The 63,524-nt window shown below is 40.2% G+C and overlaps 4 protein-coding genes across 4 annotated transcripts; 2 read left to right on the forward strand and 2 right to left on the reverse strand.

The window, feature by feature from the left end:
- Positions 1-10,595: 10,595 nt before the first annotated feature.
- itga11b (integrin, alpha 11b) lies at positions 10,596-36,937 on the forward strand (the record flags this gene model as incomplete). Its single annotated transcript, XM_079450949.1, has 31 exons — positions 10,596-10,639; positions 11,811-11,998; positions 14,945-15,056; positions 18,148-18,257; positions 19,011-19,102; positions 19,171-19,285; positions 19,519-19,646; positions 19,821-19,969; positions 20,137-20,281; positions 20,412-20,574; positions 20,642-20,712; positions 23,112-23,256; positions 23,575-23,723; positions 24,306-24,449; positions 24,786-24,989; positions 25,288-25,418; positions 25,694-25,860; positions 25,939-26,078; positions 26,239-26,349; positions 26,432-26,517; positions 30,068-30,272; positions 30,371-30,469; positions 30,988-31,064; positions 31,416-31,499; positions 31,590-31,680; positions 31,807-31,920; positions 32,585-32,665; positions 32,940-33,053; positions 33,193-33,288; positions 35,280-35,393; positions 35,586-36,937. 31 exons carry the CDS (start codon positions 10,596-10,598, stop codon positions 35,658-35,660), a joined length of 3,744 nt encoding a protein of 1,247 aa, XP_079307075.1. The 3' UTR covers positions 35,661-36,937.
- Positions 36,937-40,836, reverse strand: fem1b (fem-1 homolog b). Its single transcript, XM_079449890.1, has 2 exons — positions 39,944-40,836; positions 36,937-39,757 (listed from the first exon to the last, which is right to left on the reverse strand). Exons 1-2 carry the CDS (start codon positions 40,216-40,218, stop codon positions 38,122-38,124), a joined length of 1,911 nt encoding a protein of 636 aa, XP_079306016.1. The 5' UTR covers positions 40,219-40,836; the 3' UTR covers positions 36,937-38,121.
- Positions 40,837-43,839: 3,003 nt separating this feature from the next.
- Positions 43,840-46,109, forward strand: calml4b (calmodulin-like 4b). The gene is made up of 5 exons (XM_079450706.1): positions 43,840-43,879; positions 43,952-43,982; positions 44,578-44,718; positions 45,167-45,355; positions 45,427-46,109. The coding sequence occupies exons 1-5, from the start codon at positions 43,877-43,879 to the stop codon at positions 45,606-45,608; spliced, it is 546 nt and encodes a 181-aa protein (XP_079306832.1). The 5' UTR covers positions 43,840-43,876; the 3' UTR covers positions 45,609-46,109.
- Positions 46,110-46,216: 107 nt separating this feature from the next.
- rxfp3.3b (relaxin family peptide receptor 3.3b) lies at positions 46,217-48,243 on the reverse strand. Its single transcript, XM_079450774.1, has one exon. It carries the CDS (start codon positions 48,115-48,117, stop codon positions 46,906-46,908), a length of 1,212 nt encoding a protein of 403 aa, XP_079306900.1. The 5' UTR covers positions 48,118-48,243; the 3' UTR covers positions 46,217-46,905.
- Between the last annotated feature and the right edge of the window lie 15,281 nt (positions 48,244-63,524).

Raw genomic sequence — 63,524 nt, forward strand, 5'->3', positions numbered from 1 at the left:
TCAACAAAGAGATTAAATATCTGTAAACCAAGATCATAAAACTGCTTGATAACAGAGATTTAATCCATTACGTGCAGCCTGACACAAGAGTCTTTAGTTGACGTGAATCTGCAAAGATTTGACCAAGGACTGCATTTGGCCTTTAACATTCCGCCGCATTACAGAGCATGCATGCGCATAAACATGCGAGATCACAGCCGTTCGTACTTCATCACGACCTGTGAAAGGATATCACAGACAGACCGGTTTCTACAGGTGTCATTTCAGTGCAGATGAACAGCTATATCACCCGGCAATTCACATGCGTTTACACAACCTATCATCTGTCCATAACAATGATTTTAACTTTCACATTTACAGCACATAATACTTGAAAAACATAGTTTCAAATGAACGTTATAAATCATGTCGAAAGCGTTTCAGTAATGAGTGTCTGTTATATAATTTATGTCTGTTGTTTATTTCAGCGATGCCTAAAGGACATACAGAAGAGATGTTGTTTAACAGGCCGGACGAGTGTTTTATAGGGGTGGAGTGCTTTCTTCACACCGGACACTATATTTCCCACATCTCACGACCCACCAAAACACGTGATTCTTGAATTATAGTTTACATTCATAATGACCTCCGAAGGTAATAAATTCAGAGGATTTATGTATTTACAAAAGGATTCTTGTGGACTAAAGAGGCCATTAAAGTATCAGGAAATCTCAGCACGTGACTTAAATAGCCTTAGTTATTTCAACATTAAATGTGACAATCTTTGTTTTTATGGATCAAAATGTACTATATTTTAAAAAGGTTACGGACATTGTAGCTTTGCAGTGACAAGCCAATGTGAAATATTAACAACAAAAAATATGTTACGGCCACAAAAGAGCCTAAAAGTTGATATAGTTTATACATAAATAAGGAAGCACTTTATTTTACAGTCCTGTTTCCCATGTACATACTGTGTACTTATTACAGTAAATATAAGAACTGGGTAATAACTGGGTACTAATCCTTCACTTATACCATGTAGTTACCGTATACTACCCAGTACTTTCTTAGGTAAGTATGTACACTATAGGTACACGTCCTGTAAAATAAAGTGCAACCTAAACATTTGTATTTTACAGTGGCCTTGTTACATATGTATTTACTACAGTATGTACTACAAATTTAGCATAATTACATATAACTAACAGTATTACTCAATACTTAAATATATAACTACATTAACACAAGACGTGAAATAAAGTGTAGCCGAGAAAACCATCTAAAAGGTTTCCCAAGCAGAAAGAGTCCAAGAGTAATTTTCATTTCATTTCAGCCTGAATTCTCTTTTGCTGTGCCAAAGGCATTCTCATATCGCTGTATTTCATGGGAACACGATCATTTGTCCTTTAATATTGTATCTAATCAGGAGCAAAAGCAGTAAAAACAACAGGCAACATTCCATTTCAAACGCTCTAATCTCATTTCTGTCCCATAAAGGCTTTCCCATGTCGGATGACTCTCTTGCAAAAGTGCAGTTTTAAACACTCTCCGAGCGATCAGAGTTAGACCACCCCACAGAGAAACGCTTTACTCCATACAAAGACAAAGAAATGATTTCAATACATTGATTCATAAACTCCATACAATTCCTGAAACGCCACTCAAACTCCAAAATACATATCAGACCACTTCTAATTATAATAATGAGCATGAAGTGATATATTCCATACGGTAAAGAGCGTTCTGGAAATAATGATCACATGCTGACCGGACATCATCATTCACAATCTGGTACGGGACGAAATCATCACAGTTCTGTTCTGTGATCTGTCTGTTATTAATATTATTCTGCTGCTCGATATTCTCTAATCTACATGAATCACACATAAGAGACTTCATAAACATTTTGAATAAATGCTAAATGGTGCAAAACCACCAGCTGCTAAGCTGCAGTGTCAACCAGACACTGACAATAAATCATTTATGATTTAAGTTAACATGATATCAATGATCACGGTTATTTATATCATGATTATTGTCAACACCCCTGGTATCATGTTTATTTGTGCCAAATCCTAAAGTTGAAGGTGATACACACACGCACACACACAAAAACATATATTATATTATTCATACTCAGGAAAGCAGGGTGGACGCCAGAGAAGAAAACATCACAATGTTATTTCCTGAGGTTGATCTGTGTTCTGCATGGCTGCAGGCCACTGGGACCCCTGAACCCCACAGCGATTGTAAGACTGAACCCCCAGATAATCAGATGTCACACACACACACACACACACACACGAACAGACACATACACACAAAGACCCATGCACACACAAACACACACATAAACTCACTCAAACACTCACTCAAAGACACACACACAAGGACACGTGCACACAAATAAAAACAGACTCACACATACACAGATGAACACTCACACAAGGACGCACACACACACACACACACACACAAAGACCCATGCACACACAAACACACACATAAACTCACTCAAACACTCACTCAAAGACACACACACAAGGACACGTGCACACAAATAAAAACAGACTCACACATACACAGATGAACACTCACACAAGGACGCACACACACACACACACACATACACACAAAGACCCATGCACACACAAACACACACATAAACTCACTCAAACACTCACTCAAAGACACACACACAAGGACACGTGCACACAAATAAAAACAGACTCACACATACACAGATGAACACTCACACAAGGACGCACACACACACACACACACACACACACACACAAAGACCCGTGCACACACAAACACACACATTAACACACTCAAACACTCACTCAAATACACACACAGAAGGACACGTGCACACAAATAAAAACACACACTCACTCATACACAGATGAACACTCACACAAGGACGCGCACACACACACACACACACACAAAGACCCGTGCACACACAAACACACACATAAACACACTCAAACACTCACTCAAAGACACACACAGAAGGACACGTGCACACAAATAAAAACACACACTCACTCATACACAGATGAACACTCATACAAGGACGCGCACACACACACACACACACACAAAGACCCGTGCACACACAAACACACACATAAACACACTCAAACACTCACTCAAAGACACACACAAGGACACGTGCACACAAATAAAAACAGACTCACACATACACAGATGAACACTCACACAAGGACGCGCACACACACACACACACACACACACACAAAGACCCATGCAAACACACACATAAACTCACTCAAACACTCACTCAAAGACACACACACAAGGACACGTGCACACAAATAAAAACACACACTCACTCATACACAGATGAACACTCACACAAGGACGCACACACACACACACATACACACAAAGACCCATGCACACACAAACACACACATAAACTCACTCAAACACTCACTCAAAGACACACACAGAAGGACACGTGCACACAAATAAAAACAGACTCACACATACACAGATGAACACTCACACAAGGACGCGCACACACACACACACACACACACACACACACACACACACAAAGACCCGTGCACACACAAACACACACATTAACACACTCAAACACTCACTCAAATACACACACAGAAGGACACGTGCACACAAATAAAAACACACACTCACTCATACACAGATGAACACTCACACAAGGACGCGCACACACACACACACACACAAAGACCCGTGCACACACAAACACACACATAAACACACTCAAACACTCACTCAAATACACACACAGAAGGACACGTGCACACAAATAAAAACACACACTCACTCATACACAGATGAACACTCACACAAGGACGCGCACACACACACACACACAAAGACCCGTGCACACACAAACACACACATAAACACACTCAAACACTCACTCAAAGACACACACAGAAGGACACGTGCACACAAATAAAAACACACACTCACTCATACACAGATGAACACTCACACAAGGACGCGCACACACACACACACACAAAGACCCGTGCACACACAAACACACACATAAACACACTCAAACACTCACTCAAAGACACACACAAGGACACGTGCACACAAATAAAAACAGACTCACACATACACAGATGAACACTCACACAAGGACGCACACACACACACACACACATACACACAAAGACCCATGCACACACAAACACACACATAAACTCACTCAAACACTCACTCAAAGACACACACACAAGGACACGTGCACACAAATAAAAACAGACTCACACATACACAGATGAACACTCACACAAGGACGCACACACACACACACACACACAAAGACCCGTGCACACACAAACACACACATTAACACACTCAAACACTCACTCAAATACACACACAGAAGGACACGTGCACACAAATAAAAACACACACTCACTCATACACAGATGAACACTCACACAAAGACGCGCACACACACACACACACACACAAAGACCCGTGCACACACAAACACACACATAAACACACTCAAACACTCACTCAAATACACACACAGAAGGACACGTGCACACAAATAAAAACACACACTCACTCATACACAGATGAACACTCACACAAGGACGCGCACACACACACACACACACACACAAAGACCCGTGCACACACAAACACACACATAAACACACTCAAACACTCACTCAAAGACACACACAAGGACACGTGCACACAAATAAAAACACACACTCACTCATACACAGATGAACACTCACACAAGGACGCACACACACACACACACACACACACACAAAGACCCGTGCACACACAAACACACACATAAACACACTCAAACACTCACTCAAAGACACACACAGAAGGACACGTGCACACAAATAAAAACACACACTCACTCATACACAGATGAACACTCACACAAGGACGCGCACACACACACACACACACACAAAGACCCGTGCACACACAAACACACACATTAACACACTCAAACACTCACTCAAAGACACACACAGAAGGACACGTGCACACAAATAAAAACACACACTCACTCATACACAGATGAACACTCACACAAGGACGCGCACACACACACACACACACACAAAGACCCGTGCACACACAAACACACACATAAACACACTCAAACACTCACTCAAAGACACACACAGAAGGACATGTGCACACAAATAAAAACACACACTCACTCATAGAGTAAGTAAGACAATGAAACACACAACTTGTTCAATTGTCAAAGCCAGAATGAACTGTGGCCTGATGATCTGTCTGGAGTCTGATGTGTCAGCGCTATGTCAGCTGTTTACAGGTGAGAATCATCTCTGGATTGTTAGCCGCTTAGCACACTTCCGCCTCCAGGCCTGCAGACGGGTCACAGACGGGTGACATCAAGAACAATGACATCACTGACAGGAAGACCCAGGGGGTCGAGAGGAACGCCAGCAACAGGGATTACTCTCACCATCTGTGACACTTTTGGTACATTTACAGTATTTCATTACACTTACGGTATCAGTTTAGATCCAAGCACTGTCAGGAGAAACATCTAAGACAAAGTAATAACACAACTGAGACCTCCGTCAAATCTTCGAACAACACATGAGCCATAAACGCTTCATCTCTGTGGGATAATATGTAGATATATGATTTCAACGGTGGTTTCGGGTGGGGATTTTACGGGCACACCTCTTCATCACACTGCTGTTAAAATAACAATCTTCTTGCTCAAAGCTCCTCCAGGCAAACACGAGCGAACAGCTGTTCATAGATCACAAAGCTTGACAATTCTGCAACATCAACACCGAATCCACCGTAGTGTTTGCGCAACGCTTTCTATCTGCTACTTGAGTGTGTTTCTGGCTTAAAGAATCAACAACTTTGTGAATTTCTCCTATAGAACACCTCAGGCGAATGATCTTCACCCAACAGTCCTTTGTCTGGATTTCTCACGTGTCAGCATTCCTCCTCCTGTTAAAATCTGCTTACTCGCGATTGGTTATTAAAGAGAAAAACAGAGGCGTCGATCTATTATGTGCTCTAATCCTACATGAACGTGTGCGATGTTTCTGCCTAACGCCGTGTGACAGCCGGATGATGAAACATCATCAGCTTTGACTCTCTGCAAGGCCTGAACTTTGTATCACCAATTCGGAGATTTGCGGCTCAATCACTTCTGTCTTCAAAAGCGAAAGATTTGCTGGCCAGCATGCCATCGCTTATCCAAACTCATCTGGTTAAATATGAAGTGTGCAGAGGAGTGAATACATTCTGGAAAAACGTATGTGTCCTCCAGCCTGGACGATATTTGATTCGATCTTTTAAGATGCTGAAGGAATCTGAGATCAGTTCAGAGTGTTTCAAGTTGGCAAAAGGTTTGGATTTGTTTTAGAGATGCTGTCCAGGTCTGCTTTCAGGAGAGTTGAAATGAATGATCAGTGCCAGGTAAATATTTCTGCCCGGGTTAATGCTTTCTTTAAATCTCATTTGTGTGCTCTTGATGCCAAATCTGGAGGATTTCATCACAGCGGGATCGAAGTGTGTTTTTACAATAAACCTCTCCGAGCGGGGCGTAGTACAAAACTATTAAAACTGTAAATTTGTACTTTTGTCAACCCCGCTTTTGGAGACGCAATTCTTATAGATGTTGGCCGTTCTCCTTGAACGGTGAGTTGTTTCATTTACGTAACACTTCAAAATTAAACATTGGCACATGATAGACCTCTAAGATCAGGTTCTAAACATGTGTGTTGACCTCAGAGGGTGCTTCACGTATCGTGTTGGCGTGAGTCTGGATTCATGGAATCTGGCATTCCACATGAGGCCGAGCGTGATGGGTTCTCCCCCCACTTCCTGTTTTAACAGCAATTTCCACACCAGAGGTGGAACATTGAAAACAGCTACAGACAGAGAGAGACACAGGGAAAATCAGTCCAGTTAGGCCAACTGCTACAGAGATTTTACGACAGGTAGAGTGTGTTTTTACCCCTTTACCGTGGTAAAACAAAACCACAGCACCTGAAACACACAGTATTTAGTGGCTACTGCTTAAAACTAAGTTTATAAAGTAATAATCCAAATAATTCCTGCTGTAATGTAGAATGTAAGACAGTAATTTACCGTAGATTTATATTTATCTAATTTACTGGCAACCGTTTGTTAAAAGATTAATGAATATTAAACATTAACAAGTCTTTATCTTTACAGAAAACATGATAAAGTAAAAGCCTCACGCAAAGCATTCTGGGAACCAGAAATCCACATAAACCTTTTTCTAATTTCGGTTACCAGAATGCTTTGCATGAGGTTTGTTATTTTATAGTTTTCTTTCTATACGGATAAAGACTGAGTTGAATGATCAATTATCTTTGAACAAACTGTTGCCAGTACATTACATAGAAACTGCTGCATAATAATACTGTAATTTCGACAGTCGAAGTGACTATAACTATAAAGTTTAAAAAATCTATATAATCTCATGAGTTCACATCACGACTTTATCAATAACGGTACTTGAACAGTAGGGTTGGGATGACTTTCAGAATGATTGTTTTCCAGCAGACGAACTATAAAAACATTTACATTTTCTGCACGCACGATTTAAAACATAAGATTGTCATCAGCTGGTGTGGACGATAAGTTTTAGTTATGATTATCGTTATTGTTTTCTTTAAATTTATCTTTTATTGTTCTTGATGTGTACAGACCTAAAGCATTTGCATTAAAATAAAACGTGAAGCATCCTTTACACCGATACCCTGATTTTATTAATGATATTTGTTTTATCCGAGTTAAACAGACCATATACCTTTAAAACCCAGTTACTGTGAAACTTGTATTTGGTAACAGTCAAGTGATGGTTTGGGAAACTTTCTGGGTGCATTGGTGAAGTTTCAAGTTCTCAAACTGACAGTGATGCTGAGGATCTTCTGGGAAACCTCCACAGATGTTTGATCCCTGGAGAATTCCGGTGCGTCTCCGAGCGAGGACACGTCTTCATTAGTGTTCCAGCTGGAAATCTGGCACGACTCCATGATCAAGAAGGCATGTAAAGGGCTTTGATAGCGTATCATGTTTGCAGGAAATTAAAATCAGAGGTTGGACGGGAAGACAGACAATATCAACGTGGCGACCTTACCGACGGTGCGTTGAACAAATATTCCCATAATTCGATTAGAAGTCCACCGCAGCTGTTTGGGGAGGGACAATCTCATCCTGTGAAAACAACTGAGGTTGATTTAACAAAGGGTTGCTCTGTTACAGACACGTGAAGGCAGATGTTTTTAACTGAAGAACAGATGATCTGCACAACAATTTGGCTCCAGCGGCCAGAAGAAATGTGGAGTTCCATCACAGAACAGCCCGAATGTTGACGCGTCTCTCTCATCATGCATGGCAACGTAAATGTCTTCTCTTAGAAAAATCTAATGATTGTAGTTTTCCTCGGAGCGGATCTGCAGATGTGCAAACACACGGCTGTGTGTGAAAAGATGTCAATGTGTTAAACACATAACAAGTGTGTTTGTAAAGTTCTTCAGGAATTAAAAAAGAGTGGATAGAACTTAACCTGTACTTACTGATAACAAACACACACCGACGGAAGACTCGACACTGTGGTCAAGTTGCTCTCATGCATGAAGCTGTCACTCTATACATGCTCAATTCCCATCATGCTTTGCAGCGCAGGTGCACAACTGAAGGCCCTGCAGATGAATGTCCCATCTTGTTTTGGACAGGTACAGTTATTATGTTCGACAGTCTTTAATAAAAACATTTCCATCAATTAAATTCCCCGCTTCTACACAACTGAACATTTAATCCGTGACTTAATCTCATTTTTGCTTTGAGCACAAACAGTTTAAGAGGAATGTCAAAGCTGCTGAAGATGACAACAAGTATCTAATTTTGATGGTTTGGATCTTTATCCGACTCTTAAAAGAGCGTCTGGCATGACTCCATTGTGAGGTGATGTTCAGAAGCGCTGTGGCGTATCGGGGGCGAATCTTTTTAGGAGGAAATCTTTCATTGTGTTGCTTTGGCTAGAGAATGTTTATCTGATCAACAACACGATGCTCCTGTGTGGTCTGAGTTCACGAGCGATTCGTTATTCTGCAATCTGATGCTGACTGTATTTCATCGTGGCCGTTCTTGTTATTAAAGAACGGCAATTACATTTAATATACGTTTAATGTAATAAGAATATATCTTTTTTTATCTGATGACCATTTGAACAAATCACTCTCTTCGTCCACCCCCCGACTATCATTGGTCAGCAAACAGATAGTCGCACATGTTGTCCTTTTGGATCAAAGTATTTTAATATCCAAACAAATTCAAGTAACTTATGTCTGATGACCAGGTATAAAAGCGTCTGACGTGAAGCTTTCTGTTTGACGTGAGGATCGGGAATGAAGAGTTTTTACTGTGAGATTGATGATGCTTCACCCTGTCTGAGGAAGGGTTACGGATCACAGCAAACAGACGTAAATTATTTCCTTATGTACTGTGAGACTCACTGCCGCAGTCTGGACTTGTTCTCAAGCCATTCTCTCCCTCCCTGCGTCTGGCTTCACTTTAAGAAATCTATAGAGCTTGTTAAGAGTGAAACGAATGTGGGTCTGGACAGAAGGCCCCTGAGGTCATCATGCAACATCGCCATCTGTCGGCTGGTGATATTTTCTTTCACACAGGTTCTTTCGTCAAAGCAAAAATACGATGGACGAAAGATGACTTTCTTAGGATCAGGATAAACGCACACTCTCCAAAAATAAACTGTGACTGAACTTCTATAGAATACAAGACTAATGTTAAATTAGGGTTAAATTAGTGAAACTTTTAGGGTGTGTTGGTCACCTTGCACTGTGAAGGTTTACTGAAACTCCCTGATTTGATATACAAAAGATTTTGCTGCCTCCATGTGGCTGAGAGAGGATATACTATTTATTGCGAAAACAAATAAAAAACATGTAGGCCTACCTTATTTTGAGAAACTAAAAGAGACTGGGGTTGCTTGCCACACGTAAATAAAGTGTAAACTACATAATAAACCGAAATAATGATTTCATGATGAAGGCTTTGATAAAAAGATCAAACAAGGACGTTTAATCCTAAACGCACACAACTGAAGTACAAGGCCGAAGTTAAGTTATTTTATATAAAGCACAACATGTTTACATTTCTCAGCTCATAACAATATTTTATGATCTAAGCGGAGTAGAAAAATGTTTGTCTTTAGTTAGAATTGGATTCACTGCATTCACTGTCCTTGGGAATCGTAGACTCACGCACCGTTGACGTACCTATAGCAAAAAATGGACCAGAGCGATCCGCACGGCGTGCAGATATCGAAAGATGTTTGCTGCCCTCGAGTGTTTGTGAGAAGAAACACAACCTTCATTCTCCTCTTTGATAGAACTGCATATGTGTATACACGCTACCGCCAATGCATTTATGAGCATCCACACATGCACAACACCGGGGTTAATTCTTCACAGGCTTGATAAGTCAAACACATTAAGTTCTTCATCTGTCTGCTCCTCACACTGCTTTCTGTGGCGCAGGTCCAGATGAACGAAGCCAAACCTCTGCAAATCAACCCTTCCATCCTGTTGTGAGTCTCTGTTTCTTCAAGATGACCTCATGTTTCAGACTTAACTCACTGTGCATTGATGTGGCTGGTAGATGTTGTTTTAGCACATCTGGTCATTCTGTGGTCTCAATAAATTGGACGCAGGATTAATTACAGAAGTCTTGGCTGTGAACGTTATTAATTTATGCCGAACACACCCTCCAAAAATCTTTATTAAGACTTTATAGCGTCTGACTGACGACTTGGGCTGATGGATATTCCAGAATATTTGGATAACTTCTCATCTCACAACAAATATGTGCAAGTTATGAACAAGTGTATATTTATGCGTGTACTTCTTCATGTTTTTAAATTCAACGTAGTTTTGTTAAATGGGGTTAAACTCCCCAAAATTACATCAATATCATACTTACATTTCAAAAATAATATAATATAAATATTTTTTGTATCTCAATCGGTGGTGGTTGTGTTCTGTGGGTCACTTTGGATAAAAGCTGACAAATGTAAAATGGTTTTGAATGGCGTAAGATGCTTTATCATAAGGTGGTGATAAAACTCATAATTGGATGCTGTTGTTATTTCCTCCTGTCTGGGGTCTTAAACACACTTGCCACATGTTTCACCGCATGAAGGTAAAGTGTTAATGCAGAGCATCCAGTGCTGCGGTCGCTCTTATTTCCTCTTCAGCAGCCGCCAGGAGATTCATTGGCTTCCAGTATCACTGAATCACTCTTGTGACACCGTTTGCTAAACCGTTTGTTTTTTAAAGCCACTGTAGTTCAACTTGTGGGGAAAGAACCATTAATGACTGAATTATTCATTCACATCCACATCAACAGCTATAAGTTACTAGAAACAAGTTCAAGAGTTGGCAAATAAATCACATATGCAATAATACATAGTATATATAATGAATTATTGTGGATTACATATGCACAATATAATAAATACTTTATATTCAATTCAAAAACGCTTATTAAGAAAGTAAATAGGGTCAGTGACGGAAAGCATCTGATTGGCTGACTTCACACATATAACCTTTACGTTGCACTTTGTGAAATAACCTGGCATAATTCTCTCTCTCTCTCTCTCTCTCTCTCTCTCTCTCTCTCTCTCTCTCGCGTGTCTCTCTGTGTTTGAAGTTGTCTCTCTCTCTCTCTCTCTCTTTTTCTCTGTGTGCATGTGCTTGCAGGTCTCTTGTAGTAGCCGCTGTCAGCTCCTCCTCTTGTGATGAAGCTCTGTTGCTCTTCAGGGCTCCATCAGATGTGATCTTCTGCTTCTGCTGTGAGGACGTCAAACACACAAGCACTGATTTCATCACGTATGAACTTATGGAGAACTCTTACGTCCTGCTCCTGTGGATCGGCTCTCTGCTGCCAGGTCAGTTCATCTGTTAAAGCATGCGAGGGATTCAAGTTCATTTTAGGGGGTTTGCAGGTGTATAACTCCATGTCTATGTCTGCGTGGGTTCCTTGGTTTTTATACTCGTACATACATCTGTTACACATGTTTAGGCACAGAATGTCTCGGAGGCTCAGAAGTTTGTCCTTCATAGTTCAAGACACGTAATTGAGCTCTAAATTGTCTTAAGAGAAACTTGGAAGAGAGTATGATCAGGGTAGCCGCCAACTTCCAGGGCGGAATTTTACGAGCGAGATGTTTTGCCGGATCAAACACAAAATCTGAATCTCTTTGAAATGTTATGGAATTATGCAAAGTGTGACGTGGGTTTGATAACTGGCTTAATAAACGCTTGCTGTGGATTACGGCACAGCACATGAATCTGTATTTATTTTCCCTGAGGGACGATTTATGAGCTGGAAAACAGTGACATCAGACCTTCGCCCATGAAGGTAGTCCCATCCTATCTAGAACCAGCAGAACACGAGAATGTCTGTTATTTCAATAGTATCATATCATGACGGACGGCATTAAATAAATTGTGCCGTAGGGGTTGCAAACATTTATCTAAATTTCAAATACATTTTCAGAGTCGGTGCATAAAGACATTGAGCAGAAAAATAATTGATGGTGGATGCAGACGTGACCTCTGAGCTACTCTAATGCATCGCAGATGTGACATTTTGTGTGGAATTAATGTGCGTTCTTGCATCACCAGTGAAATAGTCAAAGTCATTTACTGTGTACGAGTAACCTATCTAACGCCACAGACTGTAAACAAGATCCATTGCTGTTTACAAAAAATAAACATATACAGAAAATATAAACCTGAACCGACTAGCCAAAGTCTTACTTGCAAATGACAGACAGGTGTGTTGGATTTGGGTTGAAACCAGACTCAGGAGTTGACTAACCCTGTCCATGTGTTGCATTTACATGTGTGATCCAGTAGAAGGCGTAGATTCATTACACCGTCTCTAAGTGCCATGATCTCCCAAATGCCTTCTTTAAAAAAATGAAATGTCCTCGAATGGAAAGTGCATTCTTGTCTCCAGCGTGCATGTTTCTCTTTTTCCATTAATGATTTGGAGGCATGTCATAAAAGAATCTTCGTTCTGGATAAAGGGTCTCCATCCATTTTAACCAATGAAACACACAAGGCTTATGGTTTATATCAACGTGTGGCAGCTATAAAGTCGGAATACGGGAGAGATGTTGGTTTTATTACTGTGTTACCGTGGCGACTCTTGATTAAAGCTCTGATTGGCTGCTTGGACAGGAAGTATTTGCGTTGGTTTTTTTCAGACAGATTTGAACCTACTTTCAGCTAAATCAAAACCACACTGTCTCTTTAAACGCATTCTAGCATCATGCCAGGTGAAGTTTGGGATACTTTCATCATGACGTTCTCAAACTTCTGCAGAACAGAAGATATTTTGAAGAACGTTGATAATCAAACGACACTGAACCCCATTGACTGTATGATCACAGCACCACTGACACATTTCTCAAAATATCACCTTTAGTGTTCCACAGAAAAAAGAGTCACACAGAGATTTACAACCACTCGAGGGTGAATAAATGATGACAGAATCTGTATGTTTTGCCATCCCTTTAAATATTTTCTTCTGCTTTGGATTCACGTCTCCAGAACTCTTCCAACCGGCAGCAGTATCAGATTTGATTTTTGTCGTGTCTGAATCGTGTCCATCTAGTTGTGTGTAATCTGAATGTTTACGAACTGGATCCAAACCACAGTGTGGTTTGAAATCCAATTGCAATCAGATTTTGTGGAATGTGTCTCAGAACGGTCAGATCACATTTGGGGTGTTTTTTTTACATTTTGCACCCTAATGTTAGTGTCGCTATGCAGGCATCAGATCACTAGGATGAGAGTAGAAGTTACGGACACACGAGGTGATAAATAATTGAGTCTTTATCTCTTTAAGCGTCTCAGATGATGAAGTACGTGAGTGCTACTGTTCTTACCGGGGCTTTGCTTTCATTCGAAACATGTGGCTGAATTATCTGTGTGAATCATACATGAAGCATCATTATAATCTCACCAGATCTCCACGGGAATCCAGATTTATGAGAACCGGGGCATGTTGTCACATGAGGTCAGCATGCGTTCAGTTTTGTAATTTTTTGTAGTCAAATGTTCGCAAAAAAAAAGAGACAAAATTGTTGTTTAACACATCCTTGACTCAAAATGAGTCACACATCCTTGAACACAACAATAAAGGGTCTGATGTTGTATATTTTTAATTCATGGGGGAAGAAAGGCGTCTGTCAATTGAACAGACACATTGATGGTTAATAGTTACGTTTAGTCAAAGTACGGGGTGATCAAATAAACAAATTCCATCTCCTGAATCGACAAAGTACCAGAAGTAAATTTTTCTTTCTGATGTGTTAAGTGCACGGGACGTTGAGTTTGAGATTTCAGACCTTCTGTTGGATAGAAATACAAAGGAAATATGATTTGTATAAACCCATCTTGAACTTTTTTCTTCTTTCCCGTCAGGGGAAACGTTTCCTGAGGAAATGAAACTTGAAAGGTGATGTGACAAGGTTTCTGTGATACCATATTCCTTCCTCTCATCCAAGTGACCTTTCCTGATAAATACTTTAATGAAATCCAGAAGCTTGTGCGGTTGAGAGGATGATCCACCGGGGAAAAGGACAGAGAAATGCCTTTGATGGCTTTTATCGTGAATTTTATTGTCTGTTCTCTTTATCATCTATGGGACGCGTGTAAGATGAGTTGTGTTTTTGTAACAGCGCTCTCGCATTGATTAATGCATGTGATATTGAACGTTGCTATTTCACTGGATTCATGCCAAAATGGTTTACTCCAAATCAAGCACCATCATGTGAGTTGCTGTTCCTTTTTCAAGCAATGTTTTTCTTTCTTTGTTTCAGTGCCCCAGACCTGCTTTAACATCGACACACGGCACGCAAAAATCATCCAGGGGTCAAGGGACGCGCAGTTTGGATACACAGTTCAACAGCATGAGGCCGGAGGACGGAAATGGTAACATGATGTTTATCCTACTGATCTCTGTGTAAATGATTTCTCACTATATATTCATAATGTTCATAATGAGAGATGTTCTTTGGTCCGTGTGAATGTGGATCTGAGATGGTTCATGTTTTGCTCAGATGTTGCTGTTTCATGCCTGTTAAAACATTTCTAAGATTCCTGTCGTTTCATTGAAGTTTAGCAACGTTTGTCTCAGATTTTTCTCTTAAACTTTTGGACACAAAAGAGTTATGCGTTATTACGGACATCGCAACTCTCATCATGCGCATTTGTTCCAATAACATTGAGATCGTTGACGTTTTACTTTGGTTTCTTGGAAAATGTGAGCACAGTTTCATCTGAGATTGGTGTTGTTTGATCTGAGATAATTTCGAGATCTCATTTGTGAGTAATAAGCAGGACTTCAGCAGCTGTTTGTCTTTGTGAAACTCTTTTTTATCATCTGTGTTTTATCAGATGAAACCCTGCTGTGAAATGTCATCGCTCGCACACTTTCAGCTTCCACAGTCTGCTGGCAAAGATAAAGTCTCAGATTTGGTCTTGAAATGGTCTCATCTCATGTCTCGCTCTTGCAACATTACATTAAATGTCACATCTCAACTGCAAACAGTGTCTGCGCAGATTTATGGCTAAAGAATTAGCTGTACACAGAAGCGTTTCTCATTTAAACCGATGATGTAAGTTTTGTTTTTTTATCATAGCATCAGGTTTATAATGAATCTCTTTGTCTTAATTCTGTGAGATCGGTTGCTGAACCTGCACTAAAACATACAGACAAACGTCTAAACAGAATGTATGTTTAAGAGCGTAAACATGTGAAATGCTGTTGAGCAAACAGTGCCGCCCCGTCTTTACTGTTACCCGTCCAGATTTTTACTGTAACTCATTTTAAGACTAATCAACTATACTTACGCTGTCATCGTTTACGGCCTTTTAAAACACAGCCTATTGTTTTTGAGTCATAAAAACCCTAGACACAAAAGAATAAACATCATTAACCAAACTCCTACTGCACAAAAACCACAAATCCGGACGTCAGCTTCCTGTTGTTTCATCCTGAGGTTGGATAAATAAGTCACGGTTCCCCAGCAGCGAGAAATCTGGGGCTCTTTGATGTCCGCAGGTAAATAAGTGGAAAGTATTTGCACTTGTCTCGGCAGCACTTGCGACTTCTGGAAAGTATGTTTTTTGTGGCCTGTAATTCCCAAACCTCCTTCTGTGCATCCCATCTCAGACATAGCAGATCAAGACAAACCGTGTGCCGCGCTCGTCCCTCTGGAATGAGATTTACTTTGCAGGAATGTTGTTTTGGTTTTTCTTTGGTGGAATAGTGCGTAAATTCAGAGGATGTTATGCTGTGTTCACACCACATGCGGATTAAGCGGTTTGCGTGAGTAAATTACATACAAAGCCTGTGCAAAGACCAAATAGACGCAAACTCTCGGAAGGCGATGCGAAAAATGCAAATTTACCAGCGAGAGTGCAAATGCGCGAGTGGATATTTCAACTCGCGCAACTCGCTCATTGACACCTACTGTTTGATGGGTCCGGAGACGTGAAGACACTCCCAGTCGAGGGATATTTTTCAGGTCACTCAAGCGAAAATAAGGCACTATTCCCGCTAGGCGAGTAAAAAAGAGCGTGGAACGTGATTGTTCGCATTAGGTGTGAACCCAGCATTAGTGTTGCTAAAGATAAATGTCGATAAAACATCCATTCAGAACTTGTTTATGTTAACCCTTTGTCAAAGAGATATTTATTTATTATTCAAAAAATTGCTAAATATAAATGTTATATTTGTATTATAAGCTACTTTTGTGGGTAATGGAGCCATTATAAACTCCCGGCAATCATTTTTATTTTAACTTCCAGTCATTTAAGTTGCAGATCGAGCAACGATATCGCGATACTCTGGAGGGTAAACTTGACCTCTCACGTTCCTCTTCCCACAAATCAACAATTTTATTCTGTTTGCGAGTGATGTAATTCAATCTGTTTGTTCAGACGGCACCGTTACATCTGGGATAATGCTTATACTAATCTGATCTGACTTCTCACGCCAAAACACATTTCTGAAAGTCCAATTATAGTCAGATTTCTAAACCCATAGAAATTTGAACAAATCCTGTTTCACACACATGCTTTTGGGTTCAGACTAAAGACCAACTAAATGGATTTGAGTCTGACACGTCTACTGTTTTTGAGAGAAGAACTCAATGACCTCAGTTGACTTTGTATTGATGCTTTTAAAAAATGTCAATGGAGCTCTTGAAGTTAAAGGGAAACATTTAAAAAGTTAAATGTTAATACTAAAAACGGCTTCAAGCTCTTTCAAGTTGGCCCAGCTGTTGGGTTTTGATGGTTTTAAATGTTATACAGTGTGTAGCTCTATAATTTTTCAGTGGCGGTTGAGCTCCAGTTTGAGATCTGGATGTTTTGGCAAGTTGTATTAGCGTCAAATAGCTTAGAAAAACGACGTTCTTCACACAATTTTCTCAGCATAGACTAAACCTTCACTACGGGTGCCAGCGGCAATCTTACATTCCAACAGTAAGTGACATTCAGAGCGGTGCCCATCACAGGGTCAAAGTTAAAAACAACCGCTACAAAGAATCAAGTCAAGTATCCGAATCCCTCTGAGGAGCCAAGACCAAACGTCCTCATGTCGCTCCAAGTTGTTTTCTCAACAGGCTTTGTGATGAAGGTATGTCAGGATTGACAGAAGGGTCAGAGCGGCAAGAGAGGAATGTAAACATTCACATGAATGGATGTCACCGTCCAAACTTTGGGATGTGGCTTGTGGCTGCATTTGGATGTGAGAAGCATTGCAGTGTTGTGCAGTTGCTTTCTGGGATATTTGTAGCTGAAGCTGGAAAATCTGTTGAAGAGCTTCATTCTGTTGGGCTCATGCTATTTTTTCCAGATTTACCAAAAACAGTACATATAATGTTGGCCAAATTAGTTTAATTATAAAATGCATTATTTATTAATTTGCAAAGTAATTTAATTAAACAAGCATGTAAAAAGGCTCAAATTATCCATGTTATGTAGGTATTTGAGCAAATATTTGTTTGTATTTCAGGCTGTTAGTTGGTGCTCCCTTTGAGAAGAGTGGTAAACAGCAGACGGGTGATGTCTACAGATGTCCAATAGATAACAAACCTGTGACCAACTGCACAAGGCTGCATCTAGGTATCGTATCACCGTCTGATTACAGCATCATATCACCATCTGGTTACAAAACTGTATCACCCGTCTGATTACAGCATCGTATCACCCGTCTGATTACGGCATCGTATCACCCGTCTGATTAAAGCATTGTATAACCGTCTGATAACAGCATCGTATAACCCGTCTGATTACAGCATCATATCACCATCTGGTTACAAAACTGTATCACCCGTCTGATTACAGCATCGTATCACCCGTCTGATTACGGCATCGTATCACCCGTCTGATTAAAGCATTGTATAACCGTCTGATAACAGCATCGTATAACCCGTCTGATAACAGCATCATATCACCATCTGGTTACAAAATCCTATCACCCGTCTGATTAAAGCATCGTATCACCCGTCTGATTACAGCATCATATCACCATCTGGTTACAAAACTGTATCACCCGTCTGATTACAGCATCGTATCACCCGTCTGATTACGGCATCGTATCACCCGTCTGATTAAAGCATTGTATAACCGTCTGATAACAGCATCGTATAACCCGTCTGATAACAGCATCATATCACCATCTGGTTACAAAATCCTATCACCCGTCTGATTAAAGCATCGTATCACCCGTCTGATAACAGCATCATATCACCATCTGGTTACAAAATCGTATCACCCGTCTGATAACAGCATCATATCACCGGTCTGATTACAACATCAGATGATATATTGAGCTGACTATTTTCAATGGATTATGTTCTTTGTTTTTCTCTGAAGGAAAGATTTCCCTGAACAATGTGTCGGAGCGCAAAGACAGAATGAGGTTAGGAATGACTCTCACCTCAGACCCCAGAGACAACAGCTTTGTGGTGAGTCTGCATTACAACTTAAGTGTTGCGTTCAACATTAATGTTGTTAACACTGTGCTGTTTTACAGGCGTGTGGACCTCTGTGGTCACATGAGTGTGGAAGTTCATACTACACCCCGGGTGTCTGCTCGAGGGTCAACAGCACGTTTAAATTCACCCACACCATTGCTCCGGCCTTTCAAAGTAAAGAAAACCACATGTACCTCTTCAGAATAAAAGAACTAAATGTGAAAGTGAAATGCTTCTTAATAAAGTCTTTTCCCTGTAGATGCTGACCACACACACACAAATTATTATCTGTCACATCACCCTAAAACACCTAAATCACCTGAAAGCTTTGTTCATTCACACCACGGATGTCTTATATTCCTAATCGTTCCTAATTTGAAAGAAATGTTAACAGATATTTTCCACAGGATGTGAGACTTACATGGACATAGTCATTGTGTTAGACGGATCAAACTCCATCTACCCCTGGTATGAGGTGCAAGATTTCCTCATCAATGTCCTGCAGAAGTTTTACATCGGCCCAGGACAAATCCAGGTGCTCATGAGCCGCAAAATCAGTTTGGCCTCTTATGTGTTTTCATCTTTATCTTTTGCTCTTGTGTCTCTTGTTCTGTATATATATCACAACAAATCAGAATAATCGAGTCAGGCTCTATTTTTAGACTTCGACTATTTTTCTAACCGAGCAGCTTTCGGATTGGGTTCTCAGGTTGGAATAGTCCAGTATGGAGAGCGAGTTGTCCATGAGTTTCGTCTGAGTGATTTCCGTACGGTTGATGAGGTCGTAGCCGCTGCCAAAAACATCGAGCAGCGAGGTGGAGAGGAAACCCGCACGGCTCTGGGGATTAATGTGGCACGGTACGATATAGCTCTAAAAGTGCTTATGCTAATGTAACTTTTACATCCTGTGTATTTGACATGTTCGTAAAATGCTTTATTTGATGTTTTCGTAAAGCACTTGTTGTTTTAAATCAGTCCTAAAACATTACTAGCAAGCATAATTGAAATCTGTGTATTTATTACAGAACTCAAGCGTTCAAACACGGAGGTCGTCCGGATGCTAAGAAGGTCATAATCGTGATCACAGACGGGGAGTCGCACGACAGCGCAGACTTACAGAGCGTCGTTGAGGAAAGCGAGAAGGACAACATCACGTTGTACGGGATCGCTGTGAGTCGAAGCGAATCTTCCAGATGCTCAGATTCTCGAGTTGTGTTGAGACGAAATGGCAGGTGTGGACACCCGAGCGTCGTTTCTCATGCCGTTGTCTCACGGTTTGACTATTCTAATGCATTTTCAGGTTCTTGGCTACTACAATCGGCGAGGCATCAATCCCGAGGCCTTCCTGAGGGAAATCAAGTCCATCGCCACAGATCCCGAAGAAAATTTCTTCAGCGTGACGGATGAATCTGCACTGAAGGATATCGTCGATGCTCTCGGAGAGAAAATCTTCAGCCTGGAGGGTATGATAGAGAAATCACATCTTAACCATAATACATCAATCAAATTCATCATTCATCTTTTCTGCAGGTACCATCCAGAACGAGACGGCCTTTGGTTTGCAGATGTCTCAGGCTGGTTTCTCCTCTCATATCGTGGAGGTGAGTTCAGAGAAGAAATGTAAATATTGACCATATTGCATTAAGCACTCAGCGGTGTTCGTGAAATGTTGTTATATCGCTCTTTACCCTTTCGCCTCGTGTTTTAAACTCTTCCATTAGCCCGGAGCAGAAACTATGCTATCGCGGTCAAAATAAAGATGTAAAGAATCGTTTGTTTACTGTATTTTTCGCCTCACAGAAGCATTACATTCCTGTAGTTCGATCACATTGAGGCAGATTGATGATGTCTAAAGTTGTTGAGAGTGGTTCAGAGAAATGCTCTGAATGATACAGGTGAGGGGAATGAAGGTTTAGACTTAGTAGAAGGACAACTTACACCAAGAAAAACAAAATCCCTGGAGCGTCTCTCGACAATGGCAATCTGAGAGGAAAGATATCGTCTCGGAAAGTTTTCCTCTTTGGATTTCTGCGTGGGGACGTGGTCCAGAAAACACATATGGTTTTGTTGATTCAAGCTTTTCCAGCTTCACACACACACGTGCCCTTGTGTTATAATGTGAGCTCTCGTACATGTGACTGCCTTTGTGATGGAGCTTTTTGCTTTATTTGCTTGTGGCTGTAAATATTTTAAAGGAATAACTGTGTTTTGTTTTCTTATGGAAAACGGTTCGGTGACCGCCGAACGGCAAATAAAACGTAATCCGATGAAAATAAAAATGTGGAAATCGGTTTATTAGCTTGTGCGTGACATGCTTAACTAGACTGCTTTGCTTTCGTATGAAATAAAGAAGTGCCAGACCTTCAAAAACTCAAAACCCTGTGAGCTTTTTCATTGCCTACATAGGCGGCTGCCTTTTAAGACATGATGATGGAACAGATTGTCCTAAAGTGAGTGACTTGGGATGCTTTACATCGTACATCACATGTTTAAATGTTTGCGGCTGTAAAATAATTGAACCCCTGTGTTGATGCAAGGAATGCTGGGAATGCACATAGTCATACATGTATAGCTTGAATGTTCTGTAAATTACTTTGGATAAAAGCTTCTGCCAAACGCATGAATAAAAACATTTACTAGATTATTGAGCTGAAAGAGAAAATGAACCACAATAGACAGATTACGCTAATGCACTTTGTGATGTCTCGCAGGACTTTGAAAGTTTCCGTTCAAACATTTGTGTAGCGTGTGCACACCAAGAATGAAAACTGTTTATCTGCACTGTTTTCTAAATGTAGACAGATTTTTAAAAACGTTATTTTCATATACTTTTCAGAATTGTGTCACCAGCTATAGGGATAGTTCACCCAAAAATAGTTGTTTATTCATCCTCATGAGTTTCTTTCTTCTGCAGAACAGAAAAGAAGATATTTTGAAGAATGTTGGTAACCAAACAACCCTGAACCCCTTTGACTTCCGTTGCATGAAACATTTTCAAAATGTCTTATTTTCTGTTCTATAATAGGAAGTGAATTGATTTGATTCTACAGCTTTCTCAGGTATAGTGGTTGAAATGATCATCCTACATTTTAACAAACCACAGTAAGATACTGCACACTTCCATCAAACCAAATACAAATAAAGTGATTTTGACATTTTCTACCTGAAAACTTAAGCGATGTTGTGCTTTTTTGAATAGTTAGTAGCATGTTATGCTGTTTTCGGTTCCACTCACATTTAATATTTAGTATTTGTTCACGAGTTTGTTTTAGCAAGCACAACTCATAAAATGAATGGAACAATTCGTACCGAGAGTATCGGAGAGAGTTTATTTTGCAATTGTGCCATGGCAGCGGTTCAAGCGTCCACGTCGACATTGCATGAGAAAGGTTTTGGCACACAGAGCGGTGAGCTACAGATGACTGAATACGTTTCTCCTCTGACTCATCCCGCTGCTTCTGGTCCTTCTTCCAAATATCATCCCGACTGTTTCCTCTCCAAATGCTTTTTTGTGCATTAACCTGCGCATCAGCCAAATCTTTCCTCTAGTCTTATTATTGCTCGTAGTTGGAGTTTGTGTTAGTATGTGACTTGTAAAACGTATCCATGTATTTACACCATGGCAACCACTTTTAAACCTCTTTAATACCATGGCTTTAAACACCACTTTGTTGTTTGTTGGACATTCAGTCAGGGTGTGATGGGAATGACTTTGAACGGGTCGCTGTGGGTTGTGGTTTGGTGATGTTGGTCATCGGTTGAGTTGTGTTCGAGAGGTGCTGATGTTAATGCGGTGCAGAGTTTTGGCAGACGCTCTAAGAGCTGCGGGAGGGTTTGGCAAGCTCTCTTTTAACATCATGTATGGGACTTTAATCACTGGCAATGTACCATAATACTCACCGAGTCCCACAGGTGATATGTGTGTATGTTATTCATTCAACAGTTCGTAACGTTTATAATCGAGAAGCGTATAAGAGAAGATGTGTTTGTTTCTCTGCAGGACGGGATTCTGGTTGGGGCTGTTGGAGCGTACGACTGGAACGGAGCGGTTCTGAAGGAGACCCGTCACGGTAAAGTCATCCCCCCCAAATCCTCTTATCTGAAAGAGTTTCCAGAGGAACTGAAGAACCACGGAGCTTATCTGGGTAAGAAAATCATCTACAAAAAGTGTGCTACATTAGTATACCTCTTTACAGAAATACTTAAAATGATACTTAAGCGTGTACTCTGTACTTCTACTCAATCTTTTGATGCACTTTTACGAACTAAAAATTGGGCCAGTTTACTCCCAAGTAGTATTAAAATAGTACACTTACAGTATAGTAGTATAGTATAGTACCATATTGCATTATACTTGTGTATCCTTTTTTTTTACCCAAAACTGGCCGATTTTTGTGTATTCTTATTAAACAGATTTACTTCGGCTGTCATTCATGTCAGGTGTGAATTTGATGTGTTTTTAGGGTACATGGTGTCCTCGGTGCTCTCGGCTCAACACGGTCAGCTGTACGTCGCTGGAGCTCCTCGATTCAACCACACGGGGAAAGTGGTCATCTTCACCCTGACCAACAGTGGAAACCTCACCATTATTCACTCTCTGCACGGACATCAGGTCATCCATCCAATAACAACGTCTTGTCTGTGATATATGTTGCTGGTTGAACAGGATTAAGCGTGACTATGTGGGGATTTATTGTGGATAACGGTAAACGTGTGTGTCAGACGATGAGCTCCTGTCTCGTTCTCTTGGCCTGAACCATCAGGTTTCCCTGTGGCTCTATTCTTCATCCCTCTCTCTCGCTGAGACGGTGGCGTTTGATGGGTAGATTAATGCAGAACATGTGTGCGGACGAGAGACGCCGCATGAAGGTCTAGACTCAGATGGCAGGCGTCTCTGGAGCCCATGTGCATCTCATCTGTGTGTGTATGTGTTTGTGTGTGCGTGGCCCGCATGACTGCACGCAACAAACACTCAAACGCTCCGGTCGAAGAGACACGACCATCAACCTGTTATGCACCAGACTGCGTTTGTGTGTGTGTATACGAAACGTTTATGCTGTATATAACTTTATTTCATAAAGTTTTTCTTCTGTTCTTGAATGTTCCGTTCCATTGTTGAAAGTCTGAGGAAAGTTTAAGGAGTGAAATGTGAGTTCAGAAAATGTCTAGATTATTTATTTTTTGTGTTCGGTAGATCGGGTCGTATTATGGCAGCGAACTGGCACCTGTCGACCTGGACGGCGACGGAGTGACGGATCTCCTCCTGGTCAGCGCTCCCATGTACTTCCACCGAGGCTGGGAGGCGGGACGCGTCTACATCTACACCATCAACACAGAGGTGAGATCAGACAGCTCAAGTCATCCAAAAGAAACGAGACGATTGTTGAAACACATGATATAAGATGAGTGTAGATTGTAAAGGAAAAATAATCTTGCGATGAGAAATGTTGATAATGAGAAGTCCATAAATATTGACTTTTGATCGCAAACTTGACAAACATCTCTTCTCAAACTAACGGAGAGATTTGTGACAATTCTGACTTTTTCTCAGGAGAAATATCTGAGACTTCAGCAAATGATTCCCTTCGCTCTCCATTTAATCGCACTGATGCCTTAAAGAAATAAATGCGACGTAAAAGATCTCATCTCTGATTCGTCTCTCGCGTTCCAACAGGGATTTTTTATAGCAGATGGAGCTCTTGGACCATCAGAACAGACTCTTGACTCTCGGTTCGGCGCGGCCGTGTCTGCTCTTCCGGATCTGAATGGAGATGGCTTCAGAGAGCTGGTGGTGGGAGCGCCGCTGGAGGAAAACCACAAGGGGGCGATCTATGTTTTCTACGGCAGGCAAAACGGCATCCACCCCAAACACAAACAGGTTTGACTCAAGCCAGCTGAAGCACATTATGCAATTCATTCAATTCTTATAGTCTAAAAGAAGATATTTTGAAGAACGTTCATGGTCAAACCCCATTGGCTTCCATTGTATGATCACAAAACCATTTTCTCGAAATACCTCCTTTAGTGTTCCTCTGCAGAACACTAAGTCACATACACATTTTAAACCACATAAGGGGGAATAAAGCATGACTGAATTTCAGATTTTTGGGTGATGTCACTGCTACCGTTGCCTATTGATTTATTCAATGTTAAAGTCTTGTTTCTCTCTCTCACAGAGGATATCGGGCAGTGATATCTCCTCGGGTCTGCGGTACTTTGGCCGGAGCGTTCACGGGACTATGGACTTGAACAAAGATGGACTCGTAGATCTATCCGTGGGCTCCTTGGGGGCCGCGGTTCTGCTTTGGTGGGTTTCAAAGTTTCACAAATCTTGTGATCAACGTTACAAATGCCAATGACTTAGAACCAAATACATTTCGACTTGAAAATGTAATGTATTGATTTAAATGATTTATCAAGTCAAATAAAGGTTAGATTATAGATTTATTTGCGCTGCAAAACATCGTTGATTGTTTGCATTCATTAATGTTTATAAAGTGTGAATGAAACTAAGAGAACGAATGGAGAGTTTGCCCAATTCTGAAGTCAGACTATGTCTTGTTGGCGTGTGTTTCTGAGCAGGTCTCGTAGCGTTGTGCGTGTGGGGATCCGCGTGAACTTTGAACCCTCGAAGGTGAATGTGTTTAATAAAGACTGCGTCAGAGCCGGACGTGAGGTGTCGTGTATGTTGGCCACAGTTTGTTTCAAAGTCACAGCGCAGACGCCAATATCTGATCCAAAAACAGTGGGTATGTGACGCTGTCCTAACATCAAGTCTGATGTTTGTTTGAAAGGTCTCTTTACCATCAATCTCTCTCTCACTTCAGCGCTGAGGTACAGCTGTAGGTTTGAGCAGAACAGATATTTCACCCGAGCGGTGTTTGACAACACAGACCTCCAGCAGCCCACAGACATCACCATTCATCCTGATTCAGAATACTGCCAGCGAGTCTTCTTTCACGTACATGTGAGTTTATAACATGTTTAATAGGTGGCAATTGCTTTAACAGTCATCACAGTGACATTTTAACAGTGATACATACTGTATGTTTTGATGGCCGCTGTAGATTTACAACCATCATTTACTATTTTTAATTGTTGAAATGTGAGTGTTTGTGTCCAAACAGGAAGTGACAGACTACACACAGCCGTTGATTTTCACTGTGAATGTTGGACTGCAGAACGAGGAGGAGGGTCCTGTACTGGATGATGGCTGGCCCACCAGTCTGATGTCAGAGGTCAGACAGACAGACCGCTAATCTTCAGCTTTAACCTGGATTCAGTCTCATTCAGATTCACTCTCTCTCTCTCTCTGTCTAGCTTCCATTCTGGAATGGTTGTGATGATGATGATCAGTGTTTTCCAAACCTTGTCCTACAGAGCAGCTCTGACTTATTAGATCGCCGGTTTGTTCACACTCACATAGACACACATTCACACACACTCACACACTCAAAGACACACACACACACTAAAACACTCACTCAAAGACACACACGCATGCTCACACACTCAAAGACACAAACACACACACACACACACTCTCACCCAAAGACACAAACACACACACTCTCACCCAAAGACACACACACATAAACACTCACTCGAAGACACACACGCATGCTCACACACTCAAAGACACACACACACTCTCACCCAAAGACACACACACAAACACTCACTCGAAGACACACACACAAACACTCACTCGAAGACACACACGCATGCTCACACACCCAAAGACACAAACACACACACTCTCACCCAAAGACACACACACATAAACACTCACTCGAAGACACACACGCATGCTCACACACTCAAAGACACAAACACACACACTCTCACCCAAAGACACACACACAAAAACACTCACTCGAAGACACACACGCATGCTCACACACTCAAAGACACAAACACACACACTCTCACCCAAAGACACAAACACACACACTCTCACCCAAAGACACACACACATAAACACTCACTCGAAGACACACACGCATGCTCACACACTCAAAGACACAAACACACACACTCTCACCCAAAGACACAAACACACACAATCTCACCCAAAGACACACACACATAAACACTCACTCGAAGACACACACGCATGCTCACACACTCAAAGACACAAACACACACACTCTCACCCAAAGACACACACACAAAAACACTCACTCGAAGACACACACGCATGCTCACACACTCAAAGACACAAACACACACACTCTCACCCAAAGACACAAACACACACACTCTCACCCAAAGACACACACACATAAACACTCACTCGAAGACACACACGCATGCTCACACACTCAAAGACACAAACACACACACTCTCACCCAAAGACACAAACACACACAATCTCACCCAAAGACACACACACATAAACACTCACTCGAAGACACACACGCATGCTCACACACTCAAAGACACAAACACACACACTCTCACCCAAAGACACAAACACACACACTCTCACCCAAAGACACACACACATAAACACTCACTCGAAGACACACACGCATGCTCACACACTCAAAGACACAAACACACACACTCTCACCCAAAGACACACACACAAACACTCACTCGAAGACACACACACAAACACTCACTCGAAGACACACACGCATGCTCACACACTCAAAGACACAAACACACACACTCTCACCCAAAGACACAAACACACACACTCTCACCCAAAGACACACACACATAAACACTCACTCGAAGACACACACACATGCTCACACACTCAAAGACACAAACACACACACTCTCACCCAAAGACACACACACAAAAACACTCACTCGAAGACACACACGCATGCTCACACACTCAAAGACACAAACACACACACTCTCACCCAAAGACACAAACACACACACTCTCACCCAAAGACACAAACACACACACTCTCACCCAAAGACACAAACACACACACACACTCACTAGAAGACACACACGCATGCTCACACACTCAAAGACACAAACACACACACACTCTCACCCAAAGACACAAACACACACACACACTCACTAGAAGACACACACGCATGCTCACACACTCAAAGACACAAACACACACACTCTCACCCAAAGACACAAACACACACACTCTCACCCAAAGACACACACACAAAAACACTCACTCGAAGACACACACGCATGCTCACACACTCAAAGACACAAACACACACACTCTCACCCAAAGACACACACACAAAAACACTCACTCGAAGACACACACGCATGCTCACACACTCAAAGACACAAACACACACACTCTCACCCAAAGACACAAACACACACACTCTCACCCAAAGACACACACACAAAAACACTCACTCGAAGACACACACGCATGCTCACACACTCAAAGACACAAACACACACACTCTCACCCAAAGACACACACACAAAAACACTCACTCGAAGACACACACGCATGCTCACACACTCAAAGACACAAACACACACACTCTCACCCAAAGACACAAACACACACACTCTCACCCAAAGACACACACACATAAACACTCACTCGAAGACACACACGCATGCTCACACACTCAAAGACACAAACACACACACTCTCACCCAAAGACACAAACACACACACTCTCACCCAAAGACACACACACATAAACACTCACTCGAAGACACACACGCATGCTCACACACTCAAAGACACAAACACACACACTCTCACCCAAAGACACAAACACACACACTCTCACCCAAAGACACACACACATAAACACTCACTCGAAGACACACACGCATGCTCACACACTCAAAGACACAAACACACACACTCTCACCCAAAGACACACACACAAACACTCACTCGAAGACACACACACAAACACTCACTCGAAGACACACACGCATGCTCACACACTCAAAGACACAAACACACACACTCTCACCCAAAGACACAAACACACACACTCTCACCCAAAGACACACACACATAAACACTCACTCGAAGACACACACGCATGCTCACACACTCAAAGACACAAACACACACACTCTCACCCAAAGACACAAACACACACACTCTCAACCAAAGACACACACACATAAACACTCACTCGAAGACACACACGCATGCTCACACACTCAAAGACACAAACACACACACACACACACTCTCACCCAAAGACACAAACACACACACTCTCACCCAAAGACACAAACACACACACTCTCAACCAAAGACACACACACATAAACACTCACTCGAAGACACACACGCATGCTCACACACTCAAAGACACAAACACACACACTCTCACCCAAAGACACAAACACACACACTCTCACCCAAAGACACAAACACACACACTCTCAACCAAAGACACACACACATAAACACTCACTCGAAGACACACACGCATGCTCACACACTCAAAGACACAAACACACACACACACACACTCTCACCCAAAGACACAAACACACACACTCTCACCCAAAGACAAACACACATAAACACTCACTCGAAGACACACACGCATGCTCACACACTCAAAGACACAAACACACACACTCTCACCCAAAGACACAAACACACACACTCTCACCCAAAGACACAAACACACACACTCACCCAAAGACACACACGCATGCTCACACACTCAAAGACACACACACACTCTCACCCAAAGACACACACACAAACACTCACTCGAAGACACACACACAAACACTCACTCGAAGACAAACACGCATGCTCACACACCCAAAGACACAAACACACACACTCTCACCCAAAGACACACACACACACACACATGCTCACACACACACACACACACACATAAACCATCACTCGAAAGACACACACATGCACACACACACACTTTACATTCACTCAAAGACACACACACACACGCACATTCACAGACTCTCTCTTTCTCTTTGTGTGTCTCAGACAGTTCTGTGGGCGTCAGGAGACGTTGGGGTGGCCCGTGTGTGCCCGTCAGAGGGTGAGGATGAGCAGTGAGCGGGTGATAGAAGCCCACAGGAGGAAAGTTCTGATGGAGGCTCATTTGGAGAACAGAGGAGAGAACGCATACAACACCATCCTGCACGTGACACACTCTTCAAACCTTCTCTTCTCCAGTCTGGTGGTGAAGGTCTGTCTTTAATGTTCTCTCTCACAGTCGTAAGACATGAGAAAGATGTGCCACAGTCTGTGTGTGTGAGTCAAACCGAGGGTGTGTTTGTCTTTCAGGGACCTTCAGACGTTGCGATAAAGTGTCCAAACTTTGATGATCCAAATATTCACCGGACCTGCAACATCAGCGCTCCCTTCATGAAGTCAAACGCTCAGGTGAGACCCAAACCCTTCCAATCCATCGTGCATTCAATATTAGCGATGAATCTGAGTGAACAACAGCTTACACAAATATATTTCCATGAAAATCAGCTCATCTGGAAAAAATGTCACATATTCAAAGTTACGAGGTCAGAGCTGTGTTTGTGACGTATACCAAACCCAGTGGAAAATCATCGATGGGGTGAAATCCCATAATTCTTTTCATACGTAGATCTTTGTTGATGGCAGTCTGAGCTCATTCTGCACATACCGATCGTCTCGTTCCCGAACCCTGAGAGTTTGCAGGTCTCTTCTGTGATTCACCTTATTTAGTTTCTCCAGCGCTGGCGGCGTCCCACAATCCTTCATTCCCCTGCTGGTTCTGTGGGACCTTCACTTTAAATCCATTACTCCAGCCAATGACTGAAGAGCAGCTTTATTTACACAAATGTCCTGCTTCATTTGCTTCTGTCTCGTCGCTTGTTGTTTTTCTCATTGACATTGATAGTTTGTTTTTATTTGGTTCATTGCAGGTCTATTTTCGCCTTGAGTTTGAGTTTAGCAGGACTGTCTTCTTAAACTATGTCCAGATTACCCTGAGGGTCTCCAGGTGAGATCCTAACCTTTGAACTCGTCAGTAATCCAAGCAATTCCTAGATACTTAAATGTTTTATTGAAGTAAATACACAGTATATACTAAAGAATACTGTAATATACATGAGCAAAGTGTTGTGTTTACCATAATATACAGTACGCTACAGTTAACTAAAGTAAACATTGAAGTATTTCACTATTGTATATATTAAAGTGTAGTATTTGCTATAATATACTACAGTATACTTCAACTCCTTTCAGTTTATCATAGTAAACTCTAGAGTACATATAGAGTCTTTTTTCTTGTGGGGAAACCTGTAAAAGATTTGTGCTCATGATTCTGAGTGATGTATTTGTGTTATTGTAGTGAAGGGGAAGAGATTTCTCCAGAGGACAACATCAATGACATCTATCACACCCTCAAATACGAAGCAGATATTCTCTTCACACGGTACCACAAGTGTTCGTACTCTGACAGTCCGTTCAAGATTAATGTTGTAGTTATCACATTACAAGAACAAAAATGTTTCTTTCCCTTTAGAGATTCCAGTCCGTCCCGTTTCGAGATCAAACCTGACCTCGTTCAGAGTTTCCCCATCGGTACAGGACCAGGATTCAATCTCTCCTATCAGGTGAAGCGTCCTTCTCGGTCCTCAAGAGCTTTTAAAATATTCTGCGGATTGTGCGTGGTTTAATATTTCATGCTGAGTAAAATAAACATTTCCTTTGGATGAACTTTTGAGTTGTTATTTTTGCAGATCCAGAATCTGGGTCTGTTTCCCGTTTCAGATCTTCTCTTCACGTTGAGCGTCTTCACTGTGATCAGACATGCTGGTTCTCTCCTGCACATATCAGACCTGGAGATTGATCAGGTGGATTATTAGTTAATTATTATGTTTTATTCCATAGTTTCAGTTTTAAGGTGAGTATTGTGATGCATCAGTTTTGTGTCAATTCAATCTGAGATACCTCTGGTATTGAACTACGTGAGTTCAATTAATGTAAGTCGGAATCCGAATCCAATAGTAATAAGTCTTGAATTACAGCCATTCAAACTTTGTAAATACAACACAAAAATTGTTTTTTCCTCATGTTTGGACTGTCACCTTTGGTATGTAATGCAACAAATATAACTTAAGTCAACAGATTCTTCTAATGTATCTACCAATCTCTGTGAAAAATTAAAATTAGGATGCTGTTATTTCAACTGTAGTTGGTTGGTTTTAAGCCATAATAACAACAAAAACACGATGACTTCATTAATAACATGATTTTAGAAATTGAGTTATCTCACTTTGGAACCAAACTCCTCAAATATTCATCCAAGACATTTAATATCTCATCTTTCTCCATTCAAAGAATTCTGGGAAGAGAAGTCTGGTTGAGTTGACATGAATGACCCTTCAGTAAAAGTGTTTTATTGTGTCTGTGTGAGTTCTGTTCTCGATGAATAAATCTTAATATGATTTAATATCAAGAATGACTTGCGGTACACAGTGTGTCAGCCTTTTTCTGATGTCAGTGTGCTCCTCATAGACGTCTGGCTCTCGCTGTAACGTTCCACCTGTCATCACCCCCGGTTCATCACTTCACGAGGACCTCTCCATCAACCCGCACGTGGTAAACTTTCACTTTTATACTTCATCCAAACTGCTCACATACTTCATCCATCTGCACGTGAAAGCAACTAACAGAAGATATCAGTCAATCTGAAAGTCAGCCAGACCTGCTGCTTTAGTGCTTTGAGATGCACAAGCATTTGTGTTGGAAATGAAATCATGAAATTGTCTGATTTCAAGCCACACAGCTCAAGCTTTTTGCTCCCTGTCTGGCGTGTTGTGTTTCCAGATGTGACATGATCAGATGTGGTTGAATGTTGTGTTGTTTGTAGAACTCGTCGTCCGTCAGCGACGCATTATTTGCTCAGTGCAGAATCAACCTGCTTCCTCAGAGAGATGTGAGCGTCACTGCAGCGGGATTCCTCGACATCCACACGCTCTACGCCGTGAGTTCATATTGATTATATCTTCTATAATATCGTCTTTTGATGGCAAACAGAGACATGAATGTTTCCAGAAACACTTAAATGCTGGCGTGACCTCTATTGTAGATGTTTCATTTCCAGAGTTCTTTTGGTTCTTTAGGTGAATTTTAAAAAGCTGGAGCTGGTGATGACGGCCGCAGTGGAGCTGAGCTCCTCCAGTCCGATGTTTCTTCACGAGGAACGGCCGGCGAGACATGTGAGTATCTGTTGAAGCGTTTGAGCTCTATCGACCTGGTGAATCTTGTACACTGTGTTTGGTTGTAATAAAATAGTAAGTGATGGGAGAAACACATTTGATCTGTTTTTCTGTGAAGTCAATACGTCATTGAGGAATGTCTGGGCAGGTGGAAAATGACCAGAAGCACTTTTGGGAACCAAAGGTGCAGACATGCTGCCCCCTTCTGACGGATAAAACACACGCAGGACGTCCAGCGTGAAGCATCAACATTGTGCTAAAATGTCACCAAGACAAAACAAAAATCGGTATTTATTACATAAATAAAACAAGTCTATTTAAATTTATTGAGGACATTACAGTTGTACTTTAATGTAAACAAAAATATTTCAATACGTCATTAATTTCTATAACATTAACAAGATTTGGTTTTCAAAAATGTGCAAAATTTATATTTTATATTATTTATTAATTCATACAGCCTGGGAATATTGAAGAGTTCATTGCAAATTTTCATTTTAAATCCAGTCCAGTTTGTTGAATTTCAACAAAATCAAACCTCAGAAGTGACGAAGTCATCCAACAGCAATGTGAAAGACTGACAGAATGACAAGACACATGAAAACTGAGATCAAAAGCAAGGTTATCAAATATACACAAATTTTGAACTTTTCCTAAAGATATGTACAACTAGTACTTAAAGGTAAATCTGAACTTTGCAATATCTGAGGTCTGAAAAAATACAGAGCGTCTTTTCTGTTATTTTGACAGAATAGAAAAAAATCCCTTTAAAGTAAGAACGTTAGAACGGAGCCATTTTAACTAACTAAACCTAAAATACTGACTGAGTTTAATAAATACTTTATTGTCATTGAACAAAGTAACAGGTACTTGGACAACAAACTGTTATTCATATTCTGTAAATTATTTACAAATGACCATCTCTAACATATCTGGTCGCACGCCAGTCTGAACTTTCATAAACCAATATAAGTCATCAATAAATAAAATAAATAAAAAAAAGAAGATGGTAAAACCAAAAAGTCCAAAATATCCAGATAATTTACAGAGGTCTTGAAAATACTTAGAAAGTAAAGATATAAAAAAGGAAATAGAGGGAAATCTTTGAAGTACTTCCCCTAAATCCCCATTTTGCTCTACTTTGGGAGAGTTCATCTATGTCGCCGCACTTTGAGGCTGGCAAACCTGTCAATGACCCTTTGGGGTTCAATTATTTCAAGCAACTCCTTCTCAATAGACATCACAGCTATAGGTGCTGGAGTCTGCTTTGGCCTGTGGTCCTCCTGAGTCATGTATGGAGCCGACGCAAGGCACTAAAAGACTTTCAGTGAAGGGAACACGAATCTGAACTGTACCAGCATCACTCTTGCACTTCAGAAAGAATCACTTCCTCTGACACTCTGGTCCAAACGCCAGGGCGATCACGTTTCCATGACGACTGACCAGAAAAGACGCAGGTGACGTCATGTTTACGTGACTCCAGACTGTTAAAATGAGTATCAAATGAACGATAAACTTTAACAACAGAGACACAGGTCCGCAGTTTAGTTGATTTTGGTTTCGCAATCGGAACAACTCTATGTAAAAGGAAAGAAGCGTGAGACAGCTTTGGAGCAACTTAGTTGCTTCACAACACCACATAACGGGTTCTCACTCCGCGTGTGTCTCGCGCTGAGCGGTGCAGGTACAGAGGAGAAGTAGAAGAAGAGGATGACATCATTTGCTAAGTGGGGATGTTTCATTTTCACCCTTAACACACACATTTTAAACAAAAAACTACGGAGTATGTTTTGGACATAATTTAACCTTGTAAAAGACGAATTTTTTCTTTTTAGAATAACAACATTTCTTACTCCAAGTTTTAGGGGTGCTGAGCTTCTCCCATGGTTCACAGAATAAAAAAAGAAATGTTAATTATACCTAAACGCGTACCTATAAAAAGTAAAGTCAGAAAAATGTTACATTGAATGTATGGTTTTGTGGTTCTCTAGATAATCCTAGAGATCAGAAAAGAGGAAGATAACAGAATTCCCATCTGGGTGATCGTCGGAAGCACTCTGGGTGGACTACAGCTTCTCGCCCTGCTGGTCCTTGCTCTCTGGAAGGTCGGAAACTGTTTTCAATGTATAGTTCCAGGGATGATACTGTACAACGTTGTGTTTTCTTGAGAGCAACAAAAGTAGTAATTCTTCATTCTCGTGTCATGTTATGTGTTCTATTTTGCGCTTCTCAAACAATATCTAAATAGCAAACATGTTTAAGCATTTGACTAAAAACACACTTTCACTCGTCTACAGCTTGGATTCTTTAACAGGCAGAAGAGAAAGAAGGACGAACAGTCGACCGATGGGAAGAGGGCTGAAGATCGGTAGTGCCATGGCAACCGCATCACAACCTCCTCTATAGCCATCACTCAGGGACTCCCTACGCACTGCCACGCCCCCATGCACTCTGACACAGAACCAATCAGATCGATTCGTGCTGCTCCGATATTGCACAGAGCTATGATGTGGCTTTCATGAGGCTCGAACTGTGGCCTTTCTGAGAAAAGAACAGAAAGTTCAACAACAAAAGGACTGACAAACTAATAAATCCACAAGTGCGAGAATTTAATGTCTCGTCTGTTTAGTGACGATTGAAATGTTTGCGTGTTTGTAACGAACCTCAGATTGTGACTTTAATCGTCACTTTCTTTGTGTTCAAGATGCATTTGCGCCGTGTAAACAGTTTCAACTTGAAATCTGTACATATGAAAAAAGCTTTGTGAAAATTCAGCAATATAATGTAACACAATAGAAAGATATTTAACCGTAAGGTTATTATGCACCAAGAACTTGCGCACGCGTGACATGTGAACATATTTCCACTTTTTAAGATCTGTTTAAGATAAATGTGTGAAATATGCTTTTACATCCAGGCAGTTCATGAGCAAGAAACTGAAAAAATGAAAATTCTGTCATTTATTTACCGCCGTGTGAGTTTCTTCCTTCAGCAGAACACAAATGGAGATATTTTGAAGAACATTGGTTACCAAACGACATTAGACTCCGTTGACTTCAATTGTATGAACACAGGACCACCGAGACATTTCTCAAAATATCTTCTTTTGTGTTTCATAGAAGAAGAGTCGTATGCAGGTTGAATAAACGATGACAGAATGTTTGTTATTGTGTGAACTGTCCCTTTAAGGAAAAATGAAATAACATGGACATGACCTGCTCTCTGACATTGTTCGCAACTCACATTCAGTTTATGCATAAACAAGGGGAAATTTTGGATAAGCAGTCCTGCCGTGACACACATTTTATAAATACAAAATTCGATCCATTTTAAAGGACACATTTCTCGATTATTTGAGGTTTAAGGTGAAGTTTGTCCCACTACAGGATATCTGATCCCAAACACTCAACTCTCCACAAACCTCCTCAGACAAAAACCTTACGGTTCACAGAAGTCATTTCACTGCAAATGAGGAAATAAAGTGACAATGTTTTTTTGTATATAAAGATTATAGACGAACGAAATGTTCATTGTGCACATTATTGTGTAAGAGCAGAATATTGTATGATTGTACTTGTGAACCCTTATATACTTGTATATAAATATTTATATAAACTGCATTAGAGATCAGAGTCTGAATTAAAGCTGTATGTAAAAAAGTGTTTTATTGTTATACTGTCGAACCACTGAATAACTAGGAATTTGAAATTTAAAGGAGAAATATTTGAATAGGAATTAAGAGAGGCTTGATGCTTATTCCATATTTAAAAAAAGAAACCAAAGGCAGATTGTTCGCTTTACAAGATACCGGATACTCTAGAAAAGAATTGAATCTTTTGGTCAATACAAAACTTAATTTCTTCCATTTTGTTCTTTTATAGTTTTGACATCTTTATAATTCTTCTGAAATGCTGAAAACTGTTATACTGAAGTGTGTTTAAAATCAGTAGTTTATATCAAACATCCGACACAACGAAAGCTTGCAAACTTCGAGAAGTTTTAAGACTGGAGAAATAAATGGTCAAAATAAAGAAGCATCCAGAATCTCACAGACGTCTCTGATTTTTGTTTTTAATTTTAGTCGATTTGGTTCAAAAATAAAAACACTGACACAGAACAATCTCCAGTAAACATAGTAAAAACACAACGGGTTAAAACCTGGACATTCAGTTTCCACCACATGTAAACGTGCATTCAACCGAACACAGACTGCTAAAGCAGGAAGGCATGCTGTCTCACGCACGGACGCGCACACACACACACACACACGTGCACACACACAGCACCAGTCAGAATATTCCAGAATAAGGCCCCGTGACTCCATAGAGTTCCAGCATGATGTGCTCATGAATGCAAGTGGCTTTACAGTGGCAAACTAAAAAAAAACTATAATAATTATATGAACAATAAACATCTGGTTACAGGCACATTTTAGTATTCAAATAAGAGAAGAGTTTCAGGAGATCAGCTTTTGACTTCTCATAAAATAGAAATAAGACTTTGTTTTAAATAAACCTTTTATAAAATAATAAGTTTAAAAAAAGAAAAAAACAGCTTGTCAGAAAAAGAGCCGCTCTGTGTTGCATCTATATTCATCATTCGCTCATTAAAATGATTTCCAAAACCCAAAGAGTTCAAATGAGGAAAGAAAAGAGTCACGTGTCCATTGACATCTTCTCTGATCAATAAAAAAAACTGTGTCGCTCCAAAGTCCCCTTTGGAATAAAAACAAATGCAGCGGTTGTGTTTGACATGACATGAATGTGCATATATTAAAAGATGGTGCCGAGTCCGTAAACTATTAAAAAGGTCATTGAGAAGTCCTCAGCACCCTCAGTGAAACTCCACAAACTCCTCCAGGCTTTTGGGGATCTGATCTCGATACAGGATCTGATGTTGCCGAACGGCCCGAGCCGCCAGACACTTCAAACTCATCTTTATCTGAGTCTTCAGCAGGATTTCCGAAACGCCCGTGGTGCTCTTATCCAGAGGCGTCTTTTTCTGTTTATTGGTCATGTCCGTGTGAGCGCCGGCCTCCACCAGACTGATGATGATGGCGTGCAGCGTGAGGAAGTCGCTGATTGGCCGGTTGTACTGCACGATGAGATGCAGCGGGCTGTTTCCTTCGTGGTCCACGGCGTTGACCTGAGCACCGCAGTCTAGGAGCAGCTTGGTCACCAGCGCGTTGGGGAAGCTGCACACGTCGTTGGTGTGAAAGTCATCCACCGGCGTGCTGGAGCTGGCCGCCAGGTGCAGGAGCGAGAAGCCCTCTCTGGAGCGTGGGTTCAGACGAATCAGGTCGTAGATCTGTTTGTTGATGCGCGCCCGTTCCTCCTCGCTGCATTGAGTTTTGGTGGAGATGCACACTAGGTAGAGGAAGGTGAAGATGTTGGATTCGTAGTTTTCAGTGGCTGCCACCGACTCTGCCTCCGCGGCGGTCTCTACCCGGGTGACGCTGCGACGGATCTCCAGGACGCTGGCATGCAGGACCTGCTCCACGTCCGCCGCTTGGACCGGCTCCTTCAGGTGCACCATCTGCGAGAAGACCTGCGCGAATCTCAGGAGGTCCTTGTGCGTGTTGCGGTTCCCCTGCTGACGCAGACGCAGCGCGTGAAGCCACAGTCTGATGCACTGCTCGAACTCCATGTTGTCTGCGTAGACGGCACCTCTGTATATTATAGGATGTGAGACGTCTATATTATCCACGCCCAGGATCCTTTCCCGGATCATCAGACCCTCCATGTGTAACGCATCTCGGTCGTGCCTGATGGCCTCCAGCTCCTGCAGGGTCAGGCACTCCGCCCGTCCTCCGTACGCCTCCACGGCCGGCGGCAGCTCCTTGGCGTTGACTTTCTCGGGGTCTTGATAGCGCTCCAGCATGGCCAAGTACAGGTAGTGGTAGGTCTTAAGAATGTCATAGTTTTCCCGGTCGTTGGCGAAGGACGCCCCGAGCAGTTCCAAAGCCTCGATGCGGCTGCCCGTGTCGCAGTCTGCGTGGGAGAGTAGCAGCTCCACCACGTCCGCCTTGCAGCTCTCCGCCGCCACTTTCAGGGGCGTCATGCCGTGACCATTTACCACCATTGCAGCCTGGCACTTCACCAGCTCCTTCACGATGTCCAGATGCCCAGCCTCCGCGGCGAAGTGCAGTGCGGTGGCCCCGCAGTGGGCTTTTGCGTTGGGGTCCGCGCCCCGTTCGAGCAGGAAGCAAACAACATCGGCGTGGCCCTTATAGGCGGCGATCATCAGACACGTGTTGTCGTACTTGTTGGCGATGCCGATGCTGGCGTCGTGCTCGACGAGATACCGCACAATGTCCAGCCGGCCATCAAAGCACGCTGCCCTGAGGGGGGTGGAGTTAGTGAGTGTGGTGTGATTCACGTTGGCACTGTGGGAGACGAGCAGACGCACCACCTCGAAATGGCCCGCGCCGGCTGCGCACCACAGAGCTGTGGCGCCGTCGATAATATACCTACAAGAGAGAAAGATGATGCTGTTCACACAAATACAGAAAATAAAGATGTCAACATATTATAAAAAATATACTAAATTAAAAATAAACATTTAAAAAAAACTGTTTAGCTACAGGAATGACTTGCAACAAAAAGTAAATGTTATGTTTATACCCAACTACACCCGTCACACCCCCACAACTCACCCGTCAAACCTGACAGTGCCCGTCTGCTCCGTGTCCACCTTGTAATGGTCCAAAAGAAGCCGGACCACCTTGTCGTGTCCATTGCGAGCAGCTATAATGAGAGGTGTGGATCTCTGTCCGGCCACTTGGGTCACATACTCCAGCAGGTAGCGGGTCTGGACCGTGGAGTGGTTCAACAGAAGAGCGGCCAGCGTCAGGACTCTCCCCTCACTGGCTGCTTTGTGCACATATCGGGCCAAGGACTCCAACCGGGCCAGAGTCGATACCTCCGCCATCTGTGCAAGATTCGCCCACTGATCTCAGAGCAGCTCAACCCGCCTCCCATTAAAAAAACACCTGAGCTCAATAGCTTCGATGTGAATACAGAGACTTTACCATTATGACGAATGTGTAAGAAAACACAGTATTGTTGATTAGATCGGATCTTGTAACGTAAACACGACACTTGTTGTAGGATCTTCACCTGTTTTATGCCAATCTGACCTGCTGCTGCTATTACACTCAATGTTGATTATAACTAACTGATTCATATACAATGTTTTTTATAATGAGATTAAGCACGTTATTAAATGTGCAATGTCTAGGAAATATTGAGTCGAATGTGTTAAAATGTAACTAAAACTAAACGCAAATTCTCAAGAAATCAGTTTCGCTTCAGTGACAATGGGGATTACTCGCCCAGCTTCTGCCCTTCGCTGCTCTTTTCTCTCTCGTCCTTTCGAGATGTTGTAGATCTCAGTTCGGTTAAACGCGTTTAATTCAGATGTGGAGAATTAATTAAAAAACAACACTCCATTTGCGCTCTTCTTTTCACCTCTGCCAGAGCGACGCGCGGAAGTGACGGCGCCACAAACAGGAAATGCATCGCGAGGAATTCCGGCGGTGTATTTTACAAAATAAAGGCGCATTTCACCTCCATTTAAAGGCACTTTATTTGCATTATTTCAAATCAAAAATAAACATCCCGCATTTTAAATGACCTGCAACAAAAATGTTTAACGTCTACAAAACACTTTTAAAATAAACAGACGGTGTGCCACAGTTTAATTATTAATGTTTAATTAAAAATAAATAATATTTAAACTTCATCAAATCAGCGGTATTGTAACTTTCTTTGAGTAATCATAATAAAAAAATATGAAAATACTGTAGTAATATCGGCCTATAGCGTAATAAAATTCAGTTCCTATGAAAGTAGGTATCAAATATTAATAAGCTCTTGAATCAAATACAAAAGTTCTCTAATGGCTCTCAATCCTCCTGAAGCAGCAGATATCTGTTGGGGATTTGAGGAATGAGATAAAAGTCTGTTTTCACAGCAGTCCATAACACTGTCAATCTTTTTGAGCCTTTTTTACCCTAAAATGAGGTCAGTTTCTAACTCTATAATTAAAACTCTTACGTATCGTTTTATTTTATGGTGGTGCGCGCTTCACTTGAACCATCATCTTTATTTTACCTCAACAAACACACAATCTGATAATAAAATACAACACTGACATCTGCAGCAAAAGACGACAAGGACAAGAAAATATAACCAGAGAGCCAGATGGAGATAAATCTGTAGAACAGACGGATGCTGGCATCCTTCATCGGTTAGAATAATGAATCTAAGACCTCAAAATAAAGATATTTTCCTTCAAAGCGTTTATGTTTTTTATGTTCACAGACATACGTCGAAGGAGATGGACTGTCGGAGGAAAGCACACTTTCACATGGACCTGTGGTGCTGTTTTACCATCCAGAACTGGCTGCTGGACTTGTTATGATGAGAAATGACTTCACCTTAAAGCCGTTCAATAATAAATACAGAAAAATGTTTGTTGAGAAGTACAGATATGATGTTTTATCTGTTCTCTAGATCAAGTGTCCGGTCAAGTGGTTTCCTTTGAACAAACCCAGCACTGGTCCACCATTTCAACACCATTTCTGTTGCTCAAGGTAAGTCGTGAGGTTTATCATGGGTTTACCTGTGAACATCGCCGTGCATCTCCTGCTACCTAAAACTTGATGTAGTAAAATTCTCAGTACAGAGACCTGTAGCATTCTGCATCGTGATGTGCGCTGCTGGTTTTGGTTGGACACTTTGTCATTGTCTCATTTATCACCGTGAGACCTCTTGCGTATACAGTTCAGACATTTTATTAAAAGGCCAAGAGAATTCACCAGGGATGGAAATTTATGAGCGAAGCAGCCAAAAGATGCATTGCTCAACCTATTGAAAATAAACAACAGCGGAGCATGTACATCAGCGGCAGGCATTTCCACCCCATCCGTCTTCTGAACTGATGTTTTCTCAATGCATGATGGATGGCATGAACGAGCCCCGGCGCTGGCTGATACAAGAAATCTGGAGATGATCAGACTGATCTCAGGTCAGGGTGACTCTTTCTTCAGTGGAACACACAATAAGATATTTTGAGAAATGTTTTGTGTTCATATGATGAAAGTGTTCATTGAGTTAAATTCAGTGATGTTCTTTTTCAGCTCATCGAGAGAAGCGCGTTTGTGATCAATTCAGCATCATTATCCTTCCTTCAGGTTACTCTTCACCTCACGATTGTGTTAAACAGGTTCCTCTCTTTCTCATCTTGTTCCGTTATTTCACCGGCTGTTTCACACAAGCAGATGTCCACCTCCGCTTGGCTTCCCCTGACTCCCAGTGGCCTTTACTTCTGGCCAGTGTTTTATTCTTTGGCCATCAGGACGATGCTGTCAAATTCCATCCTTAGATTTGAGACGTGTTCTCCATTTATTATTCACTGCAGCAAAACTCAACTCTGCACTTCTGTCCCAGCAGAATTATTCATACGCTCCACACTTAAAGACAGGACATAGGGATAGGATGTCATAATGCTGCTCATTGACAGAACTAAGTGTCAAAAAACCTCACATATGTCAGCTCATATCAAAACGTTGCATATTTATGTGAATGTTTGAATGAACAACTGTGTTTTTATTGCTCTTCTCGTGAATCTGGTGACATATCTTCATTCCCTTTATTTTCACATCTTTTGCCACGACGGCCACAGTGATGCACCAGAACCGTAAAGGTTTTCTGCCGGATGGAAGTGGGCTGTTCTTGCTTTTTAGTTTTTCGGTGTCTCTCTTGTTAGTCATTATGTGGGTCGCCTGTTTGTGGAACGACAAAGTGTTACGGAAGAAATATCCAGGTGTCATGTATATACCTGAGCCGTGGGCCCTGCACACGCTCACCTAAGAGATAAACGTGTGGCATTCACAAACTAAATCTACAGACTCACTGGATGTGTATTGTGCTTTTACAATGAGTCACATGATTGCAATATTGAACTCTAAATATCTTGTTCATTTGGAAGTAGTCAAACATTTACATGCATAGATAGACAAGCAACAGTCATTTTGCATTTGAGACTATTGTTTGTTAAATATGTATTACAATATATTGCAATAATTGTTGTATTTTGGTGTGTTAAATATTCTTACATTGCTAGGTAACTCACAAACAAAAATAAACATTTTGATTAAAAAATATTGTTGAAAAAAGTCAGAGCACCACCTGCAGGAATAATATATAAAGCGCTGATGCCAAAGACTACAGACATTGACAAGACTCCCTATTGGTGGGGGGGGGCATTGCTATACATTGATTAATTCGTTTGTTTGTTTATGTTTATATTTATTCTTTAATTTCTCTAAGAATGATGGGAAATGAAAAGGACAAAGTGGAGCACCCTGTAAAAAAGAGTTTGTAGCAAAATTGTAGTTTACGACAGAGTTTATGCTACAGTTGATGCTAGGTTTAAATACTGGTCGAAAATATGTAGTTTTTGTGACTTTAGTGAGCAATTCTAAAGATTTAGCCTGTTCAAATCCATGACTAAAATGACGTTGCTAGTGCGGAGACTTTCCTTAAAGAGTCTTTGGTGAGACACTGGCATCAGTGGCTTGGACATGGTGAGTATTGGAGTGTTAAACTAAATCAAAGTTGTTTGTGTTGATCTGTTGACTGTTTTTGTGTGTTTGCAGGCGAAGTTTCTCAGTCATGATCAAATTAACGGTAAGTACATTCTCATTTTTATTCAATAAGATTTTAAAGAGGCCAATATGACTATAATTTCTCTTATCCCGTTGTACATGCAAAATTGAGATGACCAGTAATACATGAATTTATGATCTGTTAAACACTGTTGATAAAAGTTATTTAAGTTGCTAAATTTGTTTTATAGATTTGATTCTTTCACTGGAGACGAGACGATGTGTCAAACTGCCACAGTATAAACACAGTCTGGTCTTTGTTTGTAAACTGTGAAAGACGACTTTAAGAAAAATGTCATTTTGCAATAATGAAATGAAAACACATATGTCAGTTTATGTTTATTTGTCCACCTGTTGTTGTTCATAATGATGTAAACCTGATTCCTTTATAAACAGGTTGTCTCAGATTATGTCAGGTTTAATCCTTCACATGGGATTAAAGAGAGAGTCTGGCAAGGTCTTTTAAAATACTCTCTTTAAAAAAGCTTCAAAAAGACTCTCTTGTCTTGCAGGTTTTCATTTAAAATGTCCTGCTTGTTTCTTGAATGTCCCTTTTTGTGTCTCTGTAATCTGAGAGTTAAATCCCATGTTTGACATGTCTGTTTTGCCTTATTTAGATTTTAAAGAATGTTTCTCGCTGTATGACAAGAAGCGGCGGGGTCAGATTTACGCCTGTGACCTCCTAACAGTCATGAGATGCTTGGGCTGCTGTCCGACCCTGTCAGAACTGGACAAACACTTGTTAACTCATAACATCGGTACAATATCTAACAAAACAGCATGCTGGTCACTAACTGGTTCACAAATACTTTGACGCCAAGTGTTTTTAACGTCAGAAAGATGACGTACGTCACCATGAAGTCATCGGGTGGATTGTTCTTTCAGCATATAGCAGGTTAAATCAACGGGGTAAACTGCTTGACTCTGGAAATAAGCTGCATATGAGAATAACAATCCCGAACCCTTATGCCCAGAATGTCCAGATAAGGAGAACATACGCAGAGCGATGTTTTATAGAGCCACTGTTAAAGAAAAGCAGACCTCTGGTGGCACACAACAGTTTCACTGAAAGGAAACATTTCCTCTCACACCTAGTATGAAGTCAAAACATACATTAAATATAAACCCTCTGTAAAACATGATTAAACACTGGCGTTTTCCATTCTCTACCTGACACTGTTTGGCAAACTTTGACTGTTTTTCCAGATAAGAGCGGCGAGCTGGAATTCTCCACGTTTCTCAGCATGATGCTCCAGCAGATCCGTCAGGAGAACCCGCGCGCCGAGATCCTGGTGGCAATGAGGACGATGGACCCAAAGAATCGGGGTTTCATCCCGGTGTCAGAGCTCAGGACCAAGCTGACGGGATTCGGAGAACGACTTGCAGATCAAGAAGGTAAATGAGCCCAAACTACTTCAACATACTGTATGTCTGTTTGATTTTTATTCATCAGTTGTGTGTCACAGTGGATGAACTTCTGAACGAAGCTGGTGTGACGTCTGACGGACGCATCGACTATGAGGAGTTTGTAAAGACTGTTCCGGCTGCTCCAGAACTTCCCTCGAGTGCACCTGTCGTAATTCAGGGGAAAAATTGCATTTCGCAAACATTCCAGCCTGCAAACACCCCTAAAACGGCCAAAAAATGACACATATGCGACATTGACCGTATTTTACTGATAAGCACCTGCCGACATGCTTTAAGCATTAACTGACCGTGGGATTGTTTAAAAAATAGCCAGATGTGTTTTTTATTTAGTTTGTCTTAACAGAGACTTAATTCTTGCTTATTTGTGCAGTTTAAGTGGTCGGATTATTGTTTTGTATTACAAATTTTCATTTGTGCTCTTTACATGATACGATGTTTGGATAGTTCATGGTTTCAGATGCATTATCCTTAGAAATAAATAAAAGAAATAAATTGCACAAATCCCATTGCACTACAGCCCTACTACCCGTGTGTTAAAACACGTTTGAACGATTTATGATGACAAATAACAAGAAGTGCAAGATAAATCAGTCCATGCTGTTTTGTGGCGCAAACCATCTTCAGGTCATAAAGATAATAAATTCTCTCCTGTGCTCATGTTATTGTTTGCACGGATTTATGTGCCTGTTCAGACCGTAAAGTGAATATTCTGTGGACCTTCAGTGGAGTGCAGATGATTCGCCGTCTAATGTTAATTGGATGTAATAACTGTAAAGGTTAGAGCCGTTTGTAATTGTGTTTATGAGGAAACCAAACATGGCTGTGATAAGAGTGAACTTTTATTATGCTCTTCAAACGAAAAACACAGTAACACGCTGTTTACATTCATTTCCTCTCAGACCACCAGCTTTAAAATGACACACCTTTATTACACAGCAAATAAGCAGTACATTTTAATCATTGCAAATTTCCATGCAATAGATTTGAGCAACAAAGAAAGAGAGGCTGAGCTGTTTATTGTATCAATTCAAAGTGATGCATATATATATATATATATCAGTTATTCGGGCAGATTTTAATCATTCAAATATGTTACATTAAAATAGTATTTTGACATGGTTGTACAGACTAGAATTTCAAATATAACAATTATTCGTTTTTTTAATTCGTTTTGCAAAACATGACACTTTTACTCCACACATGAGTAACACGTTAAAAAGATTAAATCTGCAATGCAGCTCCGGCTGTAAATACTCTGTACATCCAAGTCTGATTCAACGCGCACGCAGTTTAGAAACAGCTCGTGTGGACATAAGCGCAAACTGTCGCAATAACACGGTGGCGATAAAAGTCAAACGCATATCTTGGCACAGAATGTGACTTGCTTGCACTGAATCGTGAATATTCATACTATTTATAGAACTGCGCGACATCTTTCTAGAAGAAAGAGTTCCCTTTCTCTTCCAGTACTGTAACTCAAGTGACCGGCGCTTTTACGCGCGCCTTGCGCATCGCATCTACCTCATAACGGCGCAGTCTGTGGACGGTAACGCGTTCACCACCGACAGTCTAAACTGCTCCGTTTCCATCACATTCAGAGGTATCGCGACCCCGCTGTCATCGTTCTCCTTGACGGTACCGGAGAACGGACGGATCTGACAGCCGTTGACGATGGCTGGAGACGAAATCCGCCAGAGGAAATCCTTGAGCTTCTTTCTGAACTCCCTGCGCATCAGACAATACAACACCGGGTTCAGGCAACTATTCACATTCGCCAAACAAATGGTCACAGGGAACACGTACGTATGTATCGTGTAGTACATTCTATCCCATTGGACCACGTTAAACTTCACCAGAACCCCCCAGAAGGTGATGACGTGGTTTGGCATCCAGCATACGAAGAATGATAAAACCACAACGGTGACTGATTTGGTGACTCTGGACTGGCGTTTGGGGAAGTTGTTGTTCATGCTCCTCTGCCGAATGAGGCGCAACAGGAGCAAGTAGCACAAGGTGATGATGAGCATGGGGAACACAAAGGCAACCAGCGTTTTCTGGAGGTGATAAAGCGCGTGCCACTGCTGGCCATCTGGAAACCTCAGCAGACACAGTTTGACGCCGTCGATCTTGTGCTCCGCGGCAAAAATAGCCGTGGGGGTCGTGGCGACGGTGGCCAGGACCCACAGCAGCGCGGCCACCAGCTTCACCGAGCACGTTTTGTTGCGGGTTCGGTCCTTGAGCGCAGACGCGACAGACCAGTAGCGCGTCACGCTCATGGCGGTCAGAAAGAACACGCTGGCGTACATGTTCATCACGGTCACGGTGAGCACGATCTTGCACATCGCGTTTCCAAACGGCCAGCTGAAGTCCAGCGCGTTCTCCACAGCCCAAAACGGAAGGGCCAGGACGAACTGGAAGTCAGTAACGGCCAGGTTTAGGACGAAAAAGTTGATGGTCGACTTCTTCCTGCCCTGCCTCACTTTCATCAGAAAAAACACCAGCAGGTTCCCCACCAAACCCACCGCGCACACCACCGCGTACACTATGGAGATCATGATGCGCAGCTCCAGGGTGCCGTCCGCGGCCAAGTCGATGTCATCCGAGTTGCTGGAGCGGGTCAGCTCGGACCCGTTGAGGAAGCCGCTCTGGTTCTGGTACTCCGCCATCCTCTCCAGCCACAGCTCGGTCTCGGGTGCTCGGACCAGCACCGGCCTGTGGAGCGCTTGCATCACCGCTCGCGCTTAAATACGTCCGGAGAAGAAACTGAAATGAGATGAGATGAAGGATCCAAGGATGGAGCCACGTCTCTTGCAGTCTGAATCCCGCTTCATGGTATAGTGGTTTCTCTGTGTGTTTGTGGCACTGATGCGCGATGATAGGTTGGCTTTATGAAACATGTGCCATCTGACTTTTCCGCCCTGAAAAGGAGGAGACACGAAGAGTCACTCCTCCTGATGCTGATTTGGGCTCATTGAATCTGTGTATTTGCTGCCAAGGAAACGTCAATTCTGAAAGAGAGACAGCACCAACCCAATTACAGAAATTGGCGGTTATTTATTATATTATATGAAATTCTTATATAAATGACTAAATAAACAAGTACAAAATATAGATCTTGTAGTATTTATTTATTTATTTGAACTTACCAGGACTAATGTGGGCAGTAAAATGACGTAAAGCCTGAATATATGAGAGAGAAATAGATACTAAGGTTTCCGCCATTCCTCAAAGCCACCATAAAACAATTTGGGCCAAGACTTAGATTATAAATCCATGAAGCAGACAGTGTGTAAAGTTAAAGACTTTGACCTCCATATATGTGATAACCGTAACAGACAGTGTGTAATCTGTGGAATCCATACTGTACGGACGGAGCAGAGAAGGTATAAAAATATAGCCTACCCCTCTTTCTCCTTTGACAATGTCACAAAGGTGGAGAAATTATTCAAAAGCGTTATTTTGGTATACAGAGCAATGACATACATTAACATTGAATACAATAACAAAATTAGCAAAGCACGGTGTCTAAAAAAACATACATTTTTGAAATACAAAAGCACATTTTAATAAAACACACGAATGAAGACAAAAAGTATTCTGACACATTCTGGTTTTAAAACTTTTATGAACGTGTATAATGTTTTTACAGTTGAATGTGTTTTACACCTGTTGTGATTCATTATTAGATGTAGATTCAAGAGCGCCGCTGAATGACGGATGTGCAGATTCCAACACGCAGGGGCGGAGCTACGTAATGTGCAGTTAAAGAATAATATAATGGATGTCCTTCAGTCTGGATTTCGGGCTAAGCACAGTACAGAATCATGCCCTGCTTAAGCTTTTTAATTACATATTTAATTATATAAATATTGACTCCAGGAAGGGTGATGGTAGACTTGAGCGCTGCTTTCGGCACTATAGATCATGCTGTTTTAATAGAACGTTTAACAGATTATGTTTGAATTAATGGTGTTGCACTTAAGTGGTTCTCTTCATCTTATAGGATAGAACTTGTTTGTCAAAATTGGAAACTTTGTCTCCACATCTGGGGGTCCCACAGGGATCTATTCTAGGTCCAACTTTGTTTTCTTTATACACACTGTCCATTTTTAGGAAATACAATATTAGTTATCATCTTGACGGTAGTTCCTCATCAAACTTTTGCAAGTGCTTGGCAGAAGTTAAGGCTTGGTTAGCAAATTACTTTCTTCGATTAAATGATGATTAGACAGAGTTTATTGTTTTTGGTAATAAGCAGTTTCAGAAAGGTACGGTCGGGAACCGTGGACCATTGTCCAACATTCCCTTTGGTTAAGTGAGGATTATTGATTCTGAAATTCGGCTTGAACGACAAATAAACAGTGTTGTGAAATCATCCTTTTTTCAGATAAGGAAATTGTCTAAATTGAAAACTATTCTTTCGAACAAGGACTCTGTTATACATGCTCTTATTTATTCGCAGCTGGACTATTGCAATCCTTTATACTTAGGATTAAATGATTCTCTGGTCATGTGTCTTCAGTATGTTCAGAACGCTGCAGCAAGACTTTTAACTAACATTAGAAAACAAGGTCATATTACACCTGTGTTGGTATCTCTGTATTGGCTTCCTATACAATATCCAATACAATACAAAGTGTTGATGTTTGCGTATAAAGATCTGCACGATCAGGCTCCTGAGTACATAAGGGATATGTTGGTCCCTTACCAATTGCATCGACAACTGCTCTCCTCTCAGAGTTTGCTGTTGACTTTCCCACGGTCTCGTCTGAGGCGGAGTGGAGATTGCGTTTTTTCTCTTGCGGCGGCTCCAGCACTTTGGAATGCTCTGTTACTGTCAATCCTAACCAAGCATGGTCATTTTTAAAAAGGACTTAAAAACTTACTTATTCTCTCAGGCTTTCGTTATTTGACTGGTCAGGACAATTGTGAACGACTTGTTGTATATTTTATGTTTTCATGCTTTGGTCCATTTTTATGGTTTTGAAGGTGCTTTATAAATAAATTGAGTTGAAACGAGATCAAACATGAACATCAAAATCTCCATCCTCTGTGTCTACACTGACAGCCACACTGGTGTCGTGCTGATGCTTTAGTTGTTTCTATGGCAACTGATGTAGATTGGCAATAGCTGGATGTCGACTTCAAAAGATGTAATTTCATCACTTTTCGAAGGACAACGTGAAGAGTCAGTCCAAAGATCAGATTGGAAAAATCGGCATTGGCTGCAGTGAATGAAGCTAAAGTGAAGTTCCATTGAGAGAACAAGAGATCTTTGTGTGTGACATCATTTTGTTAGACCTCATCGATCGAGTGATTTTATGGCTGAGTTTTTTCTCCTTATTCCTGTTGTCAATGTTCTCTTTGGAAATCGACGTCTGTGTGTTGTCTTGTTCCTCAGCCAAATTATTCGGCGGCTCTGGACATCGCCCAATTCTCAGAAGTTCTGCGGTGGTCTGGTTAGGTGAAGCGCCGATCACCTTTAAAAGCCAATTATAGACGTTCAGACAGTTAAAAAGAAATCAAATAGATTCATTCGTCGTGTTCAACGAACTGAGAGAAATTGCAATGATACCATTTGTTTGAATATTATTCAAAATGTCTACGTAAAGCTGAATATATAGACATTTAGACAGTAAAATTATGTTAATTGTAACACTTTAACTAGCAAATTTGTTTTTAATCTTTCTTCCAATATGCCGTCTTAGTTTACTTCATCCTTGCTGTCCTGTAAAATTAAATATAAAGTCCAAATGTAGTTGTCTTATTGTAATGCAAACTAGTGTATCGGGGCACATCTGAGCACATTCTGAGACATTGTGAGATCTCTTCTGAAGCCCTAACATTTGACGATCTGTATTTCATTTAGGAAAAACCGATGATGATGAGATCTCACGTGGAATTATTTATTTCACTGTGCAGGAGTCTTTGTTGCGCTACAAAATAGATATTCAAATCATATCTCGTATACATTCACTGGCATATACACCCCTGACAGTTCATTAAAGCTTCTGTCAATCAGCACGGCTGTTTGGGTTACATACACCAACAAAACATCCGCTTTACCAAATAAACACGAGCCGTCAGATTTCACATCAGGACAATGGAGTGGCTCCTTCAACCCGTGACTGACCTCTCCTCCTGTACCTGCAGAACAACACACGTCTTATCTTCCTCCTGCAGGCGCCGGAATACAGCCCTTCAAATCTCATCCGTTCGGGAAAGACAAGCGTGAAAGAAGCCTGAGGCTTTTTCTGCATGTTTGGTTCCTCTGCTATCCACCTGCTCGTTCCCAGTTCAGTGCTGATATATATCTGATACTTGAAAGGTAAATACAGAAGATCCTTAAGACTGTATGAGACTATCGATTAAATGTTCTGTTATTAAACACACCAAGGGTCTTTGGTTTCCAAAAGATGACCCTGTGGCAGAGTTCTTCTGCACACGAGTATATATTCAGCAGTATGGAGTTCAATGAGCAACAATGACATCTCTTCTCAAACTCTAATGATAGACTTTTCTGACTCTTTTTCTCAGGAGAAACATCTGCGACGCAAACAAGACATAAGCAAAAGTGGGGGGGACCCTGTGGTCTGTAGATGTACTATTGTTATGTTTCTCATTCAGTTATTTGCCAATTCCACTTATCTGTTAGCCAATCTTGATTATTGTTAAATAAACATGATGTGAAGAGAGACAGACTGTGGTTGGTGCTTGGTGTTGAGTCCTCTTCATGTCTGATGAGATGTTGGGGTTACATTAGTTATGTATTTCTTAAAGCAGCTGCTTCCAAAGAGGAAATATGTCCCTTTGAGATGTATTTACATTCAGTCTAATTTGACTTTATGCGTTTGTGGCTCTGAGCAAATATGAAATCCATACATCAAACCTCATCTTAAACCACATAGGCTTAAACTCGAAACAAATCGAACGTATTTATCAAAAGAGAAGTAAACATGGTATATGCATGCTGCAATTCCTTTTTATTTCATATTGAAAACCTTTCTCTCTCTGTTGCAGGCGGATGATACTGACATAAGTCAGTGGTTCTTCCACATTAAGTCTCTTGTTACAGCTCGCAGATTTCCCATGGCAAACAAATTAATGCACTAATATGACAATAATCTGCGCTAATAGTCCTCACTGCGTCTCCTGTTTACATGTGCTTGGCTCAGACAAACATGCTTTTAATCCAATCGAAGCGCTCAATTAGATCAGCGGAGAGCCGGCTCCACACTGACCTTACAGGAGATGTCTGCCGTGTCTTGCTAAACCAAAACTAAATCCCATTTGAGAAGTGAAAATAATGTTCGAATTAAAACTAAATGAAACGTTCATTTGCTGGAGTTTGTCAGGTGTTTACGTTTTAGAGGATGCGTGACTGTTGACAAACTGAATTTATCATGATGTACAACGGGTTAGTCCCTCACCACAGATGTTAAATGCGTCCTCGGTCTCGCAGAGAGAAACTTAAAATTCTTCTGCCATGTTCTTAAATTGCCAGAAAATGTTCAAGCCCCCTAAGGACAGACCGCTTGCCAGATTTTTTCATCCAGGAAGCAGGAATGCTCATTTTAAATGCTATTGTTGTTTTCTTGAGAGCAGATGTTCTTATGTCTCCGATGTTCTCCTAGAAGCAGAAGTCAAGCCAATATAAGTGCTGATTTTACTGGGGGTTCAAAACCACAAAGTTAAACCTTTGTGTCTAATTTATCCACCGTTTTCTCAATCTGTAATTTAGTTTTGGGTTTCTACTAAAAGTTAGTCTACTTGAAGTATGTAACATAATAAAATAAACCTTTCAAAGAATAATCTCTTGAATTACATTGTGCTTCTCCATTAAATAGACTTTGGTTTTAAGATGATTGGCACTGCTGAAGGGACCCACGGCACATCCAGTGACATCCAGACTTCGCAAACTCTCTTGACTTGGGCTAGTAAAACCACATAGCAACTATTCAGACCACCCTAGCAACCACACACAACCATCTTATCTTCATTGCGGTGGGTTTTGCAAAGGTAACATGCTTACAAAACAGTCAATCTTAACATTAAATGAGTGACTATTGTCACTCATTGTTTATTTTAGAAACATTGAGGTTACTACGATAGGATTTCCATTACGATTTAAACTCTGTTTTTGTATTAAGACATGCGTGTTTTGTGGATAAAATAAGATAAGAGTGGGCTGTGCTAGTCTAACTTTAGATGTTTATGAAAAGCACACGTCAATTCTTTTAGTACAGAAGATTATTTTGGGATATTTCTGTTCCTGCGGGCTGTAATTGATGGCGTGTCTCGAATAAGCTGCTGTCGGCTGTTTGAAAGATTTTGTTATGTGCGTTTGGATGTTTCAGATCAGAACATGAGATTCCCATGAGATGAGGTTCCTGTCTAGATATTCTTTGCGTCTTTTACAGAAATAATTCTGGTAGGTTTGAAATAGATAGTGACTTTGTTTTGATGAAAATACTTCATGGTCACCAGAAATGTTCTTAAAGAAAGTTTAAGCATTCTGATATTTTTGGGGCTCCATGTAGTTTTGTGGTTGAAAATGTTTTTTTCAAGGACAGTGTCAAATATTCTTTGACTTTATACTCGGTAGCATCAGTAACTGTCTGATGTGTATGCAGGTCACAATCTGTTGTTTGGGGAATCAGAAGTTCAGACTCTTGCAGCTGAGACACAACATGGAAGAGAAATGGACTGCCGGTCGGAGGAAACAACAGTTCCTGGAAGTTAATTCTTCTGTTTCTTGTTGAAGAAAGATGTCTTTGGCGAGGCGAACGTGTTGTGCATCAGTGCAGGTTCAGAACTTGTGTAACTGTTGTGTCTTGGAGACAATGCTTTGAAAATATGAACCAACAATAGAGTGAACTCCATAACTTGTGTAACTGAATTTTTGAGATCTGAGATCAAATTTAATAGATCCCATGAAGAAAGGACAGGTTTGACACAAAGCTTTGTCTCGATGACCGGCTCTGATACAGTAGCTGCTTCACGGTGAATGTTCTCTCATTTCGGATGGAAATGTCATGACGGTTATATGACGCAGTAGATCGGCGTCGATGTGATACAGTTTGAGTTTGACCTCTGCTTGTCTTATCTGTTCCGATGAACCTCGTTGCATTCAAACAAAGCAGCATCAACAGTGTCGATGCTATGTTTGCACAAAATAAGATTATCAATTTCAGTCGCTTGATATCGCAATGTTAGAAACCTTTCAAAATCAATGACACATTCCTCTCTGTGTGATTTGACAGTTAATTAAAAAATGTTTTGTTGCATCTTCACGGCAAATTAATTTACCTTTTGGCTTCCTGTTTACAAGCAACTCGCGATGTTTCAGATTCATTGGCTTAATGTTTTAATCTGATGTTGTGGTTTTGAATATCTCACTCTTGTTTGTCTTCTATATATTTTCTCTAAAAGTGAATTAGTTTGGTGGTGCTGAGACTGAAGGCTGTTTAATGTAGTTACAACAACCAGATGCAGAACATTAGCATGTGTGGACGCGTGTGCGCCCGTGTGTGAATACGTCCTCTGCAAAATGTAAAATAAAAACTATTTAATGTGAGTGTTTTGTTATTTGTCATTAACATTCAAAATGTAATTTTTTTGTAAGTAACATATAAAGAATATCTTGGTAAATCATCCCATTCTTGTAATAAATCAATGCATATTATTTAATTTAATGTCAGATTTTCCATAACAAAATGTTTTACGAAGAAATTAAATACAATGTGAATTTCTATACATTCCATTCAAAGGCGGCTGTCAGTGTCATACTGTATGTATTTAAGTCATATAAGCCCAAAATTGGTTTATGTTCCTTATTATATGATTGGAGAATTCACAGTTTGGACAGTTTTTTTACACTTGATGAGGTTATTTTCTAGCGAGATGATACATGCAAGTCTTCAGTGTGTTGAAGCCGATGTTGATGTCTTCAAGGTTTTAAGTGGAAACAGACAATTATCCAAATGCATGCCATGGTCACATTGATGTTTGGGAAAGTGTTTGGCAAATACATAAATGTAAATGAAGTTGTTTCTTGTACAGGCTCAAGTCAAACAGCTGAAGCTAATAAACATTAGCAGATGCCGCTGGGTTTCACGCGCAAACTGCACGTCTTCTTAATGACTTAAGAGGATTACACACACACACACACACACACAGGCAGGTTATGTCAAGCAGAAAATAATACAATACAGATACATCAGAAAAACCCACATTTCTGTCATCTCTGAACCTGTTTCTAACAAAATGACTTTATTATATGAAGGAATAAATGTTTGATGTTGGATTTTAGCGAAAGCGTTTCAGCTTCCTGTCATCTCATGATGTCATATCTTAAATGTCTCTTAAAAGACTTTTAGCAGTAGCATTAAAACGATGATTTCAGATTAACTTTAACTTTTCTTTCTCAACAGTGCCTGTAAGAGAAATGTTTGAGTTGAGACCGAATGTTTGATGAGAATTTATGCAAATTTGATGAAACTCTTTCTTTAAAAATGCTGGCTTATTTTCCAACTTTGGGTCCAAACAAAACATAACAAGCCAGAAAATGTTACATTTGATCCAAAAATGGGTTTAAGCAATCCAGTATAACCCAACATTGGAATTTGTATCTGACTCAACCCTGGGTTGAAAATATCCCAGCATTTTAAGAATGTATGTACTTTCCTTTGTGAAAAGTTTAGTTTTTGTGTTTTGAATCAGTCATAGAAAGGACAGAGGACATTTGTTGGGTATAATTGCTTTAGGATTGTGCATTTTAATTCCCAAGAAATCCTACAAAGTATGTAGTCTCCCAAAACCGTGTCCTTTTTTTCACATCCATAACTTTATATCCCTTTTTAAAATAGAAAATTTGTACATAGAGTTTAAACTTCAGAAAAATGTCAGTCTATCAACAAGGGTTTAGGAAAATGTCAACAAATGGTTAAAGGAAAAGGAAAATAGTTAAAGGAAAAGTAAAATAGTTAAAGGAATAGTCAAATAGTTCAAAGAATAGTCAAATAGTTCAAGGAATAGTCAAATAGTTCAAGGAATAGTCAAATACTTCAAGGAATAGTCAAATAGTTAAAGGAATAGTCAAATAGTTAAAGGAATAGTCAAGAATAGTCAAATAGTTCAAGGAATAGTCAAATAGTTCAAGGAATAGTCAAGAATAGTCAAATAATTAAAGGAATAGTCAAATAGTTAAAGGAATAGTCAAATAGTTAAAGGAATAGTCAAATAGTTAAAGGAATAGTCAAATAGTTAAAGGAATAGTCAAGAATAGTCAAATAGTTCAAGGAATAGTCAAGAATAGTCAAATAGTTCAAGGAATAGTCAAATAGTTAAAGGAATAGTCAAATAGTTAAAGGAATAGTCAAGAATAGTCAAATAATTAAAGGAATAGTCAAATAGTTAAAGGAATAGTCAAATAGTTAAAGGAATAGTCAAATAGTTAAAGGAATAGTCAAATAGTTAAAGGAATAGTCAAATAGTTAAAGGAATAGTCAAGAATAGTCAAATAGTTCAAGGAATAGTCAAGAATAGTCAAATAGTTCAAGGAATAGTCAAATAGTTAAAGGAATAGTCAAATAGTTAAAGGAATAGTCAAGAATAGTCAAATAATTAAAGGAATAGTCAAATAGTTAAAGGAATAGTCAAATAGTTAAAGGAATAGTCAAATAGTTAAAGGAATAGTCAAATAGTTAAAGGAATAGTCAAATAGTTAAAGGAATAGTCAAGAATAGTCAAATAGTTCAAGGAATAGTCAAGAATAGTCAAATAGTTAAAGGAATAGTCAAATAGTTAAAGGAATAGTCAAATAGTTAAAGGAATAGTCAAATAGTTAAAGGAATAGTCAAATAGTTAAAGGAATAGTCAAGAATAGTCAAATAGTTAAAGGAATAGTCAAGAATAGTCAAATAATTAAAGGAATAGTCAAATAGTTAAAGGAATAGTTAATAGTTAAAGGAATAGTCAAATAGTTAAAGGAATAGTCAAGAATAGTCAAATAGTTAAAGGAATAGTCAAGAATAGTCAAATAGTTCAAGGAATAGTCAAGAATAGTCAAATAATTAAAGGAAAAGTAAAATAGTTAAAGGAATAGTCAAATAGTTAAAGGAATAGTCAAGAATAGTCAAATAATTAAAGGAATAGTCAAATAGTTAAAGGAATAGTCAAATAGTTAAAGGAATAGTCAAGAATAGTCAAATAATTAAAGGAATAGTCAAATAGTTAAAGGAATAGTCAAATAGTTAAAGGAATAGTCAAATAGTTAAAGGAATAGTCAAGAATAGTCAAATAGTTCAAGGAATAGTCAAGAATAGTCAAATAGTTCAAGGAATAGTCAAATAGTTAAAGGAATAGTCAAATAGTTAAAGGAATAGTCAAGAATAGTCAAATAATTAAAGGAATAGTCAAATAGTTAAAGGAATAGTCAAATAGTTAAAGGAATAGTCAAATAGTTAAAGGAATAGTCAAGAATAGTCAAATAATTAAAGGAATAGTCAAATAGTTAAAGGAATAGTCAAATAGTTAAAGGAATAGTCAAATAGTTAAAGGAATAGTCAAGAATAGTCAAATAGTTCAAGGAATAGTCAAGAATAGTCAAATAGTTCAAGGAATAGTCAAATAGTTAAAGGAATAGTCAAATAGTTAAAGGAATAGTCAAGAATAGTCAAATAATTAAAGGAATAGTCAAATAGTTAAAGGAATAGTCAAATAGTTAAAGGAATAGTCAAATAGTTAAAGGAATAGTCAAATAGTTAAAGGAATAGTCAAATAGTTAAAGGAATAGTCAAGAATAGTCAAATAGTTCAAGGAATAGTCAAGAATAGTCAAATAGTTAAAGGAATAGTCAAATAGTTAAAGGAATAGTCAAATAGTTAAAGGAATAGTCAAATAGTTAAAGGAATAGTCAAATAGTTAAAGGAATAGTCAAGAATAGTCAAATAGTTAAAGGAATAGTCAAGAATAGTCAAATAATTAAAGGAATAGTCAAATAGTTAAAGGAATAGTTAATAGTTAAAGGAATAGTCAAATAGTTAAAGGAATAGTCAAGAATAGTCAAATAGTTAAAGGAATAGTCAAGAATAGTCAAATAATTAAAGGAATAGTCAAATAGTTAAAGGAATAGTCAAATAGTTAAAGGAATAGTCAAATAGTTAAAGGAATAGTCAAATAGTTAAAGGAATAGTCAAATAGTTAAAGGAATAGTCAAGAATAGTCAAATAGTTCAAGGAATAGTCAAGAATAGTCAAATAGTTCAAGGAATAGTCAAATAGTTAAAGGAATAGTCAAATAGTTAAAGGAATAGTCAAGAATAGTCAAATAATTAAAGGAATAGTCAAATAGTTAAAGGAATAGTCAAATAGTTAAAGGAATAGTCAAATAGTTAAAGGAATAGTCAAATAGTTAAAGGAATAGTCAAATAGTTAAAGGAATAGTCAAGAATAGTCAAATAGTTCAAGGAATAGTCAAGAATAGTCAAATAGTTAAAGGAATAGTCAAATAGTTAAAGGAATAGTCAAATAGTTAAAGGAATAGTCAAATAGTTAAAGGAATAGTCAAGAATAGTCAAATAGTTAAAGGAATAGTCAAGAATAGTCAAATAATTAAAGGAATAGTCAAATAGTTAAAGGAATAGTTAATAGTTAAAGGAATAGTCAAATAGTTAAAGGAATAGTCAAGAATAGTCAAATAGTTAAAGGAATAGTCAAGAATAGTCAAATAGTTCAAGGAATAGTCAAGAATAGTCAAATAATTAAAGGAAAAGTAAAATAGTTAAAGGAATAGTCAAATAGTTAAAGGAATAGTCAAGAATAGTCAAATAATTAAAGGAATAGTCAAATAGTTAAAGGAATAGTCAAGAATAGTCAAATAATTAAAGGAATAGTCAAATAGTTAAAGGAATAGTCAAATAGTTAAAGGAATAGTCAAATGGTTACACGGACGTCTTGAATGACATGACTGTGACTGAATAAGCGTAACACTTTAATTCTAAAGGGAACTATTCCTTTAAGTATATGGATACAAATAACATTCTCAGAGTGTTTTTTTGTCACGTCTATAACGCAAAATGTCACATCCATAACACTTGAATTGCCCTGAAACAAATATCAGGATCTTTTGTCATCCAGGTCTATTCACCAAAACAAAAATCAATCAACTAGTGAGAATACGAATAGCTTTTTAAGAGAAGGTCCACAGCTGGTCATGTTGAGGAAATATTCATTGGATGTTCTGTACAGAACTGTTTGTTATAATCAGTCATCTCACCTTTTCATTTATTTATTTCCTGAAGGATGTCTTTTGTGTTTTATTGGGGATTTGTCACGATGTCCCTGTTTTGCTCTACGCTGTTCAATTTCTTCTAAGTCGAGACCAAACAACTCAACCCGCTGTGTCATTTGTAAGTCGAAATCATTGGTTACGGTTGTCAGAGTAGCCGCTGAAAATCACCATCTTTAGTCCGACCTGTGTGTCTTGTCTGTATGTTTTCATTAACCTTTGTCTAGCAGGTCAGCAGTAGATTGCTTTATGTTATGTGTTTTTCAGCAGAATACATGAATAATCTCCTGTGTGCGGCAGCAGAACGCTTAGTGTGCACTTCTTTTAGGCAATATATATGAAGTTAAGACATTTGACTGAGTCAGGAGGCGCACAGACGCGGGACTGTAAGTTATTCTATTTTTACTTGAAATATGATCAAGTAAATGTGCTTGTGTTGAATGTGCTCACATTATTGATTTTGAGTTTGACTTGAACAGCAAAAATAATAAATTCATTTTGGAAACATCTATTAAATCCAGTGTGTATAATTTGCTTCTTCTGAACCTCCGCAAGGATTTCCTGCAGAGAAATGAAACTAAAGTGTCTTTCAAGTTTGATCTCTCTTTTAATGTTTCATTCCTCTGTTTTTGTCTCACCTGCAGCACAAAAGCTTCACTGCTTTCCAAACACTGACAGACGTTTCCTTTCACCAGCGAGATGTTTATATTGTTCCATTTCGTCTTAAATGTCAGTAAGATTATCACATCTGTGGATTGAATGCCGTGAACGGGATTTGTGTGTGGTCTAGGTCTGATGTCCTGGTGGGTCACGAATCCAAATATTTGGCAGGTCAGTTCTGATCCGATCCTGAATGATAATTGTGCTTGATTCAGAAAAAAATAGGCTTTGCAACTTGAAAAAGAGAAAATGAAAGCTCTGGGTAGTGTGAGGTTGGTAAGGTCTCGTGTTTACCATCACGTGGATGTCGTCCGTGCAGAAATCCAGCTGGTTATGACAGAAACAACGTCGATTCACAAATTGCATGTTCACAGGGAACCTTATTCTCAGTGTCTGGATGCTGTTTTCTCATTAAACTCTGTCCAGATCACGCAGACAGATGTTATTTAACTTCACTACTTATTCCCTTTTAACATTTCATCCCCTGGCAGATATTTAAAGAGCGAGACACACGTGTTCTTTTAAAGAGAGACGACTGACACGTGACTGGCAAGTATTAGAAACACGTTTATCGACGTATGAGAATGACAACTTGATGCTTATTGGGTATATCAGTATACATTTATATATATAATGTCAGATACAAATGGATGCAGCCTGTTTTTTTAGGGCTGTCAAAAGATGAATCGCGATTATTCTCATCCAGAATTAAAGTTTGTGTTATATATGAATATATGTCACAGTGTCACGATGAACACCAAATGGCATCAGATATATACCTTGATAACGCATATGCATAGATGACTCTTCTAACACCTCTTTTGTTATTTTAGATCACAGGGTAGATGTTGTATTTGACAGGTAAAGATAAGTTTCTTCAAAAATATCTATTTTGTCTTTTTTAATCATTGACCCTTTAAAACTCTTAGAATATGATAATTATAAGAAAAACAGTTTTGTAAAAAGCATAATTTGAATAAAAAGCAGGCTTGAGGACAAAAGGCCAGAATGAAGACAACAAATGAATCGCTTTTCACCTTGATCCAATACATTATCCTTGCCATTTGAAATGTTTTTGTGAAAGAAAAGGCTCAAGTATAGAAGAGAGAGGTCACAACACAGCCACTCGATTCAAAATCATTTTTAAGCCGCGTCGTGCCATGTCAGTAAGGTGAAAGAATCTAGTACAATGTTGAAGCTCCGTTCCTTAATGCAAAATGTTCAAGGGTTTTTGAATGTGTTTATGCGAGTCTTGAATGAAACAGGGTGACACATCTTATTTAAGAAAGGTGTCTGCTTTGATGGGATGTGCAGATGTACAGTCCGGCTATGATCCCGTCGAAGCTCAGACCTTTGATGTTTTCTCTGTCGGATTCTCAGGCTCTCACGGTTCCTCTGAGCCTTTCCTGCTATTACGCGTTTTAAATGCGATGATGCTGGGGTGTGAAAAGCGTCTGTATGACGTGTTGGTAATGATCTGGAATGGGGGGACATGTTCAAAAGGAAATTAAATTCTGTATCGCACGCTTTCTGAGTATATCTTTGTGCGCCAACACTAACCTAATGCCCGAATGCTTAGGGGACACACTTCAGTGTTTTTGTAATTATGTAAAACCTGTTTCCATTTAGGATGAAGCATTTTTTCTCACTTTATTTATGTTTGCTTTCATCTTCAGCACTTTTATTTCATTTGGGCTTCATACACGTCAAGCTTCAGCTATTGCTAAAGCTGTATGTGAACCAAGAGGAATATTGACTTTCGATGCAGACGGGACAAATCTGAGCTCAGTTTGACACACTGTTGACTCTAAGACAGACATATTTGTCATATTTCTCAGGATAAATATCTGAGACTCAGCAAAAGTTTCATGTAATGCCATTTATGTCTGTGAGAAATAATTGAGATAGCAAGATCTCGTTTTATCTTCTCATAATCCACTCTTGTGGCTTGTGGAAACTGGAGCAAAAATGAAAACGATGACTTTGAAGCTGTTTGGCAGGATAATAAAGGGACTCATAAATGATACGAGAGCTCCTTTTTACTACATTTCAGGCCAGAACGTTTTATCTGCTTGGCCTCTGTTAAACTCCAGTGCCGTCTGAGGGGAGTCGCGGACGCTTCGTGTGTCTCGCCTGCCAAACACATCTTATCAGTACAGAACGGAGAAGTTTTCATACTGATGATAATATTTGGAAAGCAGCTCTTGTATCTCTTACGACCTGCCAAACATCACACTTTTCTGTGTTAATATGTTGAAAACTTCTGCTCTAGTTATGAGTTCAAAGAACCGAAGAGCCCTCGAGAGTGACCGATGTGCATTGCCGGTCCAGAGTTTGGGGTCAATTATTCATTCTTAATGATTTTATTCACAATTACGAATAATAGCTTATCTAAACTTTAGAGAAACACCAATGCAATTGTGGGAATGGTCTGAAAATCTAAATCAAAACTGTTTTAGCATCTTTAAAGTTGCCACTCCTCTTGGTTTTCTTTTTTATAATACAGAAGGTTTTCAAATAAGGTAAACAGAACGAGAAAGTCGACCATCAAATGGTGTTCATTTGCAATTCTTGGTGATTTTACAGGCCAGCTGTCTGTACGTTGTGCCAAACTCTTTCACATTCTCATTTCTCTCTGTAATGACTCTAGATGCCGAATCCAACAGCTCGGGAATATCAGGACGGACAGAAACACAGCTGCTTGCCGCTCAAACTCTTTGATTCAGCTTTATTGACGGAGTCCATCATCCAGCTCATAAGAGAGCAAAAGTCGGCCGTCTGCGTTGGCCCGGTCTTCTGGCATGGACATATAGGCATCTTTCTCTGGACAGGCATGTTGTGTGTTATAATAAAAGTCATAATCGCTATGAACTGTGCTTAAACATGAGGTACATACATCCCATGGCTATATTTGACTATTTTACGACATGGCTAATTCATATTTTCTTCTCTATATGTCTGATGAGAGGAGGGCCAGTCTTGAGAGTTTTGTGCAGTTTTGTGAAAACAGATATGGGTGAGATGCTGAGGCTGCCGGCGGGGAGCCGATTGAAGGGTTAGCCCGCACACTGAATAGATTTGATGGATGAAGCTCGTTCAGGAGGAACCGTCAGTCTAGCACCGGCACCGAGCGCGACTCATTGGGCCCAGAGGATCCTAACATGCCCTCATTCCACACGCTTGAGCT

The sequence above is a fragment of the Barbatula barbatula genome, assembly GCF_947034865.1.
Source record: "Barbatula barbatula genome assembly, chromosome: 25".
NCBI lineage: Eukaryota > Metazoa > Chordata > Actinopteri > Cypriniformes > Nemacheilidae > Barbatula > Barbatula barbatula.

Coding starts and splice junctions, on each gene's coding strand:
- fem1b (XM_079449890.1), bottom strand. CDS start 40,218: ATGGCGGAGGTATCGACTCTGGCCCGGTTGGAGTCCTTGGCCCGATAT. Junction 39,758..39,943: donor GGCACTGTCAGGTTTGACGG/GTGAGTTGTGGG, acceptor TCTCTCTTGTAG/GTATATTATCGACGGCGCCA.
- calml4b (XM_079450706.1), top strand. Junction 43,983..44,577: donor CAGTCATGATCAAATTAACG/GTAAGTACATTC, acceptor TGCCTTATTTAG/ATTTTAAAGAATGTTTCTCG. Junction 44,719..45,166: donor CTTGTTAACTCATAACATCG/GTACAATATCTA, acceptor CTGTTTTTCCAG/ATAAGAGCGGCGAGCTGGAA.
- rxfp3.3b (XM_079450774.1), bottom strand. CDS start 48,117: ATGCAAGCGCTCCACAGGCCGGTGCTGGTCCGAGCACCCGAGACCGAG.